We start from the raw sequence: 72089 nt of genomic DNA, 5'->3' as shown, positions 1-72089 counted from the left end.
TGAAATTTTCCTGCTCCTGCCATATGATCGAAATCCTGACATGTCAGTAAAAATCCTTGATCCTGACATCTGGTGACCCTATTGGCAATCGGCTGATCGTGCGCGGATCGGTCTCCGAGTTATGGCTAATTATTGTTTTGTTTTACCGATCATAAACAAGCCCTGTGACCAATTAGGTAATTATGGAGCTTGGAATGACATTTTTGTGGCTGATGCTTCGAGATTCCGTTGGTGAAATTTTCGGTTTCATGTTTTAGTTTTTAGTAATCCCATCAAAAAGTTTTTTTAATATTTTTTTTTAAAGTGATCTATAGTGTCGGGGAGTGAATTAGTATACCTCACATAACCTTCCGAACCCTGTTTTATAAGATACATCATTTATTATAAAAACAAACTCCAGCAATTTTGCTTCTAGATAATGAAGGCGTGGACTACCTATTAGATAAAAACATGCCCGTTTTTTATTATGCTTTAATTTTTTTGAAACATCGGGCCTAAAAAATCTACTGCAGTGGCTAAAAAGGCGGGCCCTCTTTCCTGACGTTCAGTAAAAAAGAATCTCCGCCTATAAGGCCCACTTGCACCATCCCACTAACCCGGAGTCAAGCGGTTAAACCGTTTCCTAGTGTCAAATTGTATGGGTAACCATGGCAACTCCAGGTTTAACCGTATAACCCCGGGTTAGTAGAATGGTGCAAGTGGGCCTAAGTAATAAAGTATCAGAAGTGAAATTAAATTAACCACTCTTCTCATTAATTTCACAGGAATGAAAAATTTCACCAAAAATTTTGGATTATTAGCTATTTAGAGTCGTATATCGTGGAGTTATATTTTTCATATTTTCATATTAATTTTATTTGTATTAATCATACATTGTCAGTTGTATATGTACCTACATAATTCTTGTGGCATGGACATTTCTACAAAAACGATTATTATAGGTATTTCATATCAGATAGAGGTTCGAGCTACTGAGATTCCATTTTATTAGTATCCCTCGAGGTTACTTACTCTGAGATCTGAAATAAAGCAGCTAAAACAGTTTCATAAAACTTTTATAATCCAAGTAGTCCAACCACGCAAAATGTTCATGCCATGTCAAAAAAATTCTGCTGCTTGGCAGCGACCAAGTCAGCAGTGCAAACTTAATAGCGTGATCAGAGACCAAAGGGCCTACCATGATCATCGAAATCCGCAAATTGCGGGCATCTTTCCCTTTTACTCTAATTTACACGTGTTTAGAGTGACAGAGAAAGATGCACAAGTTCGGTGGTTCGCGGTAGCTCCAAATCCATGAACCTAGTAGGTATATAACTGGATCAGGAGGGAAATGACAAAACGGGATAGTCTTATGTATCTTTCAGGAGGAGTAGCAGCGAAGCGCTATTATTATTTATACTTGTCATAGTCTCACATTTTTTTGTTACCCACCGTTTTAGTATGAATTATGGTGGGCAACAAAAAAATTCGACCAATCACTGCGTCGCATTGCGTATGTTTTGTCCTTCACGGTGGCACATACAGTGTGTGTCGGACCATGGGGCTTTAAATCCAGGGCTCGATTCTACTCGCTAAACTGAGCTACTCGTACTTTTACTGGTGTCAGACACACCATGTATTATTAGGATCCTACCATCTACATATGTTCAAATCACAGACACGGATATACAAGATCTCACGCGTCACAGTCGTCACACGCTATCTGTTCAAGGAACGCGGCATCTGTGAACATTATCACGGCGCTGCCATGACAGGGTTATCTCCCGACCCAGAGACAATGGACCGATGTCCTGTCAGCTGGCTTTTTAGGCCACTACGTCGTTGCTAATTAGTTCGACGTATTTGGAATACTTGAGATGTCTTAGGTGATCTGCGAACGATTCAGAAATCAAGTGTGCGAAGCGTTTAAAGGCAAGTGGAGTGATCATATATCCATAAGAATGTACTCGACTCTTGGTGGTTTTTTACTCGAGAGCAATTATTTTTTGAACAAAGATTAATATTGTCATTATCTGTTTCAGATTTATTTGCTTTTTAGGGTTCCGTACCCAAAGGGTAAAAACGGGACCTTATTAACTAAGACTCCACTTTTCGTCTGTATGTCTGTCTGTCACCAGGCTGTATTTCATGAACCGTGATAGCTAGACACTTGAAATTTTCACAGATGATGCATTTCTGTTGCCGCTATAACAACAAATATGTACTTACTAAAAAGTACGAAACCCTCGGTGGGCGAGTCCCACTCGTCCTGGCGATGCTTGTCCGGTTTTTTTAGGTATAATTATCAAATTTTTATCATCAATAGTAATCGTATTAAGGGATAAGGAAATTTTCAGACAATGTATAGGTACAGATGTAGGTACATATAATCATATCATAGTAAGTAGGCATTCACTTTGCGTCAAAAATCCTGGGTTCAAAGCTCGGTTGTGAGTTGTGCTGTAGGTAAGTATAGACCAGAAAACCATTCTCTAAAAAATGCTAACAGATGACTAAAAATAATTCGGTCAGGATCCTTATCATTATCAAGAATATCAAGTTACAAACAAACTTAGAAAAGGAGTAGGCATCATAACAATTATTAGATAGACGTGAATTAAAATAACTGCTTTTCACCGCTTGGTTATTTATTTGCGGTCAGGTTAAAAAATGGCAAACATTTAGATCCCAACCATTAATCCTTAACAATATCTTATTAATAACCTTTCATAATCAGAACTGGCTTATCACGCCATCATCAGCCTCAAATACCTAACGACACCGTCTCACGATTAATCAAAATTCCACCCAAACTTAATTATTAGACATGAGGTTATTTAATTTATTTCACCGATGGGACGTCCTAAAATACATGGGGCCCCGCCCAGCCATTACAGGCGGGGACGGGTCGCGGCGCTAGTCGTATATCATCCTGAGGAAATTACCCACAGCACTTATGACACTGCCAACTTAGTGTAGCAAGTGGAAAAATCTGGAACTAAAATATTTTGAAGACTCTTTAGTGGTAGATATGTACGGTGGCGCCGCTGTCTAATGTTTGGAGAAGGTTGTGGGTTCTAAACGAGGTGAACACAACGTTCACGCTTTAATTTGGGATGGGGTGGCTAAGTAATGCCATCTGAGATTGAGATCCGGTGCTAAGGTCGACCCTTAACGGATTCGAGGCAGAATGTTTATGTGGATAACCATGTACGTGTTCTGTATACTTCTTCAGCGCAATGCTAAATGGGTCTTGATGATTGAAGGATTCGTAAGTCTTCTTCATCTTCGCGTTATCTCGGCATTTTGCCACGGCTCATGGGAGCTTGGGGTCCGCTTGACATCTAATCCCAAGAATTGACGTAGGCACTAATTTTTACGGAAGACTGCCGTCTGACCTTCCAACCCAGAGGGGAAATCAGGCGTTATTGGGATTAGCCCGGTTTCCTCACGATGTTTTCCTTCACCGAAACATGACTTGTATTAAATATCAACAGATACTTCGTACGTAGTACGTTCCGTAAAACTCATTGGTACGAGCCGGGGTTTGAACCCGCGACGTCCAGGTTGAAAGTCGCACGCTCTTACCGCTAGGCCATGCACCAGCGCTTTTTTTTTAAGGACTCGTAAGCATAGAAATGTTAATCATTAAAAAGCTGGTACCAAAGTTGATGTTTAAGATTGTCCTATGTCTTTCCTCAGGCCTCAAATTAACTAAGCGTGAAAGAGGTAACAGACAGATAAATAGGGTTACCTTCGCATTTATAATATTAGTAGGGATGTTAATTATTATGTACTATTAAAAGCATTGTCAATCGATATTAATTAAACCCATTTTTCAATTAAAACTATATTGTCTATTAAATGTACCGCCTACGTCGATCTTTCGTCGTTAATAGTCCCTAAATCATTACTCAATGACAGTGCGCACCTTTGTCGACATATTAAACGATCCAAATATCGATCAATCCCATATGGCCGAGCCACCCTTACTAAACGTATCGAACAAATCGTATAACGATCACCATTTCTCAATCGCTTTTTATCTTGGTACACAATTAATATTGTAGAAATCATTAACGAGAGAGACAGAACAAAAGTCGCCGTCCTTTGTGGTCATGGTGAAAAAAGAAAGGGATAAAAAGGGCGCCGCGGGGCGCTGTGGGCCGCTAAACCAACACGGGATGTGTCGACACGGCATCTGTCTGATGTCCACAGAGTAACCGACCAAGGTTGTAGAAGCGATGCAAAATCGAATAAAAATCTTTGAGGATTATCAGATTTATTTATTTTTGTGTCGGATCCCCCGGTCATCGCCAGATGCGGAATATGATACGAGAGAGAATTGTTGAGATTGAGACTAATTCGACCTAATCGCGTCAATATGGTCAAATGTGTTGTTACAGTAAGCCTGCATGTAGCAAACTAGATTGCATGCAACAATGCACGAGAACAATGTGTGACGGATTTAATCGCGACAGCAATGCGGCAACGACAGCAAATGCAATTTATCAAGGAAATTGACAGTGACATCGTCCATGTCACCAATATAATAGTGACGTTTTTGCAGTGGAGGCGTCATCCGAATATAACATTTACAAGTAAATATGTAAACCTGCGGAATATTTAGCAATCAATGCCTAAATCATTGCAAACGTGACACTTTAATTTATACTTAATTATAGGTACTACAAATTTCAGTGACCAGACCAAAATCCACATCGCACATTTCATATTAAGTCTAATATGGGGCATTATCTATGAAAAGGGACCTTATTGTCGATGACACCACAGCGTGCGCAGTATTGTATTTATATCATCGTTAATAATGGCATAAGCACCGTTGACAATAAGGTCCCTTTTCATAGATAACGTCACATATATGTTTGGATTTGGGACGCGCGGTCGCTGCTTAGTAAGAAATGTTATGATGACTCTTATGAGCCTTAAGGTGATAGTCCATTTCCAACGACAGCTGCACTACTGTTCATTTTACTAGGAAATTGACAATGACAGCGACGCGTTCAGTGCCGGTAGTGCAGCTGCGGTTAGAAATGGAATGTTACCATTATGACACTTAAAACTTCTAGAAGAAATTTAAATCCCTGGCATGGCATATCTGGCAACATCTCATCTTCGCCTGCGCGGGCGCCGCCGCAGTTGATGTAGGTTTCGAGTATTTTGGTTGTCAGTGTTCTGGATAACGGCTAAACGGATCGTGATCAAAAAACGAACACGCGTGTAACGTGTCTCGTGCTTGTATGCTTGTATGGAATTTTTGGGACGTAATTTGTAATACAGATCCGTATTGGGTGAGAATGAAATACTATCTAAAGGTGACAGTCCATTTCCAACGACAGCAGCACTACCATTCATATTACTATGGAAATTTACTGTAACACCGACGTGACCTACTATAGTAGTGCAGCCGCGGTCAGAAATGGAATGCTACCCTTAAGGTTACATTTTTCTTGTTGAAGGTTACCATAAAATTACGACATAAATTGACTTCTAAACAACATCATACAGATGTACCTAGTGCATAATTATTTTCCATCGTTTTTCACGGAAACGTGTGTCTTGCTATTTCAGTCAGTCTCGGTACAAAAAGTACTGAGGTTGACTGAAGTAGCATGACAAATACGAACGTTTCCGAGGAAATACGATGGAAAACAATTACCTATGCACTAAATCTGTACAGTTGGCGAGTAAGGGGTTGTTTATAAGGACCAACAACAGACCTTATAATTTCTTATTATTCTGAATTTAATCGGCTTAAAGATCCTAATTCAATCACTTTATTGCCTTTGATAAGACCTTACTAGCCCCTATGGCGCCTTTTAAAAAGTACCTATTAATACTTCTATCAAAATAAGAGACCACATTATACAAAACATTTTTTTTTTACAAATCGCTTGACCATACCGCCCACTGCAAATCGCGCTATCTGTCACCCGTCACGACTCCAACAGTAAAACCAACTTATCGTTATTCTACACAGACCTTATATCAAGGGACTAAGGTTTATTTAGGCTTGGCAGGGATGTCGAGCTGTGGTCGGTGCGTGACATTCCGTGCGGCGCCTCAAAGAGGCCGCCTGCGGTTTTGTGACAACCCTATCATGCAAGGACCACTAGGGTTGAAATTACAATTTTATAACATGTGCTACTAGTAGGTTTATGTTAAATACAATAAGCAGGAAAAACGAATATTTTAAAATTATGATATATATTTATATTTTATTGACTTAAACATGATTCTGATTATAAGAAAAATTATTATAATTTTAAACCATAAAAAGTTTAATAAAATGTTAATTTGTTTAAAAATTGATAAACTGACGTGCACTAAAGATGACTCACGTTAGAACGGACCGTGTCCGGGCCGGAGCTTCCGAGGTTTACTTTTCTATGACATGACAGGCGATCACGTGATGCTTTCCATAGAAAACGATGCGCCGGAAGTTCCGGCCCATACACGACCCGGTCTAACGTGAGTCATCCTTAAGGTCTACCTAAACATAAATAGAAAAAATACCACCATCTTGTACATAAGTAAACTGCACATCTGTTTCATATTTTCGTTAATTATTTTTACTGCGCCAATTCCTTAATTATAAAATTTTTCACATGCTGCTATAAAATTAGATAAGCTTTAGACATTTATATCAAAACCTACTAACAACAACACTTGACTTATCATCACCCTTAATACCATTGCAATAAGAGTTACAAATGATTAGTTATTTTTGTCGACGATACCGCCCGCCGCTTGCCGACTGTCGCACGTCACGCGCACAACGAACTAATGACATTCCGCACGGCGCCTCAAAGCCCTCCTGTGGCAAGTGACAGCCCTGGCATAGGGTTGCCCAAATCCAAAATATAGAATATACGCAGAATATAAAATATACGCAAGAAATGTAATATATAATACTGTGCAGCGATATTTCATTCTGTTTTATTTAACTTTGCTAATCATCCCAGTTCAGTTAACATAAGACATTTTTTCTACAGTTATATATGTTGTTTTAAAATAATAAAAAAAGAAATACTATTTAATCGATGGTTGAAAGTAGTTTGTGATAATTCAGAGTTCTAAGTGTTTTAACTAATTTGGTTACCTATAAAATTTTCAGTGTGCAAATGACTCTTCAAATAAAGTTCGTGATTGCACAAACGTGGACCATTATACTATAGGTCAGAGAGACAGGAAGATCAGCCGAAAAGACCATAAGATGGGGAATAAGTAGGATGTTGTCCTACTACTACAGTACTATTGATAATACTGATTTTTACAGAAATTTATTGGTTTATAATAACACAATCCCCCTAATGAGGGCGCCACTGAACGGTCGACTCAGCCTTAAGGATGTTGAGAATGAACTTTCGTCCTAACGTGTACCTAATTTCGCTTCAACCAATAACAGTGGACCGTTTGTCATACATGATAGATGCCGCGGCGCATCAAAGCGGCGACACGCGGCGACCGCCCGCTGGCGACAACCCTGCGTCCTCCGGCCGAATAGGGTTGGCAACTTTACGATTTTAACAGGGATGCCGCGAGGTAAATTTAGTTCAGAATTATCCTAGCGAGTTGGTAGAGTCTGTGTGGAAAGAGAAGAGTCGTAGAATGTATGGACTCTCTTACATTCCACGACTCTTCTCTTTCCGCACAGACTATTAGTATAGAGTTCAACTCACGCATATAACGTGCCATTCTCCTGTTTTGTAATGTTAGTGGGATATATTTAAAATTAATCAATTATTTAAACGACCAATTGCGATATTGACCAAAAAGATTATTTTAAGCTTAAATTATGCATTATGCTGAGTGGGGATCCTATTTTTAGCGTCCAAATGTCAAATGTCTTCTGCATGCCTGTGTGAGTGTGTCGTGTGCGTGTGTGGGCAATCGAGTAAATAACAACCATGTGAAAATGACTATAGGTATTTCTTCAAGGTGCTAGAAACTAGGCAGGTAAAGTAAGCATTGAGGTGTCACGCAAATATACATAAAGAAAAGGTGCATCATTTATTCAATGTTGCATATATCATTACATAAACATGTCAGCAGCTTTTGAATAATATAAACATAATGAAGCATGTAATGAAGCTATTTCCGATCATTGGCAAGTTGCATGCTATTACAACCTTACCTAATGATTGCGTTAATGTTTCCTCTTTCTTTATATCTCACGAACAAAATGTACCTAAGGACTTTTTTGGTCTTGGGAATTTCCTACTTTTCGCACTTGTATCGTAATGTGCCTACTATGACGGACCAAAAAAGTCCTTACTCATAGCTAGCGCATAAATGTATAAAGTTCAATTTATTTAAGCTGACCGTTTAGGACTCACACGCGTATTCGGGAAACGAGATAATCACAAGATCTAGAAACGATATAGAGATCAACTAGATTTACATTAGATATCGACTAGATGTGACTTGGATATCTAAGTCATAACTTGTCGAAATCGTTCAAGAGCGCCTCCAGAATCGCGGAAACGTCAAATTTGATATATGTATCTTACAAATATCTTTAAATTATCCATATCGTAACTTGTTGAGGTCTAGTAGAGATCTAATACATTTTCAGAATCGAGCCGTAAGAGAGCTCCATAGTCCTAAACGGTCAGCTTAAAAAATTTCAACTAGGTAACATAAAGCTGTGAATGTGTAGTATTATCTAGTTCACCTGTTAAAACGAGGCAAAGAATATTTTGCGATACTTTCATTGGATCACGAGAGTATCGAGACCGACCTTGAGTGTACCTTTCTACTTGAAATATTACAAAAAAATATTTTTACCTATACTACTACTTCATTGTGTGGGTACTTATTATCCATTTTCTAAACGGCTGTACAGCGCAATATGCTTGATCAACAGACGTAAAGGACAGGTAATTTACGCCGTCCGGTGTAAGTGTTCCAGGACTTACGATCCCTGCGTGTCTCCTTGCCCATAACGCCGCTTCCTTATTTATGCAGCCTTGTCACGCCACAACTGTCCCTGCAATTTATCGTAACGTGACCGATATGGTAGGGCGTGAGGGACTAAATACAATTATCAAATAATGAAATTATACACACTTTCTGCATTTATAAAGTATACATAGTTCTCTCAATATTTCCTCCTAAACCAGTAAAATTAAATTTACTCTAATTTGGAGGAAACATGTCTATGGCGTCGCCCAGCCCTCCTTTTCACCACGACGGTGACAATTATTATTGTCACTTGACTGTAAAAATTCGTCATAGTCATAGGTAGGTACATTGCTGGTCCAACAAGTAAATATTGACGCGCATCATTTTGGTACCTCGTTCATCAGTCAGGTACTCAAAAATTGTACCTAATTAATAAAAATACGAATTCAAAATACGTACCTATCGTAAATAGTTTAAAACTATAAACATATAAGGCATAATAATGGTCATATCACAAAATGCGTTATGGAGCTGAGCCTTAGGCCCGAGTTTGACAAAGGGACCTGTTTAATATTCAAGCTCAAAAACAAAACATCGTAAGTAACAAATATTCTAAACTGAAATACGCCATTTTGATACAAGAGCTACGACATTGTTGATACCTTGTTTATGAAGCTTCGTTAATTAGGTTTTTATTTATACGGCCGTAAATATAATAAGTTTCAATAGGTGCCTAATTAAGATTTATCGAGATTGTGGTGACAATATGCTGTATAATGAATATTTCTTTTATAGAGCAGCGTATAGCCCAGACCGATAGTGTAAATCAATTTTTGATTGGATTTTCTTTCGATAGGTACCGTATTAAGTTACTCGAGAGTTGCTAGACTTAAATATTTAAGTAGATATATGAGTAACAATAACGCGGCACATTTGACTACAGATTTTCAGGTGTATGTATTATGGATGGTTATATCCAACTGATTAAAAAATGTAAAGGGGGCTAAGTCTGATAATTTTCGAAGATTTCGGAGGCTCCCTAATTATTGTAATCATTAAAATATAAATATCGAAAAAAAATAACGAAGTGGTAAAAGTCCTCGTCCTCGTAATACTTAGCCACTTAGCCAGCATAAGTTTTTATAGTAGTTAGAGTTTAGTTTTAATTTTAATTTAAATAAAATGAGTATTGTAAGCCAGCATATTATTTGCCTACTTCCCGATAATATAGGTACCTTCACGTCTAGCCTTCTAAGGCCCAGAGTCATTTATGCAGTTTTGAATTTGGAAACTTCTTGTATTTCATTATAGTTCAAAATTCGATTTTAATTTGTTCTTTTTAAGGTAAGTAAGGACTTAGGAGGCTAGACGACTCATCAACTCCATTCGCAATCACGATTGATTTCCAATCACAGCAGCTGCAGACAAAGAGTGTGATTTCTGATTGCCGTTGTGATTTCAATCAGGCCGCTACCGCAGAGGCAGTAATATGCGTCGCTTTGTGTGATTGTTTTTAACCGAGTGATGAAAAGAGGCGAGGTAGTCCGTCTAAGGTAAATCTGCAGCGACATGTTTCTGATTGCCGGTGTGATTTCAATCAGGCCGCTACCGCAGATGCATAGTAATATGCGTCGCTTTGTGTGATTGTTTTTAACCGAGTGATGAAAAGAGGCGAGGTAGTCCGTCTAAGGTAAATCTGCAGCGACATGTTTCTGATTGCCGGTGTGATTTCAATCAGGCCGCTACCGCAGATGCATAGTAATATGCGTCGCTTTGTGTGATTGTTTTTAACCGAGTGATGAAAAGAGGCGAGTAGATGCCATCTAAGGTAACTTTGCAGCGACTTGAATAGATCAAAGTGAGGGAGTGTTATTCTAAAAGTCGTCACATTTTCATAGAAATCGAACTGGCGTCTTCGTGCAGCTTAATACGCGGTAATTTTTTCTTAGGGGGATCCCATGCCGCAATGAATTAGTTTTCTAATGTTTTTGGTCATATTACATTAAGAACAACGCTTAATCTATATCAACGCTTATCATATTAACAACAACGGGTTTAAGCAATATAGTATCCCATATTTACTTCAAAATTAATTGTCAAATTGCACTGCAAAAGAGAACTAGTTGATATTTAAACTATAACGTATCTAGAATGGATCTAGTACGTGTCATCTCTTGTGAATATCTTGAAGTTCGAATACGTCAGATAGCTATATTTTGGTTGCCTCATATCCTAGACATTGACTGTATAAGTACATATTACCTATAACTATATGCAATAGAATCCCCTGTACTCTGTTATCTTTTGCCACATTTTACTCGACTAACGTTATCAATCTATACATCCATCACCCCATCACCTCACTTAAAAAAGCTGTTACAATAATTAACTGTTATTAAAGTAACCGCTATTAAATTGGTTCAATTCAATTGTGCTATCTACATTCAATTGCGGGTATTTGACGTTATCGGTTTAAAAGCATTGCGTCAGTTTTGGGTGACCTTAATGTTGACCTTCTCACATGAGGAGCCCACTGATTAACAGTCCGCCGGACGGTATCGGCCTGTCAGTTGTTCGGAACTGTCAAAATGTTGTTGTAACTGACATACCGATACCGTCCGGCAGACTGTTAATCAGTGGGCCCCTTAATGGAGCATTCTATGAAATTATCTACAGTTTGTCCCGTGCAAACGCGTATTTTCTGAAGATTTGCAAGTATAATGGCTCCTCTACACGATGGGCCAACGCCGGCCACTCCAAGGAACGCAGCCATGCGGTAGAATGAGATAGCAATACCACTTGCTCCCTCTAACGCATAAATACGTCCCTTGGAGTGGCCGGCGTTGGCCCATCGTGTAGAGGAGCCATAAGAGTTCATTTTTTATGACAACTGGTCAAAAATATGCACAGAAAAATAATCGCCCGCTTTAAATGCCGAAAAAAAGTCGCAACACAGGAAATAAAATGCGTCTGTACGGGACAGCCCGTGGAATGCTCCTTGGCAAATAAAATAATGCTAAATTTACATTTTAGAGACATTTTATTCATTGACGAAATAGTACATTTCGATGCTAGTGCGGAAGGTATGTCATTACTTCACGAGTACCGAGATATCTTGCCACGAGCCGCAGGCGAGTGGCAAGACTCGGGACGAGTGAAGAATGACATTTCCGCACGTGTATCGAACGACGTTTTTTAATACAGTTGCGAAAAAATAAGAAAAACATTGTTAATCGTACACTAAACAAAAGTGGTAACAGTGACAGCTCGGTTAAACGTCGCCTTTAAGTATATTATATCTATGGGCGTTTGGCAGCTATTCCGTTCCATTCAGTCAACTTATTAAGAACGGAATTTTCAATATTGAATATTAAAAACTAAACGTGTTATAATGATGAAGAGCTAAATAATTAAATATGAAATATGTAATATTTTTCGTATTCTTACATTAACGGTAGGTTTTTATGCTGATTACGACGTTTAAAGGAAACTAATATTAACACTCATCAATAAGTAGTCGTGAATTGGAACAAGTATAAATTTAAAAAAATTGGAAAAGTAAAAAGCACTAGTTCGAGATAACCAACTTTCCGCACGCTAAACAGCTACGTAAAGTAGCACTTTTTGAGCAACTGTATTAAAAAAAATATTAACATTCATGCTAAAAGTCATGACTTAGCGCCACTTCCTCCAACCCACTAACCCTGGGTTAACCGGTTAAAGCTACTACCATGGTTAACAGTACAATTTGACACTGGGTTAACGGTTTAACCGGTTAACCCCGGGTTACTGGAATGGTGCAAGTGGCACTTACAGGTACCTGTAGTACCTACGTATACGTATACGATTCAGATTTCAAAAAATGTGATACCAATATCAAAAGTCATAGGCATACCTAACAATCTCAGCGCATCTGGCTTCCATTCATAGGTACTATCTGAAATAAGTAGATGTATGTATTACCTATGTATTTTTTTTTATTTCAACATACAGCTATAAAGTAATATAAAGTTCATTATGAATCGAATTAAATACATCTAAAAGCTGGAGACAATTCGTCTAGAAGTCGGAACAAAGTTTCTATTAAAACTAACCTTTACCCAGTCTTCATAAACAAAACGAATGGCCCACAAAAACTTGCCGTTTATTCGGCACTCACAAACGTCAGCGAAGTCGTAAAATATCGGAAGGCATCATCAAAGCCAAAAGGGACATCTAAAAACACTATTATTAGATCACAAAGCGGCCATTGTCACAAAAACACAACTAATGAAGTCAGACCAGAATTTTATTCCGTAAAGTTTCACATCGTAAATTCTCGTCAGTCAAAACGGGTATAGAAAAAAAAACTTTAAAAAGTAAAAGCGCAAAGGAAATTGAACTTTAAAGTCTTAGCGCGAAGGACTAGGCGACGCCGTCGCTAAGGTAAACTGTCATAAGACAAGTTCGGTCAGTTTACGTAGATTCGATTTTTTTTTTCTAATTTCGTGCTTTCTTTGGCGGCAGTTTATTGGGGCCAAATGACACGACAGGTGACGTTGTTTTTCTGTAGGGGGTGTATTATGCGTTTTTATTGGGCCGTTGTCAATGTCGTGCGAGCAGGGAATAGGTCGGCTAATTTGATGCGTTTCCAACGCAGATGTTGCGATGTAGAATAGACGTATATTTTATTTATTTTTAATTAAATGGGTACAAACCTACAAAGTCATTATTCTGTTTTTGTTATTGAAGTTTTAACCAAAGGAGCCTTTGGCAATAACATTTAATTTGTAATTGTATTTAAAATTTAAATGAAAAAATTATAGGTACCTACATGCGTTAGTTATCATATATTATTCAATTTCAGGTATGTGAGAGTTTAATACCTAATATTAACCTAGGTATGATGGTGTGAGATTGAGTAATAGGTACATGCCATTTAGAATTTTAGTACTTATTCACTTTTAATTAAAATAAAATCAAGAAAATTACACCCACAATCGTTCTGAACGCTACAGGTAATTACAGGTAATTATAATTACTCATGTTTGTGCAAGGTTTTAGATAATTATCTGAATTAAAAGTACCTACCTAAAATACTGCTACATCATCTTATCTCATTTTATTGTTTTCGGGGGTCCTTGGGGGACACTTCGACCCATAGGGATCTTTTAAGCAATTACCTTACTGCTAGATTAATTGAGTTTTTAAAATGATCAATTTGTTTCTCGGCACGTAATAATCACTCAAACTGTAAACACTCCTAACCACAAAAATCAAATAAACGAACAAAAAACAAATGACACACGATGAACCGCGTACGTTAGAGCACATCAGTCAAAATCAGAGTGCCTACCGCGAATCACGTTTGACGTGTTGCCTCTCTGTCGCACTTGTAAATCCGTACGTAAGTGTGACAGGGAGGCATTCTCTGAAAAACAATAGCAACTGCGTAATAAAACTAATAAATAACGTGTCCCTAAGCGGGCACTTGTTCGCTATTAAAACTACATTATTGTACCGACAGCAAAAACCACAAAAATCAAAAAAAAAATGCGAGATTTATGACCAAAACATACGGGCTGATGATTTATTAGAGCGATTTTAGATGTTTTACGCATTATAGTTCTAAGAAAGACGATCTAAATCTTTCTATGTACCTAAGTTATATATTTTTTTTACATAGATACTTACAAATACATTGTTTGTGTACTAAGTACATAGGTAACGATATTAATGATAACGATGTCATTGGCATACCTAATGTAAAAAAATAGACGCTATTCCTTTTGAGGGTTCCGTACCCAAAGGGTAAAACGGAACCCTATTACTAAGACTCCGCTGTCCGTCCGTCCTTCCGTCCGTCCGTACGTCTGTCACCAGGCTGTATCTCACGAACCGTAATAGCTAGACAGTTGATTTTTTTACATATAATGTATTTCTGCTGCCGCTATAACAACAAATACTAAAAAGTACGGAATTCTCGATGGGCGAGTCCGACTCGCACTTGTCCGGTTTTTCAAACTTTTATTTTCTAAGCATAGCTAAAAGAGAAAAATAATAAACGAAGTATGGAGTGAGAATCATATAAGTAATAAACATATTAAATCTTAAACCTTACCACGTCTTTTATGAAGCAGGTGTATTAAAACATTGTTGTGCCGACCGTACCACTTAATAACGGGGAACAGCGGATGTCATCGTTTTAAAATTTAAAACAACAAAATACTTCATGGCCCTTACGAAATGATTATTTAAAAAATGATTTTAATTTGGACAATCAACTAAAACAAATTGACCTAATTAGGAAACAGAAACAAAAGTTTTACTAAGTAAGTACAAATGAAGGGGGTAAGTAACTTTTTAGCTGAAAATAAATTTTATGTAGAAAGATACATATTATATTTTCCTGGAGCATAATTTCAGGTGTTTAAGCTTTTTTGTGAAATATGTAAAAAAAATCATCCCATAAAACAAACTTATGGAGGCCTATGTTCAGCAGTGGACGTCTTATGGCTGAGATGATGATGATGATGAAAACAAACTTAAAGGAGTATTGAAGAATATAAATGATGTTTGGCTTGTATAGGTAGGCAATAATTCCTTTTTCTTACTAATTTAGCGCTACTTACCTAAATCAAAAGTACTTTAAATAAATCTAAAGCACCATTACCCAATTTAATCTCAGACAAGCATTCCCAGTCAATCATAATTCGAAATTCAAAAATCCGTTTCAAAGGTAGCGCAAAATTCATAAATCGAATGCCGGCAGCTAATCCTTTAGCTCGTTTCACGCTCTGCCTATATGTGGGTGGCCAGTGACATTGAAAAAAAAAAAACAACAGGATTTTCAGATCTGACAATACCACCCCTGTAGCCAAAAGTACGACAACCCAAAAATGTCACTTTTCCATTGTCCGTTAATTGTTCGGTGGCGCTACCGCATTGTGGACGTAATATTCAGGAAAAAGTCATTTTTTGTCCAATTTTGTGCTTCAATGTTGATGTGACGACAAGTGACAAAGGGACAGTGATATTATAAATAGGTTAAGCAGACAGTATAATAAGCTTAGGCTTTGGTATTTTTTTTTTTTGGCTTTGGAATTGTGTTTTTTTTCAATAAACGTACTTTTGTATAGTGCGTGTTTCGTTAATTGTAGATGGTTAACGATGTACGCATTGGTATGAAAAACGCAATTCTGACCGCATCGCTTTATAATTGCGTATAATTTAATTGGGTTTACGTTAGTTAATGCTAGCGTTTCGTTGACTAACCTTCGATGAATGAATGTGTTTCAAGTTTCAAGTTTTAAACGCAATTCATACAACGCTTGTTGACGAGATTAATGAACGACCTGAACCTTCATATAAACAAATCCATTTGCCAAATCTCGCCAGCGTCTAATTACTCTACACTGCACACCCGACAGACAGCCATTAAACATCTACATCGCTAGCGCAAATTTCACATTTGCGCAACGTAACAAAATTCGCAGCGCTGCCTCTGTTTGTTCTCGTCCGGCTAAGTCCCTAAAAAGCGATCGTGGTGACACCCCCACCCTCTGTCTCACTCGCACCCGCCTCAGAAGCGACACAACGTGACATACACGGTTTTGCCACCAGACGGCCGAAGCGCCGGCCGTTAGCGCGCGATACTCGGCCCTACTCTATTTAGTTTTAAAGCTAGCGCCGAATCGCGCGACACATTAGAGGACATTTGAATGTTACACGCGAAACGTCCTAACTCCCAACTAGCACAACTCAAAATAAACCATAACTCTTTGGCATAGAGATCAAATTGGGTTGCCTATAGAAAATGTGATGTAAAGACACAGTTTTCAAATGTCACGTACTAGTCGTCTCTTTTCTCCGGAGTCCTGTCGCATCTGCTCCTTTGGCATCCTTCAGCATGCGTGTCCCCCCGCGATCTTGCGTCCCGCTCTGCGGCCGCTGAAGCCCAGTGTCCGGTCGCTCTGGCTGACAGGCGGTCGTGTGTCGAGATATACATGTGTGAGTTGTGATGAACGGTGAAGTGACGCTGTGTGCAATTTATGTTTGTTTGTGATTGTAAGAAGCATTCATGATTCAGGTTAGTTGACATTTAATTTTTTTTTTCAGGAATTTCAGTAACTGCTGTTTTCAGTATCATCTTATTAGACAGTTAAACTTAAAAAAAAAAACATTGTTTCATAGTGTTTAGTGTCCACACAATAAGAAGCATGAAAAGAGTTAAAAACAATAGAAATTAATAATAATTCTTGGTCCAAATCATTAAGTTGTGGAACTAATCAACAGTTATTATTTCATCAATGATAAGCGTAGGTGTCACATGCAATTGAAATGTAATTTCATTAATGATCATTGAGTTAATGATTTCAGTATTTAATTGAGGTACAATTAATTTTAATAATCTATTGTTGGTTTGGTTTTAAATTAACATTAGTTATCGTAAACATTAACAAGTAACTCATTGTTACCTATAAGAAAATTACGTTTTTCAATAAAACGAAAATTGTATCTTACGCAACTTTGGCTTACTTACATAGTACTGTGCGTGTGTCTATTTTTTTGTTTTTTTTTTCTTTAAACGAAACATTTGTACGTTCATATATCGATATATTTAATGCTAGTAATGATATATAATGTGACCTACCTAATAGTACGTAGGTTCATAATAGTAAGAACAGAAATAGTGTAAGATCGTTTGACCGACGGGTGCCGTGTTAAGTCCAAATGGTAGTCGGGCTAACTCGAACTCGAAATTCCAACACTTACATTTTTAGGGTTCCGTACCCAAAGGGTAAAAACGGGATCCTAAGCTATTACTAAGACTCCACTGTTCGTCCATCTGTCTGTCACCAGGCTGTATCTTGTGAACCGTGATAGCTAGACAGTTGAAATTTTCACATGATGTATTTCTGTAGCCGCTATTTTACCATAAATACTAAAAATTACGGAACCCTCGGTGGTACGTCCGACTTGCACTTACTATTATCTAGGTACTATTATAGGGATCAAGAAGACGATATCTACGCGCGTATTACATACATAATGTAGGTTACAGTCAGAAACTCTTCATAATTAGGTATCTTTCACAGAATTGTTATACATATACACAAAACATATCTCTTTTTGTAAAGCTATTAAAGAACGAATACTTAATTTCGACGCGCAGTCCGATCCGTTACTTTTGATGCTGTACACCAACATTTTCGTAACAGACCACGTATTTCACCGTAAGTCCATTGGCAGGTTGATCCATCTATCAGCGTGAAGAGAACCAGGCCCGGAAAGTAAACATCCCAGAATAACGGGCCTTATAATAAATTGATCGACTTTGATTGCTGGCCGCTAAATACTTAAGAACACATTACTGACTTTGATATGTGGCGCACTAAATAAGAATGGAGTAAGAGATCAAAGGGATTTTTGGATCGTGTACAGGTCGCCGTCAAATATATCGGAGCGGCCGAGGTGCTCACAAATATCTGAGCACGCCTTTATTCTCAAGGCGTTAGAGTGCGTGTTCAGATATTTTTGAGCACCTTGGCCGCTCCGATATATCTGATGGCGACTGTACCTACTAAATTTCTGTACCTGCTGATCTTTGACCAGTAACTTAACCATTTCAACGCCAAACGGCGCATCCTTTTGCCGTGCCACTGACGCCACGGGGGTTCATTTTAGCATAAATAATGCCAAACTAAAAGTGGGGTGTTTTTCAGTAGATATTCATCAAAAAACGATTGACGTCAAATGCCGTCTTTGGCGTCGTTGTCACGATTTTGCGTTGACGTCAATTGCTGTATGTGGCGTTCAAAAAATTTACCCTTTTATTGACTTCATGCCAAAGAAACAAGCTACGTGAAGCCACTGCACTTCAAAATCAATATCGTTTCCCGCAGCGTCTGCCTTTTGAAATACGCAGTTAAAAAGTGGCAAAATGAGGTGAAATTACATAACATTAAGAATTTACTTACGCATTTCATTCTGATGCCCTCTGGCGACCATTTTCCTCGTTATTCGGGTAAACAGTCTTGCCAATGGGGTTGGCCGGTGGAAGTTTTTAGCAGATGGCGCCATCATAGCTTGCCCCGTGAATCCCTAGAATTATGTCAAATTTTTGTTTTCTTAACACCCTGGATGCCAGCCCTTTAAGCCAAATCTCATAGAAAAAGGGGCAAGCTATGATGGCGCCATCTATGCAAACCTTTGACAGTTGACAACCCCATTAGGCAATTCATTACACAGTTTTGTGCAGTCCGTATCTGTGAAGAATTATAAAAAAATCGTTATGTGTTAAGACGCTGCCATAAAATAGGTAGATCCACAGTAATTGTGGATAGTGTTTTTGTTACATATTTCCATTGTTAGTTTCTACAAGATATACCTAGACAGACAAGTTTCTAAGTTTCTTGTTAAAAAAATTGACGGACCAATGTGAAGGAACAGATTATACACTTTGTATAGTATTATAACATTTATAACACTACAAATCTAATAATTTTCTGGCTTAACAAAGCTATGACAGAGTTTATAAATTCTTCTTCTATCTTCATCACCGGTCTCGCATATCTTTTCAAAACTTCATTGCTTTTTCTCTAGCCTACTTTGGTGTCCCACTACTGGTCAAAGGCCTCCCCTCGTTTTCTCCACTCGACCCTGTCGTCGGCATTTTCCCACCATTTGGGGTAGAATGCGTCCAAGTCGTCCCGCCATCTCCTTTTCGGTCTGCCTAAACTCCGGCCTGCACCGTCTGGACAAAACTTCATAGGCATCTAATCAAAACCTAAAAGAGAACGAAACATTAGTACCCTTCTTTATTTTTTAAATAAATACAAGTATACGTTTACAGTATAACAAACATAGACAAATACCACTCACCAGGTCACCACTTTTCCAACAGCGCCTGCCTTCAGTGCCTTCTGTTAAGTAAACGTCACGAACTCATGCGCAAGCGGATGGCAGGTTGGGAACCTCCTACTGACTGCCTCGGGTGATGTCGTGGCGTATACAGTCTTAGTTAGGCACATTATAATCTTTATACTTTATATTAGGTTACTTTTGGTAAAAACTTGGAAAGCTTCACCTAATTGTCGATGAGTAAGTCAAATCGACTAAAGTCCTCTACTAAAGTCAGGTCGTTCAGTGACGGATAGCAGGGCAGAATTTATAGCATGAATACAATTATCCAGCGCTGCCCCCTCCATTCATACAAGGGCCACCAAAAGATCTGCTGCATCTCACACCCGACACAGCTGCTTAGTTCAGCACGCTGAATGTTGATGTATAAATTATTGTATAAAATTGCCTATTATTATAATAGGATAATATGTTCCATGGTCGTTCTCTTCGCCGCAATCAAACAGTCCCTCCACACTTGCGATAAAATAGGAATTTTTAGTTGGTGACTGAGGTAACATGTCGAACGATGTTCGCAGTAGGCCCTCAGTTCCAAGCGATTCGTTCCGAACTTGCGACGCCGGAGGCGCGACGCATACAATTTGTTTCCGAACCGGGGTGCAATTTATACCCGACTGATCTTTTTGATAACGTTGCTGAAAGGTTTTAGTGTTATTAATGTATTTGTAATTGTTACGAATGCGTTACTGTTGGTTTTCCGCTTTTAGTTTCGTGGCAATTGGTTTCGATAACATTAAAATAATGATCCGTTTTTATTTAAAAGTTTTTAGTAGGTATATTAACTGCCGAAGCAAGTAAAAAGTTTAAAGAGGTAATCTTTAACTACATATATCTAAATAGAGTCAGTCTGAGGCGTCTGAGCCGACTGGCTAGATAGGCATTACAAACCTATTGGCAAACTAACATAAGGATAATTATCATTGAAGGAATGACCAGAAAGATAGCGCTATTGATACCTACATGTTATTAATCAATTTGACCTTTTCAGACATTTGCTCATTAGCCATTCACCTATCGATAAAACGATAAAAGAAAACATACCTACTAGGAATTAGTGAGCCTACGTGACTAGAATACCTAACTATGAATAAAGTAATGGATACTTTATCTTCTACCAAAGTGCAGCGAAGTTATTGTATTCATCGCATGTTAGTACCTAATTATTTTTTGCAAACGGCTGTAAGTACTTTTTTTTGAATAGCTAAAAAATATAGGCATAATATAAGTACATACTATTATAATGCAGTAAATAGGGAGAGACAGTAAATAGTCACTAACTCATCACATATTAGGTTCACATGTATGTAGTATACATATATGTAGGTATATTGATATGTAGATATACTTACTTACGTTTCAATGTTTAATGTGAAGAGAGTTAAAACATTAGTAATACCTATGTAATTTTGAGGAATGGCCTAAAATAATGGTAAAAAGTTCTACTTCTCAACCAAAATTGGTGGAAATTTGGTTGGTTTGTGTTAACTGGTAGAGAATGCCTTCTGGCATTAAGTTCGCCTTTTGTACAATTTTTACTGTGCAATAAAGTTTAAATAAATAAATAAAATTCAGTACATCGAGAAGGAGAGGTAGGTATTCGTTAGGTTGTCTTAGAACTTGATATTAAAATAATCCTTTGATTATTCAAATACAAACTATCCTATCTCCAGGGCTGTCCCCAGGAAGGATCGTGCTAACGCCGTAACGTCCCGGGCATGGCTGGATTATTGAAATAAATCGCAAGTCATCAGGCAAATGCATAGTTTCTGCAGAGCACATTAGGGAGATTGCCGGCGTCCCGGGCTAGCATGCAATTTGTACAAAACGGGAGTTTGTGGATTATAATAATAATATCTTAGGTAAAGTTTGAGTTGGGCCGAAGCCTTTATATTTGACTTATACTTAATATCAACTACAACTGGTCCCAATATAGTTTTGGTCCCTAAGAGCCAACAGGAGTGGTCATTTCTCCATACAAACGTAGGTACTCGACTGTTTCCTCCGTGGGTTTTGATGCTAGAGCAATGATTTTTTCAACACAGATTAATATTGTCAATATCTGTGTCGGACCGTTTTGCTTTTTTTGATATTTTTGTTTTTTAAGGCGCTAGAGCCCTTCAAAAATGGCCTCATTGACTATGCCGCAATGAGAGGCGTAGTATTCAAAACTGATATCAATTAGCCAAAAAATCAAAACGGTCCGTCACAGATAATTTCATAATCATTTATATGTCCAAATTTGGTTACGATTGGTTAAGTTTTGGAGGAGGAAACAGTCGAGTACGAAACCTCGATTTTTGAGATTTTTACGCAAGATTTTTCGCCTTGTCCTTATCGCACTAGTTTTACAAGCCGCTTCCGTTAGCGAGACGGGTATATTTACCTAAAATATTTAAAACTCAGCTCCTGTTTCGTCTTGACTTCAATTCTGGGTAATGCTACCATCTCTCCCCTAGATTGTAAGGCTCTTAAGAGGCTCTGTGACGTTCGTCAATCTAACGTGTTCGTGATGGCCTGTTAAGAACCCCGATTGGAGCTATTGTCAAAAAGCCGTTAATGGTAAAAAGTGTGATTTATTCGCCACCGATGTAATACAAAAAGTCAGTTAAATACCACTGTTGAGTCTCACGCCCATTTTGGCATAGCAACGACCCCGAGGCTATATGTCCGCTTACTAATTGTTTCTACGAATAGTTTTACGATGAGTAGCTGACATTAAGATCCAATCAAAACCGTTTCAGATTTAAATTAACCTCGTGCCGCCCTATGTACATTAGGATGTACACTCAGATTCGATGGAATGTCAACCTTAATTAATAACAAAGTAGGTAGCATTTCTTTTATCTCGTAAAATTTTTGAACAAATGAAATTCAACCCAATTGAAAATACAACAAGATTCTAACTTCCTTGGCTATAATTTTGTATGGCGGGCGGCACGAGGTTAATTCAATAGCTTCAATAAACGGACTATGCAAAAAGTAAAAAGTTCAGATTTATTTTGTGTAAACACGGCCCAATTCGAACGATGCTTAATAAGATGTCACAGCCACACGATGCCGATCTGTCAGTGCCAAAAGTGACGTTTTTGGTTGAAGGAATGTCACTTTCGACATTGACAGATGGATAATCGTATCGCTGTGACAATTGTTTGTGTGAATAAGCAATTGTTCCAGTTGGGCCCAACAGGGTTTGATTAGTTTCCACGAATGAACAGGTCAGGGACTCAGGGCACTTCGGTTATAATTACTGCCGTATTCGAACTTCAAGATATTCACAAGAGACGACACATCATTCTAGATCCATTCTAGATACGTTATAGTTTAGTTATCAACTAGTTCTCTTTTGCAGCGCAATTCGGGCAACAAATGTCACTCTTACGTTAGATAGAGTAAGATATATATTAGATGTGAATTGGATCTCTAAGTCATATCCTGTGGAAACCGTTCAAGAGTATCTCCAGAATCGTGCAAATGTCAAATTTGACAGGTTAAATTTTAAACATATCGTTATCGTATCTTGGTGATGTCTAAAAGATATCTAATAGATGTCTATTTCAAAATCCGAATCGGGCCCTTAGTTTATAGAATAGAATAGAATAGAATAGAATAGAATAGAATAGTTTATTTGTGTAAAAAAGGGTATAAATCGATGTTACATAATAATTGTTTCCAATCCTTAATTTACCATAATACATGGCGTACAAATATTCTTAAATTACTATCTAATATTAGACTCCCATTAAAATGACACATTGAAAAATAATAAAAATACAATTAATAATAATTAATAATAAAATCATAGATTGCCAATATCATTTAAGATTACAATTTGTCTTATATAAAAATATACAATCATTATAAAACATAATCAATGGACACATCAACAATATAGCTTATAATTTACATAATGTCAAAAACTCATCAATTGAATAATAACAACTCTCCATCAAATGATCAAACAAGTGCTTTTTGAATAATTTAATTGGAAGGGCCTTAAAATCGTCAGTAAAAGTGTTAAATAATTGTATTGCCATGTAATGCACGTTTTTTCTGCTTAGTGAAAGGTTTGTCCTAGGTATGCACAGATTACATCGATGTGTACCTCTTTGAGACCTCATGGTGATAGTTTTAAAACATGTGGGGTACTTTTTGACAAATGTACATATTTCAAAGATGTACATCGCAGGTAATGTCAAGATTTTATTGTGCCTAAATAACGGTCTGCAGTGATCTAATTGCCAAGCCCCAGATAGAGACCTCACACATTTTTTTTGTGTCTTAAATATGATGTCAGCATCGACTGAGTTTCCCCATATTATCAATCCATATCTCAATAGGGATGACACATACCCGTGATATGCTGAAAGAGCGGCTGCTTCCGAAACCACATTGCGAATACGATAGAGTACATAAACAAATCGATCCAATTTAGTGCGTAGGCTATCAATGTGGCTCTTCCAATTACAGAAGTGGTCAATGTTTATTCCAAGGAAAGATGCAGAATGTACTTCTTCAATTTTTGAATCATTGTAGTTAATTTCTAAATCAATATGTTTACTTCGGTAAGTCTGAAATTGTATCATTTTTGTTTTATTTATGTTAATTTTTAAATTATTGTTTTCTAGCCAGTCTATTACATTTACTAAAGCTTGATTGATTTTATCATCAAATGGCGTATCGTCATCATTTTTAATGAGCAGCGTTGTGTCATCCGCAAAGAGGATAGTATCATGGCTTACTACATTTGGGAGATCATTAATATAGAGTAAAAATAGCAAAGGGCCCAGGATACTGCCCTGCGGCACGCCAGTTGTGTTAGGTTTGTAGTGCGATTTATAAGCTATTTTGTCATTACCGTCGATGCCGGTGATTTCAACACACTGGTGACGACTTCTAAGGTAGCTAGCGATCCAGTCCCACGCTGGACCTCTTATACCATATCTGTTTAATTTATGAAGCAGAATTTGGTGATCTACAAAATCGAAAGCCTTGCTCATATCTAAGAACACGGCAACAATTGGAATTTGTTTATCAAGGCTTTCAATTACTTCTCTTACTAGATGATAACACGCTAGAGATGTCGAGCTATTCTTTCTAAATCCGAATTGATTTTCAGCTAAAATTTTATTTTTTGTTATAAAATTCATTATCTTATCATACATTATTCTCTCAAAAACTTTCGATATGACAGGAATGAGGGTAATTGGCCTATAGTTGTTTAATTCTGTCTTGGGACCTTTCTTATGAATAGGCTTTACAACAGAATATTTTAAGCGTTCCGGAAAAACGCCTTGTAAGAATGACAAGTTCATAATATGAGCCAGAGGGATAGCTAAGGCTTTGGCATTTAATTTCAGAACCTTAGTACATATGCCATCATAACCTGTGGAATTCGTATTATTCAGTAGTTTTATTGCTTTTTGAATGTCTGTTGAGTTTACTGAAAAAAGGAAAAAGCTATTTGTATTTTGCTGGATATTCTGATATGATTTTACATTATATCCTTTTGTTTTGTTAGTCAATTCTATAAAAAAGTTGTTTGTTTATTATAAACAAGGCTTCGGGCTTTATTCTTGTTCTCTATACCATCTAAATAAATATAAATTATACTTTTAATTAAGCAATGGAAATTAGGGTATTTAACTACTAGTCAGTATAGTTCTTTTTTTTAAATACACTTTATTTTAAATACAGTCAAATACCTTATTATGATTAAAATATCTCTACGAAACACACAACACAACCATCAACGACAAACCCTAAGGTTAACTGGTAGAGAATGCCTTATGGCATTAAGTCCGCCTTTTGTACTATAAGATTTTTCTTTTGTGCAATAAAGATTAAATAAAATAAATAAATAAACCCTTTGGTTATTGTCACATTATACAGTTCAATGTAAGAAAAGTAGATAAGGTAAATGTGCCAATTTCAGTCCGATACCTACTTTAGGTATAGTTAGCCCATAGCCCATTAAAGTTGCTAATGGAGCAGTGTCAAACTCTGGAGTGCATTGATAAATTATTACCTAGGTACAGTCAGCAGCAGATATACCTGAGCGGGCAAGGTGTCCAAGAAAAAATATACACTTCAATCGTCACAAAAATAAGGACATCTAAGATGTCATTTTCACGTAGGCTTTCAGTTCGTCACAAATACCTTAACTTCTGAGTTTTTCTTTAACACATACACCCTTATTTAATCACAATGACAATAACGGTTAAAAAGTCAGTGGTAACTAAGCAATCAAATTCAAGCTGCTGTCATTAATACCTACACGCACTGCCAATCACGTACGTCAGCAGCCAGGGTGCCACCAGTTGCTAAGCAGTTGTTATTTCAATGGTAACTAAGCATCAACATTTTATCTGTTTAACTTTAAAATAAATACTGTAGCACTACGAATTGACACCTCCTTTCTTAAAGAAGTATTTTATCGTTAAGTGTCAAACTTATACAATAAATAAGTAGGTTCTACTAGAATGATCGGTTTTTTTTATTTTAACTGTCATATGCGGCTGTTCTTCCAAACCTTCGAGCAACACCGGCTTCCGACACGTCGGAAGGGAGGGGCCCAAGCGATATCTCACCGTACAAATCTTTCTGCCATTTTTCGCGGGGGGAAAGGTGCACACAGTCGCACTTCTCACACACGTACATACAAAATCCAATCTGTAATGACGACACAAATACATAGAAAATGACGCACGTCAAAGACAAATCTTGCAAACCTCGATCTCTTTTTGTGTACGGACGAGTGATTAGTGTCACAACACGCACACTAACACATTTTCGTTGAAGTATATCATTGTATTCTGAGAGATGAGAAGTCGGATTTGTCGCTCGACCGATCCGCAATTTGTACTGAGCGACCAAAATCGATAAATCCAACAATTACTTGAGACTAAAATATAATAATTGTATTTAAATGTAATTTAACGTATGATATGTAAAAAAAATATTACATGTGAAATGTATCACTTTCTTTTTGTAAATTTGATGTCCCCGACCTCTTTTTATAACAAAAAACCGAGCAAACAGGCATTTTTGTGCAGCAGTGTTCACGCGCGCGTCTGGACTCGGTCTAGTGAAAAATCCAAGTGCAACTAGTTTTATTACCCGCGCTAGATTAGATTGACGCGCTAATCTTGTGCCTCGGCAGAGGGGAAATAGTGCGAATGCCGCCTCCCTTCCGTGTTGCTCGAAGTTCCAAACCGTTGATCATATTATATACCTATGTTAATGTATTTATTTAACCCACTTATTGTAGTAAAATATACTATACAGGGTGGCCCATTTAGATCGGCCAGTATGGGAAAATCTGATACTATAAGATATACACCGATCTCTTCTTAGGAATCATGTCATCGATTTTAGTAACACGAAAAACTGCATTCATACATTAAAAAAAATGTGTACTCAGCTCGGGAATCGAACCCCGAACGTTTTGAAAAATAAAACTAAGACTATTTCTATTTAGATATCGATTGTGTAGGTCTTAAGCAATAAATGTTACTTACTATGAAACATGATGTCTGAAATTAATAAAATGCATTGTTTTCATATCCTTTAATTTAATTTAGTCAGTTTTCGAAGAGACCAGCATTTTTAGGGTTCCGTACCCAAAGAGTAAAACGGGACCCTATTACTAAGACTCTGCTGTCCGTCCGTCTGTCCATCCATCCGTCCGTCCGTCCGTCTGTCACCAGGCTGTATCTCAGGAACCGTGATAGCTAGACAGTTGAAATTTTCACAAATGATGTATTTCTGTTGCCGCCATTATAAGTAACAAGAAATACTAAAAACAGAATAAAATAAAGATTTAAGTAAGGGGCTCCCATACAACAAACGTGATTTTTGAGTAGTAAATATCAAATGGCATTCCGCACAGGAGTGATCTAAGTAACGCCCACTGCGGGTTCAAACCTACAACGTCCTGATAGAAAGTCGTACATACGCTACATGTGACATTATCTTCAAAAATTATATAAACTAATGCGAAATTAACATAAAACCAGAAGACACAAATTAATAATAGAAATGAAACCCAAAAAAAACAAAAAGCTGTAATATCTCTCGGTGCGTACGACTGAGATTTGAACCCGCGGTCTCTGCTTTGAAAAGCAAACGCCTGTTACTGAGACCACGACGTGCCTTGACAATTGGCTCTAAATTCGGCTTCAGTTAGCTTTTGCTATGTGTCATTCGTCTTGACGATTATGTTAAAAGAAATAGTTTGCAGTAAGTTGACCGAGAGGCTCCTGTCAAATGGTTGAAGGGCAAAACGTGAGATAGATGTATGTGATGACAAGACTGTACACTGTTAAAAATTATGTAATTTTACATGCAAAAAAATTACATAATCCTGTAAAATTCCCGAAAAATCTGGGAAATTTACGGAAAAATATGACATTTTACGTAATTCTCGTAAATTTTTCATTTTTTCGGTAAAATCAATAATTTTTATGTAGTTTTACATAAAATTTATGTAATAATCACTAAGCCATGAATATTTACATAAAATCTGTAAAATTACATGGAATGTTCGGGATAAATACATTTTGGTATGTATTTTTTACGATTGAAGAGGGAATTTTACTTAGAAATCTCGCAATATTACCTATTTTCGTGAAAAATACATTTTTATGTAAATTGACTTACGTCTTATGTAATATTCCGTAAGATATCAGTAAAATTACAAAAAAACATTATGAAATTTCCCAACATTTCTTTAATTTTACATATATTCTGTTCAATTTACTGTTTAAATGGTCTTTTTACATAACATATATGTAATAATCACTAAGAGATGGAAGTTTACATAAAATCTGTAAAATTACATGGAATGTTTGGGACAAATACTTTTTTTTATGTGTTTTTAACAATTAAAAAGAGAATTTTACATAAACATCTCGTAATTTTACCATTTTTTTTTTCAAATTACATATTTGTGTAAATTTACTTACGTGTAATGTAATATTCGGAATAATGTCAGGAAAATTACAAACAATAATATAAAATTTCCAAAAAATTCTTTAATTTTACATATTTTCTGTAAATTTACTGTTTAAATGTGTCGCTTTACATAATAAATATATAATAATCACTAAGAGATGGAAGTTTACATAAAATCTGTAAAATTACATGGAATGTTTGGGACAAATACATTTTTTTATGTGTTTATATCAATTAAAATGGGTATTTTACATAAAAATCTCATAATTTTACCTAATTTTGTGAAAATTACATTTTTGTGTAAAGTTACTCACGTCTTATGTAAAATTCCAAAAAATGTCATTAAAATCACAAAAAACATTATGAAGTTTCCCAACATTTCTTCATTTTACATATATATTCTGTAGAAATTACTGTTTAAATGGTATTTTTACATAATAAATATGTAATAATTACTAAGAGATGAACGTTTACATAAAATCTGTAAAATTACATGGAACTTTTGGGACAAATACTTTTTTAATGTGTTTTTAACAATTAAATCGGGAATTTGACATAAAAATCTCGTAATTTTACCATTTTTTATTGAGAAACACATTTTTATTACAATTTACTTACTTCTTATGTAATATTCCGAAAAATATCAGAAAAATTACAAAAAACATAATGAAATTTCCCAACATTTTTTTAATTTTACAAATTTTCTGTAAACTTCCTGTTCAAATGGGTCTTTTTACACGATACATATGTAATAGTCACTAAGAAATGCCCGTTTACGTAAATATCTGTAATACTACAATTGATTTTTAACAATTGGAACGGGTATTTTACATAAAAATCTCGCAAATATATTATTTCTTTTGAAAAATATATTTTTATGTAAATTTACTTAAGTCTTATGTAATATTCCGAAACATGTCAGTAATATTACAAACAAAAGATTCAAATGCTGTTATCGTTGACGGTTCGTCGTAATTTTTTTATTTTATCTAATCTACATGTAGGAAATATGGTCACAGACTGGGCCCTTTAATTTTTGTTTCGCATAATTGAATAGTTTTCATTTTATTCGAATTAAATGTTTCCGCATGATCAACTCTTCCATACTATAGTGGTCACACGAAGTCATGTAAGTCAAGTTACATGACATTCGCGTGATCAGACGTGACACGTATTACTATAGGAATATTGTTGTCGTATAAATCAAGCGCTCGGCCAGTCATGCCTAACTCCGGTAACTTAAGAAACGATGTTGATATTTTGGTTGTGTCAGTCATACAACTTAAGTTAACTGAGTTGTGCCTGACGCCATCGGCAAAAAAATGAAGTTACATGAGTTAGCCATATGCTTTTCTCAGTAAATAATGAAGATTTTCAAAATTTTCTTATAGAAGATATATATTTAATGGTTTTTAAGACGATTTAGACTGGTTATTCAAAACTCATGTAACTCGAGTTAACGGAGTTAGGCGTGACACGGCAGAGCGAAGGTCGAAGGCCGAGCTCCGCGTAGGGCCGAAGGCCCGGAGCGTCCTTTTCGATTTCCCAAACACGCGAGGCCGAAGGCCGAGCTGCAGGAATGAAGTGCTCGCAAGCGGATCTTTTTGTCCTAGCAAAAGTACAACTTTATTTCTTTTTCCCTTTGGAAAACAAACTACTACACAATTACAACAGCAACAACAACATTACCAACAACAACACATTAACAACAGCACCAACAGCAAACAACACGCGTACCGCGGGGAACTTTACATAAAAGTGTCGTGATTTTATACTTTCGTGAATTTTTTTTTATGTAAATTTACTTATCTATTATGTAATATTCAGAAAAATGCCAGTAAAATTAAAAACAATACAATGAAATTTTCCAATATTTCTTTAATTTTCTGCAAATTTACTATTTTAATGTGTGTCTTTACATTACATTTTTATTTATTTTATTTCAAACAAGTTAAACAGCATAAAAGTAAAAATACCAAACCACTACTTAACTAACTTAGCGCCACTTGCACCGTCCCACTAATCCGAGGTTAACCGGTTAAACCGTTAATCCAGTGTCAAATTGTACTGGTAACCAAGGTAACTCCAGATTTAACCGGTTAACCCCGGGTTAGTGGAATGGTGCAAGGGGCCCTTAGGGTGGTATTCCACCTGTCAAATTTGCATTCAATTTCTTTGTCCAATGTCAGTGCATCTCACTCTCTCATTATTAAATGTGAGTGATAACAATAAATAAGTACTGTGTGTTTATAACTTTTTTTTATTATTTTGTAAGTGTTTTTATATTTTACTTTTATATTCATATTATAATTAACCTAACTTAAGAAGAAAAATAAATAAAGAGAATAAGTACTAAAAAGTACGGAACCCTCGGTGGGCGAGTCCCACTCGCACTTGTCCGGTTTTTTTCACATTTATGAATTCCTAGCACTTGCCCGCGAGTTCGTCTGGTAACATACGAGTACCCATTAAGGGTGACTCACGTTAGACCGGGCCGTGCCCGGGCCGGAGCTTGCGGCGCATCGTTTTCTATGGAATGCATCACGTGTTCGCCTGTCATGTCATAGAAACGTACCTAAGCGCCGGAAGCTCCGGCCCGGATGCGGCCCGGTCTAACGTGAGCGTGAGTTATCCTTTACCTACATACATAGAATAGAACACAAACTACTTAATGCCTAATGGTAACATTCCATTTCTAACCGCAGCTGCATTACTGTCAATTTTACTATGGAAATTGACAATGACAGCGACGCGTTCAGTACCGGTAGTGCAGCTGCGGTTAGAAATGGAATGTTACCATAAAGCTGCTAACAGTGCTAACACATTACCGCACCGCACCAAGGACATTGTCAAGGTTGTTGTCAAGGTCTTACTTATGGGTGCGTCGCAATGACCTTGGTGCGGTGCGGTAATGTGTGCAATGATATGTTTGTCCAATGTCATGGCATCTCACTCTCTCTCTCAAGCAAAATGTGAGACAAAACACACATTGGACAAAGAAACAGAAACTGGACAGGTGGAATACCCTAATACAATTCCGTGAACAAGTTTTAACCTGCTGAGAATGCCGCCCGTGCGGTCGAAATTAAGAAGGTACTTAGGTACTTACTTAGTAAGTAGGTACAGTCACCTGCAATAATATGTTACTCTTCAAAGGCCGCAAAAATATCTGACACGACCTTATCTGTAGAGCCATAAGAGCGTGTCACATATTATTGCGGCCTTCGAAGAGTAACATATTATTGCAGGTGACTGTACTTACCTAATTAATTTTAGGCAAAATCGGTTTGTGCTCACACCACATCGTTACTACTAATACCTACTTAAAGATAAATAGATTCATTAATATTATGTAAAGATAGAAATACTTAGTTACTTAATACGAAATCTACATACATATCTAGGTAGGTACCTATTTATTTGGGTTCGTCTTTGACGTCTCTAAAAATAAATATGTCAAATATTCATATCAGACATAGGCATTTTTGAGAAAATTTTACAAGAATAGAATAACTTACAAAAAATGTATGTGGTTTGACAGTTTTTATGTCAAAGCGAGGTAAAGTCGCTAATTCGCCACCACCACCTGGCGGGATAAAAAGTTAGTTTTCCTCCCAATTAATTTTTAAGTAAATATGGGATAGGGTAAAATGCCCCAATTAGAAAAAAAGTAATCGATCATGACGTCTCTTTTTATTAAAAAATTAAGTCACAGCAAATATGTTACAAAAAATTATTAACTACATGTAATTAAAAACTACATAAAGCTACAACTAACTACAATATAAACTAAAATTATAAATAAAAACCTGGCTCCAGCTCTGTGCCTTTGGGCAGGGTGCCAAGAAGGCTGGCGGCATTGCCGCGCTGTCCAATTGTATTTTTCCACAGTTTTGTCTTTTCTGGTTCCACTAGGTACGGCCAGGGTTCAGCATCAGCTCAGCTCTATGTATACTAATACCTTCTCCCGAATGTAACAAACACTTTTCTGAAAACCACATCAAAATCGGTTCAGCTAAACGCGAGATAATCGCGGACAAATACACCGTGTAACATGAGGAAACCGAAATATTTTAAACCGAATAATTTTAACTGCGTATTCCTGATCATATTTAGAGACAAAAATGTCCTATAAACTTTTTTGAAATTCGCCTAGTTTCAGAGATAATATTAATTAAAAAAAAACAAGTTTTTATTGTTACACAGTGTAAAAGACCTTTTTGATGGTGATGTTGCTGCTATGGGACGTAGTCTAAAATATCCTTCTTGATAGATATCAAAAAGTGACAAGTAACGCTTTGCAAAAAGTAGGTTTTACGAAAAAAAAATGTAAAAATCAATTTTAAGTGAAAAGTTTACCAATCAACATCAAATAACATTTATTTTTATGTACATGTACATTCAAGAAATTGAAAAAACAAAACAACAACAAAAATTTTTTTTTTGGTGAAGTATACCTAAACTCATCTTACATTTTTTCTTTCTTTTGACCTCAGAAATGCGTGGTTAAAGCTATTCGGTTTCCTCATATTACACCGTGTATACTTACAAACATTCCGTGTAGTTTTGGACATATTATAAAAGTTATTCAACGATTAATGCAGGTGGCTGGTAATAGGGCACTTTACCCTATGATAATAAATCTTCCTCGCGCTATCCCAGCTTTTTGCCACAGCTCATGGGAGCCTGGGAACTGCTTGGCAACTAATCCCGGGAATTGGCGTAGGCACTAGTTTTTACAGAAGCGACTGCCATCTGACCTTCTAACCCAGAGGGGAAACTAGGAAACTTGTTGGAATTAGTCCGGTTTCCTCACCATGTTTTCCTCTTCACCGAAAAGCGATTGGTAAATATCAAATGATACCTATTTCGTACATAAATTCTTTTCAACTTTACCGTATGATAAGCTACAAAAAAAAATTTAGAAAACTAAGGGATTCAGATAGGTCATTCATTGGCTCCAGGGAACCCCTTAATGTAAATTACAGCATCAAAGTTGGAAGCAACAAAACTTACGATGTTATTTATATGTACCAATGTCAGCAATTATTGGTAAAATTGTGTACCTAATTATTAATTTCGAAAAATAAACTATAAATCTTCAAATATGAATTCATATCCGTTAGCACTCGCGGATTGGACGAATTTTGTGCGGCACTGGCACACACCCAATCACGGATCAATATTATAACGCGCGCCAGTGGCGCGCGAGCTACATGGATCACGCGATCGCTAGTCAGGCGCACCCCCCCCCCCCCGCCACGAACCTGTAGCTGCGCAGTTCATGAGTTCACATCAAAATGGCGCTCGCTCACTCGCTGTGCGTAGAACGTAGTACTTGTGTAAACGTGTAAATAAATTGGAGATAGCATACAAGAAAACAGGTAAATATAAGTATTAGATATACCTTTACTTTCTTGCATCGAATATCTAGTGAAATCTGCATTAGACCTCAAAACGTTATGTACTTCCAGAAAGGGTTCGCGGTTCAACTTTTTTCTAACGGTTTCCTCGGCGTCCTTTACAAAGTCCAGTTGATATCGTGTCCTGTCCACGTCCAGGGTGGATCAGACCTGATCTACAAAATCTTGGAGCAGCCGCTTTCGTCGTATGCCATTAAAAAAATGTAAGTATTTATTAGCTAAGTACATCTAAATTTAAAACGATATTAGTACATGCTTGATTGTGTAGGTTAATTAAATAGTCACCAACACTAATAAATTGTGTTATTCTTTTACAGTAAAACATGCCCGTTATTAAAATTTGGTCAGTAGACCAAACAATCAAGAAAGCTGTTCCAATAATGGACCCAACTTTAAAAAATATCATTGAAAAAGGTGAGTAAATCTAAATTAATTTGACTTTTCGTAATGAAATATTTTTTGTGTAATTGTAGAATGTAGTGTATTGTAGAATAGACTATAATTGGATACCTACTGTTAAGCATTAATGTGCTGACTCAAACCACATTTATTTTGCAGTAAGATGTCAATTTAAAAATTTGACGCTTGAAGTTGACAAGATAGAGCTGATGCTGAACCCTGGCTGTACTTAGTGGAACTCAGGTTTGGTGCAACATAGGCCCACGCTATTTTGATCATCCGTCACATAGAGGGAGAGCAATACCCAAGATATAATTCATAATCCATTTTCTTCCAGATGAGGTACCATCCTAAATATAGTAGTTCCATTTACTAATCTTATTAACTTTTTCTTTTCCAGGAACCATTAACCAGGGTTCAAGTTGCAGAGCTATCCGAAATAGCTGCGCCTAACATTGTATTTTTAGGTGAGACTTAATTATTATTACAATGATAAAATGCCTTACCTGCGAAGCATAACACTGTATGTTTCATATAATTTATAATTAATCATAATATAATCTATATGAAACATACAGTGTTAAAACGTAAATGTATTGAATAAACCTGTGGCCCTAGTGAAAAAGGGTACAAGTGTCGCGCAGCTTAGTTGTAAAAGGGGCATGGAACTTACACCCTTTTAAAACTGCGCTGCCCGAGACTTGTACCCTTACTCACTAGTAGTGCCACTTAACGTAATACGATAAATTATCTTATTTGAGGAGGAAGTATTAAATTTGGGGGCCTATTATATTACCTGTTTTAACCATTATGTTTTTTGTCCACAGATAATGAAAATATAATTATATTACTTGCTGGTAGAAAAAACGATTGTTAGCGAAACTGAGATTCTGCCTACGTCGTTACAACTATTGATGGCGGCTTACTGCAACTTGAATATGGAATATCCAGTGGACTGTCAAAACACATTAGAATTTATACAAAGGTATATTTTTAAAATAAATCCTAAAGAAGGAAGTCATAAGTAATAGTTTTTGATTTTTAAAAAGCGTTTTTCAATTAAAAGACATGTCAAGATCGCTTAACTTCTTGCAAGTTCTTTCTAATGCTAAAAAAACTAACTATAATTAATGTCAGTAACAAACATTTTCAGACAATTCGTTACTTGAAATGGTATAGGTTTCACGCATTAGATTCACATAGGCCTTATTAACCGAAACTTTTATAAGACTAATTCATAAGAAGTACTTATGTACATAAGATATAATTTATAGTGTCGTATATGTCTTCTACTTTTTGTACTCTGTCACAGAATAAATAATAATAATATGCACGTAGACGTGTATATACGCGTGTGCTCTATAATTTTAGTGTGTGAAAATCAATAAATTTATTTCTTTGTAATTTTGTTTTTTATTAAATAACCTCCAAACTGTAAATTGCTTGTTGTTTGTATATTATGACTGATAAAATTAGTTCGTTTTACATGTTATTAGGCGATATTTCCTAAAGAATTCAATACAAATTTTGTACATTTACATGCTATCGATAATTCTCAGGATTTTGCTATTAGCAAGTTGGTATTTGTTTTCTTATGTACTTTAATAAATGCAGTCTGCAGACAGGCTGCATTAATTAAAATACATAAGAAAAAAAACTAACGAATGGTTAATAACTAAATCCGGAGAATTACCGTAAATGTACAGAATTTGTATTGAATTTTACAGAAAAATATCCCCTAATAACATGATATATTACCTAATTTTACAGGTAATAATACACAAACAACAAGTAATTTTACCTTGCCCATATTTAAAATCACAGTTTTCTTATGTAAAAATACATAAATTGTATCAGTAATATTACCGAATAAAATGTAAAAATACTTAAAAATCATTAAAAATACATAAAGTTTGTGGTAAAATCACATACGCAAACTGTAATAAAACACAATAATTTTGTAATATTACTGAATAAAAAGTAAATATACTTAAAAAAACATTAATAATAAATAAAGTTTGTGTAATTTTACAGACGAAATCTGTAACAAAATACATAATAATTCGGTAATATTCCCGAATAAAAAGGAAAAATACTTAAAAAAATCATTAATAATACATGTACTTTGTGTAAATTCACATACGAAATCTGTAATAAAACACATATTACTTCTGTGATATTACCAAATACAATGTAAATATACATAAAGTATCATTAATAATACAAAAACTTAATGTATTTTTACATACGAAATCTGTAACAAAACACATAATAATTGTGTAATGTTACCGAATAAAAAGTAAAAATACTCAAAAAACATTAATAATACATTAAGTTGGTGTAATTTTACACATGAAATCTGTAACAAAATACATAATAATTCGGTAATATTACTGAAAAAAATGTAATCATACATAAAAATCATTACTAATACACAAACTTTATGTATTTATACATACGAAATTTGTAATAAAACATACAATTACCCTGTAATATTACCGAAAAAAATGTAAAAGTACGTAAGTGAAATTTTACGGATATGTAAAATTACATAAATGAGATTTTACAGATTATGTAAAATTACATAAGTGAGATTTTTACATATCTGACAGTATGATTATGTAAAATTACATAAATGTAATATTACATAACCGTCAATTTGTTTGATTATGTAAAATTACATAAATGTAAAATTACATAATAATGAAATCAGGTCGATATGTAAAATTACATACGCCTTGTAAAATTACATAATTATGTAAAAATACAGAAAAGTTAGGGCAACGAAAGTTGCCCTAAAATTATGTAAAATTCCCTGAATATTTTTAACAGTGTACTGCTTTCGATGATTGTCAAAACGCTTTACCTGAAATTAGCATGGCTATCTTTTATTCAATATTCGACCATACTTGTATGCTTTAAAGTCTATTTTTCCATATTGTTCAGATATATTTGACACGTTGACCGCTTAGATACCATTGGTTTTTTGACAGCTAAGGTATCAAAGACTTGTTGTAAGTGTAGAAATTAATGAATAGCGACTGTTAACATATTTGTGACACGTTGAGCGCTCACAAGTAAATACTACCATGACAGTCAACAACTTTTTGACAGTTTAAACGTTTACCTCTCTTTGAGCACCTGGAGTGTATAGCGACTTCTGCTGCTGACTGTACTTAGGCACGCCTAAATTAAAATACACGCGGGTAAAATACATCTACCGAAGAGCGAAGGTCAATCACATCATGACTAAAGACTTGGGCAGTTTAACGTGTTAGACACAATGTGTCAAAAGAAAGTGTGACAGCTATTTGACACATTATTTTCAATTAACAATGAAGTTCTAACTGACTAACTCAGTATCTTAACAGTTACAGTAGATGTGCTTAACTGGCGGAAACTAATAATTATATACTCGTATGATTAAGCTTAGAAATAAATGAAATATCACTTTATACATAATTATAGGCATTCCAAAGTTATAAACAAATAAATAAAGTAGGAATCCAGATTCACAATGCGACCTCAGCGTTAGTGTTTGTACCAACTAGCGCCATCTATGAAGTGCTTACGGAACTAATATTTGTTGAAGTTCGTTTCTTGTCAAATTTTTGCTTGTTTTGGTAAAGTATCTACTTTGGATGTTCTTTGTATTAAAGATTTTTAAATTGAATAGTAGTAAAAAGGCTTAGCGTAATTATTTTTAATTAAGTAAGCAAGGAATAAAAATAAAAACCCTATTTTGTTGTTTTTATCACTCGTATAAAAAATGATACAAAATGCTTTATTTTATGGGGCTTTTTTTTAATTTATCAACCCATTCACTAGGTATGTTTTCAGGCAAGATTTAATTTTATTTTATTTATCTCTATGCTTAAAAAAATAAAAATAAAACCTTTTGAATACCATTTGCATTTTACCTCATACAAGACACGTTAGCAACCGTTGCAACAATTTAAAATTTAAATCCAGCCGAAAAAACAAACTAATCAATCATGAAAACAATCAATCACCATGCAGTGACACGCCTCCGCCCATAAATTATAAACGAGGAAAATTATAAAATTATAATCGCGAGGCAAAATTATAATTGGCCGGCAAAATTATTAGGTGCAAAGTTATATTATTGCCGCGTTGCCCGCGGCGCGCGTATCAGATGCGCCGACTGACAGGCTAAGTGATGCGCGGACTGATAGAAACTTGGGTTGTAGGCTGTACGTAGGTACCTACGCTGAAACTTAAGTTGAGATTTTGGTGCCCTTTTGGCTCGTTTTTATATGTATATTGCGAGGCTAAGACAGAGACAGTCGTATAGGTAGGTACACTGTAGTCACAATAATATATACTTATTTGATTCTTTTCTTCCATGGCAATAAATCTTAGATACCCAGGTACGTATCTAGATAAAGATAGAGCAAATAATAAACCAAGATTTGGCTGAAACTCCCGACTTTTGTCACGGCAAAAAAAAAAGTTGCAAAAAAATGTCATAAAAAAGCAACATTTTCCGTTTTTTTCCAGTATAGCTAATAAGTAATAATAGATGTCCTTAGTGATGAGATAGTTAGTTCGTATACTACATCTACTTGTCTAGTCCCCAGTACTAGCTATAGATACCGACCACGATAACTTTGCACTGACTTGGCACTAACAATGCATAAGTATAGGTATTAATTACTCAAAGGTTAACTGGAAGAGATTCCTCAAAGTATATAGTTCATAAGTTCGCCTTTGTACTTCTTACTAATTGTATGTTATTTTTAATATGTCTTTTTGTACAATAAAGAGTTTACTACTACTACTACTAATTACATATTCCACAAAAGTGTCATACTTGACGAAGCACTTGGTAGGAAAAACGTGGTCCGACTACATATATTCAAACACGATTCTCAAAACAAAACTATTCCATATTTAACACCACGTTACCACATGGTTTATACACAATAACATTGCAAATTTCCTTAAAAAACAAAAATGACCCGTCGGTTCCGCGAGCCACACAATAGCTTATCAGTAGGGTACGGCCGCCTATTGTTGACCTCGCCGAGGACGCTCTATTTACGTGTCGCACATACGGTTTACTTCAAAAGATCTTCGCAGTATTGTTATCGGGCCACCTAAGATAATAGTTTTTGGACAGCTTCTTGAAATTCTGTTGTTTTTTGGTTTTGCCTAAACGCAGATGTGGCGATAACGTTACGTTAATTTAGTGTATGTTTTGGTTTTGGCAATGAAGTCAGGTAACTTGGTAAGTAGTAGAGTAGCTATTTTTTTTTTGCAAGTTTACCGTGTCAATTTAAAAAGGACATATTTACATTAACTAAATTTTTAAAGCACAAAGTATAAACATAAATGTTTCATAATTTTGACTTACCTGTCGAACGAAAGGTCAAGTAATAAAAATATGGGTATAATTAATCAGGAATCTACGTAGACCCACAGTTTTTACTATGATTAATTATATAAAAAAAAGGATAACTACATTGGCGTTACGTTTGTATAAATTTTAATACCCGTTAAAAATCTTGCTGTAGGTACTTACCTGTACTGAAAGTCGACTGAAATAGATAAATCATTCACGATATTTAACTAAATAGTGAAATGTTCTTACTTAATCTTATACCTTTAAACGAGCAATTCTTGTATATACCGGGTACCGAGAAAATAATTAAAACATAGATTGTACTCCTTAAACGGTGACACTTTTGTTCAGCAAATTTCAAAAATTATGAAGTATTTAGACTCCGTATTTTTCATACAAAATAAATATTATCTTCAATGGACGCCATCGCTACGCCATATATTCTTAATCATAACAAAATTCGCAATACATTGCATCTTAGAATAAACTTTAAAGTGTATTACCTACAAATCAAACCACAAGTTATTTTTAAAAGTCGCTGATCAAATGTTGGTCAGTATGAGGAGTACCGCCTACAGTTTAATTTTTTGCTCATGTTACAGGCCACACCCGGTATTTATATATTTCGGCGTTCTCGGGAATGGGCCTAATAATTTGAATGAATTGCTATAGGTATGGGGGTTTTCGGGAGCGGAAAATCTATCTAGTTAGGTCCTATCACTGAGAAAACGCGCTTTTTTGAGTTTTTATATGTTTTCCGAGCAAGATATTATTAATAAAGTTGGATATGTATCGGTTGGATATACTGTATATGGAAAGAATAGTCCAAACACATCCACAAATTCACGCTAGACAGATGTTTTGCTCTTACATTAAATATTTTTATTACCACAAAAATTTCGCCCATGTGTACGTAAAACTCACACACAGTTTACAGCTTCACAGATTCTCGGAACATCTACATGTCGGCATTTCAAACACCATTCCTAACAATAAACAATATCTACTAATCCCTCTACCTAGTTGACAACCTCGGCACTTATTATATACCATTATCCTTTTAGCCAAACAAAAGCATTAGCCTTCTGCAATGGGATTTAACACCACATTATAATAGGATCTCTTATCAGTAAACTCGGGTTTAGGTCATTGTTATTGTTATCAGTCACGTCCAGGTAGGTCGTGCCCCCACTCCCGTGACCGCGGGTCTTTGAGGTGTCATGGTTTAGCCTTCGGTAGGATTAGTTGTGATCCAGATCGCAAAGGTTAAACTCGACTTAACAAATTACGCGAAAGCTTGCTAATTCATAAGTTGTTAAAATAACTGGCTAATTCTTAGTCACAGACTTAATGAGTCTTAGTGGATTAGCTTTAAGTGCTGGTGAAGTTAGTGATTGACAATATGTGCGAGCATTATAATAGTCTGAAAAACCTATCATCGTTTGTGAAACGGTGGTGGGAAGACGATCATGTTAAGGTTTGTAGAAGAAACATTACTTATTTACTTTTATTAGGACGAAAGTGGACGAGCCCAGAGCCGCCTTTCCATACAAACGTAGTTCCCATTTTCTTCTCTGGATGTTCATATTAAATTATTTTTATGTATTTGATTAACCACATAGCTATGCCCATTTCTTTGATTTGTTTTATTAAGTATTATTTATGTATTTAACCTTTATTGCACAAAAGAAAACCTTACAGTACAAAAGGCGGACTTAATGCCATAAGGCATTCTCTACCAGTCAACAAATGAGAGTTAGGCATTTAAAAATGTGTATGGATTTTGTTTTTCGCTCCTAACTCTTATTAAAACTGTAACGAAGAATTCGGATTGCATAGCTATGGTTAATTTACATCAAATGGCATAAAAATATTTTCAATAATGTTAATATTTAGGGAGGAAAATGGGAACTACGTTTGCATGGAAAAGCGGTGATCCCCTTTCCTTTTATCTTTGTCTTGAATTTAACTTTTACGTGTTAGGCTAAATTATCTTGATTGTCTTTCGCCTTACTTCGAACAAGTTTAAGTACGACACCAAAAAAACTCAATCTTCCCGTCTCAAATCTCCGATCGATTGACCTTATCCAATTATTATTTTAATACCCATAACGCGCCGTAAGCCGAGATTATCCCGATACTGTGTCCAACGTATCATTACCTTACCTTAAGCGACCCGTAATTTCACGTGGCATCTAAATTGTATCACAGGTTATGTGACGGTTTTAAATTGAAGTAAAGACGTAGTTAATCTGCTTTAAGCTGAAAATGTTTCATTACTTTGTGCAATCTTGTAAGATGTACCGCCGTATGTTTATATGGTTTGATAGCTGTTTTAAATTGTTCTAAAAATTTTACCGACCGAATTTAGCAAAATCGTTCCTTGTACAAGTCAACAATTCTAATAAAGGGTGTACCGCGATATGATTTCATTGTTTTTACCTTAAATTCCGACGTTTCAGCTGAGTTGCACCAGCTGTGGTCACGGAAATAAAAGTGTGTGTGGTTTAATTAAATATGTGTATAAAACGCGAGAGTTTAAAGTGTTAAATTCAAATAAAGTCACTTTTTTGAAAATGTTATAAAGTTTATTTTCGGCTTTGACTCTTCTTCTTCCTCGCGTTATCCCGGCATTTTGCCACGGCTCATGAGAGCCTGGGGTCCGCTTGACAATTTTCGGCTTTGACTATTTGGAAAATATATTTTTATATGTGTGTCGTGAGAAATAGGATGTAAACTGACACGTAACTTGATTCATAGCCCTCAAAAATCCCAAGAAATGTATTCACATGCTTTTGACATAACGTTGTGTACAAAAAACGTTAACAAAATCACATGGTTCAAATGAAAATGTAATCACGAAAACACCACTCAGTGTAAGCTAATATTGTTCCAAAGGCGAAATTCGTCCGCTTTCTACACACAGTGAATCATTCGTGTATGATGTTAATTAAATTACTAGACGCACACAAAACGACCACCCACGGGGCCATGATGCGCCATTGTTGAAAGAATGACAAATATTGATACAATCCGTCAGTGCGCTGTGTCGATATTTAGGATATTAATGCGTGAAACAATGGTACGATACAGAATGTACCGTATTTGCGTTTTTTAATGAAACTTAGAAATTGTAACAACATTTTTTGTTGTCGGTCGGTTATTGGGTGTCTTACCCTAGCCATTTCGATGTAGGTGAAATGTAATTGAATTAGGGCGCCAGTCATTGCATACATTATTAAATACCTGTAGATACGATGAAATATAGTACGAGTAAATAGGTATCTTATAAAATTGTTCTTTTGTAAGTAAATAGTATAAGGTACCAGTGGCGGCGCGTCCATAAAAGCCGATTCTCACCGGCTTGCCTATTTTTGGACGTTTGAGCAGAGTTGTAAAGGAAATATGTATGTCAAATTAGCCCCGGCTTGCCTATGGATATGTTTGACGCGCCGCCACTGGTAGGTACCTACCTTTTTACTATAAGTTTTAAGTTGATTTATTTATTTATTAAAAAAAATAAACAAATTTTATCTATAAACAATTTATAAAGATATAATAATATTAGGTTAATAATACATACTTACTAACAAAACATTCAAAAAGTCTGCCTTGAACGCACCCGCGGCGTCGTATTTTATCTGCAACTTGCATTTGTATGCGTCTGTAATGGCACACGATGGGCCAGCGCCGGCGACTCCAAGGGACGCATTTGTGGGTTAGAGGGATCAAGTGATATTGCTATCTCATTCTACCGCATGGCTGCGTCCCTTGGAGTGGCCGGCGTTGGCCCATCGTGCAGTGGAGCCATAAGCTAAAGCATTGCGTACTTACGACGCAATGTTTTCACAGCTAATTGCTGTATAATATGTCTACACTAATAGTAATATATGTAGTTAATACATAACCATCAGTTATGTTCTTAAACTGGTCATAAACATTTACCAATTATGTCGCAATATTGCTAAGTGGTTGTTGAACCGCGTGTTTAAGTATAGTATGGCAAACAAGTTTTGTCACTATAGTCAAAGAGACTTAGATAGCATAGAGAGGTCCTGCTATAGTAAATTTTGTAATCACAGTAAATTTGCTGCCATCTATCTACACACGATTAAAACACAAAATGAAAATGTACCTAGGTATACATATAATATGGATAAATGATTTTATTATTTTTACATCATTTCGACCCATTTTCTTTCACTGATGTGTTTCCTATGTGTTAAAATTTTTAATATGAAAACGGTGTCGTCAATGCCATCTAGCCGAGCATAGGCCAAAGTGTTTGCGCCATCTATCCGAAAATGACTTTTTCTTGATTTCCGAGGCACGTTTTTTCCTTAGACTTTATTCATCTTATACAGAGTTACATATGTCTTTGCTTAAGTAATTGTAGATTTAAAATAATTTTATTAGTAGAAAAAGGCGGCAAGTTTGAAAAATGTATGCGGTACCTAAGGGTCCATTAACTTTCGGACATTATGTCGTCAACATCCCAGAAAGGGTCCAACTTTCGTACAAATCTCGAATTTTGCTCTTTTTAGGGTTCTGTACCCAAAGGGTAAAACGGGACCCTATTATTTCTACTGACAGAGTGTCAGACTAATTATAAGTACCTGTTTAATTTCATAGGTAATTGTAATTATCTCTCTTACAGTCACCTGTAATAATATGTTATACAACGAAAGCCGTAAAAATATCTGACACGATCTTATTTGTAGAGCTATAAGAGCGTGTCACATATTTTTGCGGCCTTCGAAGAGTAAATTATTGCAGGTGATTGTAGGTACATAAGGCAGGTAGATATGACAAAATGCCGTATTAATAATTGTCGCTTATCGACAGATGTCCATACCAAGTAATAATATAAATAAAATGCCATAAAACACTAGATCTGTCATTAACTAGGCGTGACAAAGATACCTACAACTTTAGTAGAAAACGGTCTAAAGTCTTGAAGATTTCTGCCTAAGATACGACTTTTTGGAAGTAAACATGTTTAAAGTTCATCATTCCGCCATTTTGTGATAAACTGCGAGAAAATAGATACGTTTATCTAGTTAGATGTATGGGAGTGTAATTATTAGGTAGGGGGCTTGCGCGAGGGAAACTGGAAAGTACAGTCGAACCGACAGTTTCGTGGCTGAAAAGATATTTAGGTCTTGCCAGGCGTGGCTCACTCCGCGATTTCATCGCTTTGCTACAGGTAGCTAAAAGGGCATCCGTTGCACCCCAATTTTGGGGAAAGCCGTAAGCCGCGCGTGGCGCTGTCGCCACCTAGCGGCCATATCTGTGCTGATCGTAACAGAAGCGTTTTGTTAGAGAGTGAGTCTTCTGTACCTAGTACTATTATTTATTCTGTGGTCTTGCTTACTTTTTAATAAGAATATCTAGAGTCGAGAGTGTAGAAGGATATTAACACTTTGTAACTTACCTGTTTAAAATTTATCTTAAACGGAACCTTTGCCAAAAAAGCAAATTCATTTACCTACTTTTCCACGGTAGAAAATATATACATCTTTTTGCAAACCCTTTAACTGTCTCCTACAAAAGCCTCCTAAAAATTCTGCATAAGAATAAAATATCAGAAAATGATGTTATCAGGTGTTCATATTGTATGTTTTGCCGTATGTTAATATTTAAGTATGCCCTTTAAAGGGTTAAATTAATTGTTCGTTCTTGAAGGTTAGTAATATAGATCCTCATATGTAGTTAGTTAAAAACTAGAGGCGTTCTCAGGCTTAATGAGCACGTTTCAAAACTGCGTGTAAATCAATCAGAAGCAAAATGGTTGCGCCGCGACTGTACGCGAACCTGTTTACCTACACCATGTATCATAGCTGGAACAATATGGCATGTCACGACAGCGGGTAAAAACGTATCTCAAAAAAAACCCACACCCCAAGCGATTCCCAACCTTAATTCCACAAAATTAGGTTGAGTTTTGAATGGGGCGGCGATGAAAAAATGTCGTGATATATGTCCGCTTGTCCATTGCCGGTAGGCGTGGGTCAGATGCACTGAGATACTCTGCGAATTTATCCTTTGTTATTGAAAATTGAACTGTATGTCAGAGTCATAAGATTTAATGTAGGGTAATTAGTGTGAGTGGGGTTATTGAACTTTGGGTTAAGTTTGGAAGTTAAGTCCAGTTTCAGTGCAGGTTTAAGAATCGGTGTGACTTTGTAAAGAGTTCGGTTTCTTTGTTAAGTTTGGGACAAGTTACATAGTTATTCTGAACCACATTATACTCGTGTCCAGGGCTATAATACAATACATAGTTACGTATAGTTAAGTAAGTACTTACCAATACAGGTATTAAAGATAAAAAGGTCGGCTAAACAGACACCGTAGCTATTTCGTTCCATATTTGAATTCAACCTACATTTACTTAATAACCGTCCTGTAATTATGCAGACGAATATCATTTTTGTTTTATTCTTAAAACGTAGGAAGTTCGAAATCAAAACCTAAGCCTAACATTGTAAAATATCATAAAGTACCTACAAATAACAGTAACATAATAACATAACGTTTAAAAATGTGATATAATTAAAGCATCAACATAATAATGTGATTGGTTAATGACATACCGCGATAAAATGACCACATTATTTTAATACGGACACGGCACCGCTAAAATATGGCCCACTAACTTAATGTAAGCTTTAGGGTTTAGCTAATTTAAGGACGTTAATGTTATGGTTTGAGGCAAACAGTTGTGACGAAAAACATGGATATCGTATGCTTTATCTTTATGCCAAGGGGGTTTTCAGACAAAATTGTATTATTTACTTTTTTTCTTAAAACCATCAACTTTTGGGTTATTTAGACTCAGAATCACAAGTAGGTACTATTGAATGAGACAAAGAAAAAAAGTGTCCCCAGTTTTTCATACAAATTTTGGGGGTCAGTTTTGTATTGCCCATACAAAATGTATATGGAAATGCGTTACAAATCTGTCATTTTTTTTATCTAATTTTTTTCTTTTTGAATCGATAGTCCTCGTGACTCTGATAGAAATATAGGTACATAGGTAACACAAAAGTTGATGAATTTTGGAAAAAAAGGAAATGGTAGGTACACTTAAGTGAAAATGTCCATAAAGGTACCATTCAGATACAGACTACAACAGCATTACTGTTGCAAATATGCGACGTGACATTACAGCTGACTGAATTATTATCTTTAAAAAGAACATCTTTTAAGATACATTGTCGATAAAGGGGTTAAAGCTACGTAAGATAAAACGTGATGGGTAGATTTAAGGGTAAATTTTTTATTAAGTAAAAAAAAATTGGTGTAGATTGTAAATAATGTAGATAAGTATTCACCTTTTATTTTGAGAAACGGCTGCATTTCAACTTATCCCTAATTTATTTTGATGGAAATCTTTAAAATTATCTATGTCAAAACCTCCATTTAGTCCCAAATTATAATTTTAAAAAGATTCTGATACCAGACTAATGACAACAATACTGGCCACATGCATTTGAAAAAACGAAAAAGACATTTCTCCTTACAAAAACGAAATTGCTTTCAAAACGCTCTATAATTTGTCTCGGCTTATCTCATTCTTAGAACTATGTTTTTCCTAAACGACACTTTATTATCCTGTGTTTATCCGTTTTGTTGGCATTGGAGTCGGAATATTTTTTTTATAATTGCCCCGTTTTGGTGAAATTGCCCCTTAGGGTAAACGGCAGTTTAATTTCCAACTTATTACTCCAAGCTCGTATCTAACACAATACTTTCATTTCATAATAAATCCTCCTCCGCACAAAATAAGGTTCTAAATTTAAAGGCAAGGCGACGAGTGAAGCGAGTTTGAAGTGGAGCGGGTGTTTTTCCCCAGAACGGGGTAATGACATGGCAACCCCGTCGCTTACACGGTATAATCGAGTGACAAACGATTTTGGAAGGCGACAATCGAGTAGTCACGGAAACAGGGGCCGGTGGCACGAGGTTTGATCGTTAGTTAATTGGAAGGGTTGTTTTTGCGGAACTTTAAATTTGCGAAAGGAAACGGTCTCGTTTGTTATTTTTATTTTACTATCGTATTCTACACAAATTATCAGAGAGCTTCATCGTCAATTAAGTACTTGGTTGCTCTGGTTATCTTATCTTAATCCTAAAATATTTTTTTAAACTAATCGTTTTATATCCCAACCAACTATATAACATGTTAGTTTTTACATTTTTTCATTCAGTATTTTTTTTCTGTAAAGCGTTTCATGTTTAAGATTTTTTCAATGCATTATGTGGTATAATATTTTTTTTAGTATCTACTGTTTATTAAAAGAGGTAATAAAACAATACTAAACGAGGAATCCTCTGCTGAACATAATTGACCATAAGTACACATAACGCTTCCTGCGAACCGTCTTATGTTCTATATTGAAAGCTCCGAGGCATTAATGTTACAGTTAGAATTATATAAAGTAGTCGCAAGCTCATTTCCTTAGCATGTGTTATTTAGTTGTCTGTCCTACGGCGCTTTTAGTTATTACTATCATATTATAATATTACGTGCTTGTGATACTGATGTTTTGAGTTGATCGAATAAAACTTGAACTAAAACAGGATGACATATTCAAATGTTCTTTCTTTTCCCTTTAAAAAATTGTGAAGTAATCTTCAGCGCCTAATGTCTTCTTATATTTCAACTACTTATCTTGACCTAAAATTTCTTCTGTAAATTGTTGATAAAAAGTACGAACAAGTTAATAAAATAGGAACGTATCGATGTACTTAAAAATAAACCGTAATAAATTATCGTAGTTATTATATTATTCAGAACAATTCTCAATCCATTAAACTAAAGTTAAAGCGTCAAATTAAGTCGAAGTTAACTTTGACATCGCCGGCCCGAATGCTTACCAAATGAATAGTAATTTAGTTTCGGATTAAATCGTTTCCAACACGCGACACCGCCACTTTTCTATTCCCGAGACTCGAAACTCAAACCGTCATTTTACACAATTTTACTCAATTGCTCTCCGTTCTTGGAATTAATTTGATATTAGCCTTTGAAAACGCAAGGTGTGGTTTCCTTACTGATTGTTATTTTGAAGAGTTTCAACAACCCGTGGTTAGGATACGACACGATAATCTGCTGCATTTGTAAAGTACAAATTAAACGTTTGTTATCTTATTATATGGAATATGGTATTATGCTAAGAGCTTTGAGTCTGATTAGAGGCTTTTAAGTATGGAGATGTAGGATGTCTTTTAAGTTAATTGGTGGTTACAAATCACCTTTAATGTGCCGTTTTTCATCCTTTTAACGATTGACCTTCAGATATTTGAAGAGCCAAGCTGTATATGCATGATTTTAACATTGCATTTTTTTTTGTTACAGGAATCTCAGTCGAGCAGTGCGGAGCGATGGAGCGGCCGTCCCGAGCACAACATCGCCCTGCAACAGATCCTCAAGCTGCAAGAGGCCCGTGCGCTCCACAAGACTTCCCTCCTCCCCATCTACAAGAAGAACGGTCTCCCATCGCCACCAGCTAGCCACGACTATGAACAAATGAAAGACAAGGACTACTCAGACTCCAGAGCCATGGAACAAATCAAAATAGAAGCGGAGTTCAGAAAACTGATGGAGCATTCGGCTAAAAGTGTACACGATGAAGACTCGTTAAAGTACTTCCAGCAAATGATGGAAGCTAAACAACGGTTCGAATACTTGAAGAATATCCACGAGAAAGAAAGGAGGAAGTATGAAGAGAAGCATTTAGAAGTCAAGAGAGAGACACTGTCACCTAGCGAGAGTAGGTCTACCCCGCAAACCCACTCACCGCTACCTAGAGCGTCGTCTGCTGAAATGTCGCCTAATCACAGTGTCCATCTTTCTACCTCATCCAGTCCACTCTCTAACCCTAGTCCTAGAAATTCTTCCCCTTTAAGCCACTTACAAAACATGCAGCCTTTCGACTTTAGAAAGCAAAAGGCTAATGACAAAGAAGATACGAGAAAACTTGGATTCGATGTGGGATCAGCCGAGAAGGCTTCTGTAGATATGATGACAAATCAGTTCTTTAACTTCCAGCTGCCTGGCAATCTGCCTATGCCACCTATGACAATGCCGTCAAGTTTTAGTCATCCTGCCGCTGTCGTTGCTGCTCTTAGTCAAAACCCTATGGGCTTGGCATCCTTACAAGCTCTCCTCCCACACATGTCGGCCAAACCAGTCGAGTCTTCAGAAAAAGAGTCAAATCATGCTGCAGGCAAAAGGAGCCCAGACGGTGCGAGATCAGAAGATGAAAATGTACTGAATCTAAGTAAAGATTCTTACGGAGAAGCAGCACAGAACTCAAGAAATATGATGTTAGGCAAATGTATAAGTCCGCCGAAAAGACAATGGGGTGCATCACAGATTCCTTTGAATTTGGGAACGCATTTCATCAACCCCACAACTGGCAAAAAACGTGTTCAGTGTAACGTTTGCTTGAAAACATTTTGTGATAAAGGTGCTTTAAAGATCCACTTCTCTGCAGTTCATCTACGAGAAATGCACAAATGTACTGTTGAAGGCTGCAGCATGATGTTTAGTTCTCGAAGATCAAGGAACCGACATAGTGCGAATCCCAATCCGAAGTTACACTCTCCACATTTAAGAAGAAAAATTTCCCCACATGATGGTAGGAGTTCGCAAATCCATCCAGTTTTATTATCGCCGCATAGCGCAGGGCTAGGTTTACCATCTGTTATGAACACGATGCATCCATTTGGCTCCTACCCATTGCTCAACCATCCCGCAAATATGAGACAGTTTGCTAATCTCCCTAACAATCCCAATATGAACTTTGGTCACCTAGATCAAAGAAATCTAATGCGAAGAGATTATGAGTCAGCAGAAAACAAAGATCAAGATGGTCAAGGTGAATCTGACGACGACGACGGCATAGTTGTAGTAGCAGGTGACGACGACGACGAAGATGGTGACCATATGGATACCAGTGACTATTATTCTAATCTCAATAAATCGACTGGTTCCGTAGAAGATTCAGAGACTGATTATGATCAAAGAAGCGTCGGAGAAAACAATGATGGCCATGAAAGGACGAAAGAAACTGCTAGCCCAGAAATATCTAAGAGAAAAAGGAAAAACTTAAACCCGACTCGACTCCATAATGATGTCTCAGAACATAAAAACAGTCAGCCGCCTAGTGACCATCCACAAGAAGATGTACTTGATCTGAAGAGAGTGAAAACGGAAGACAGCAATATTGATCTTAACCATCAAAAGCAAAGATCAGAAGAGGTGAGAATCAAATCAGAACCCTCTCTGTGCAAAGAAGAACCATCTGAAATTGTCTTAAATGCTCAAGATTTACGTGTCAAAGAAGAACCTAGTGATAAAGTAGCAAATGCAAAAACGACTGATAAGGTTTCTGAAAGCGACCAATTCTCATCTGAAAATGCTTTGAAACGGTTGGAAAGTCTTTCGAAAGGTGACTTCCATAGCTTGGCTAAACGAAATGACAATCATAGCTCGAATGGCCCATACAATTTGTCAATGAATGAATCTATCGATTACTCCGATCGATCACCTTCATCGTCAGTCTCTAGCTACGATTGCACACCCGAAGATATCCAAGGACAAATATTCGGTCACTTCGAGAAAGGGTTCTTCATAAGCTCAACTGACATCCCTTTAGAACCAGAAAATCCACGAAAATGCATCGCCTGCGGCAAAATGTTTCCGAATGTCTATGTCGTTAAGTCTCACTACCAGAACTCTCATTTGAAAGTCATGCATAAATGCAGCGTTGAAGGTTGCAGAGCGTGTTTTCCGGCTAAAAGAAGTAGAGATCGTCACAGCGCCAATGTCCAACTCCATCGGAAACTATTAAGCACAGATTCGCTAAGAATCAGAGAAGAATCACCATTAAGAACTTTAGAAAAAACCAGAGAGCAAATCGACCTAATAGCCAAATATTCAGACGAAGAACCCGGCGTTCCGTACATCGAATCCCACAAATATTACCACGCTAAAGAAACAGACAAGTTAAAGAATCACTTTAATCACCACATGCCTTTTGGCGCACCGTACCCACCTCTACAATTGCCCGAAGCGTATCTAAATAATCGAGACATGTTTTCTCAACACCCGTTCCTATTCACACCATTTGGGATGTTGCCAAATTTCCCTCCAATTCCTTTGGGGTTTCTTCCTCCTAGCTTGAATGGCTTCGGTCCGCAGAATTTCTCCCCTCCATTAATGGGGAAGTTAAACTATTGTGTTGAAGACGAGGCGCCACGACCGAACAAAGATGGATGCTATCCATGTCGGGGTTGCAGAGAGTCGTTCAAAGACTTGTCCAGTTTAAAAGCGCATTGTGAGAGCGTCCACGCGCATTCGCTGCATCGGTGTTCCGTGAGCGGCTGCAATGCTGCGTTCTTCTCAAGGACTAAAAGGAACTGCCACAGTGAGTCCCACATCCGAGTGCAGAACGGTCGAGGCATCCTGAATCCATCGTGACGCGAATAAATATCAGTCCTATCGACTGCGTAATAAAGTCGAATCTCCAGTGCATTTGTGATTTTTTATAGAATTACCAAATAGTAAGTAAGTCTAAGTGTAGTTATGTAGTTAGTATGGTGAATGCCAGTACCTTATAATTCTCATTCAATCTTCGAATGTAAAGGTTTATCACTCTTACCTGCATTACCCACTCATAAGTCGTGAATATAATGTATGATAACTAGCTATAAATTAGTTTAAAGGTAATTTAAATTTAAACATTCCGTAGTAATAATTGTGCAATAATTAATGTAAATAGCTGAAATAATTGTAATAAATGTATAAAATTGTGGCTGTTATGCGTAAGTTTAATATTAATTGTAAAAATAAGGTACAAATATAAGATTTCGTGATTTTATCAGATCTTCTTACATACTTGTGTTTGTACACCATATCAATCAGAATTATCTAATTATTATATATTTTAATGGTGCTAAATAATACTCATGTAATATTACATTGACAATGTTCAGTGACTGGTTTATTAAACCACCGTTAAGATCCAAAAATACATAATTTTAAGATTCTATCTCACCTAAATATCTGATCATGTTGTGATGTATATAAAACTATAGATGCTGTTTGCATATGTGTAGGTATCTAGTATATACATTTAAAGTTATGACTGTAATACAGCAAGCTAAAAAATTTCACGGACACATGAATAAATAAATTAATAAAGTAGGCAAGCAATTTTGCGACTGGGTGTACCTACGTTGGCAATCATTATTTTTCCCAAATATTCATAGTTCATACATATTTCTTTTTAATGAAGAATAGTATCTTTACCCGTAGATAATAAAGATTGCCCAGGCTTATAACGTCATAAGTCATAACTTTAAATGTTTTTTATACTTTACGCGAAAATGTCAAGAAATTTATTCAAAATTGCACAAAAACATCGGGAATGATTTATTTATGCTGTTGGCCCTGTATTCCATAGCTACTTGCAGTTTCTTTAATATAATATGATTCAATGTAAGATTGATTAACACTTGTATAGAACCAAAAAGTATTAAAGCCGATGGACGAGAACCTGTAAATATTAGTAGTAAGCATGTTATACTTCCTTTTGCCAAACGATACTATGCAATAAAATGTTTTGAAAGAACTTGAATGATTTTATTCCATGCCTATAAGTTACCCTATATTTCTTCAACGTACATTCCGAAAGAGCCATTAGCAAAGAGCAGCAGAGCAACAAAGGAATAAAATAAAAAAAATATCTGGGGACGTCTTACACTGTTCAACCTAGCCTCAAACTGAAGCAAAGCGTATACTATGGGTGCTAGGCGACGATATACATATGTATATAGATAAATACAGTGGAACCTGGATAATTGCAATCTCAAGGGACTGGCCATTTTTTGTCAATTAACGAGGTTTTTCATTTAAGCAGGTCGTGTCAATTAACGAGGTTCAAAAAATCGCTGTGTCAATTGTAGAGGTTCTCATTAATAGAGGTTGCGTTCTGACAAATTTATTTTATGGAGGTGCAAATAATCTTTGAAAGTAGATTTACACGCTTAGGTTCTGGGATTTCGGGCTATATATTGCTTATGTCTATACTTGTACTTTTACACTACATTAATTACTACTTTATGTTCTTATTAATCATTTGGGTTTAAAAATTCCCTTGAATTGTAGAAGAAAGTTTTATTAGAATGTCAAAAGCATACTTTGTTTTTTATTTAATCAAAAGTATTTCACCTACTACAGGTTGTGATAGATACCCAATAAATAAATTGAATTCGGGATGAAGATATAAATAAAATGATCATTGCTATTAAAATATTGTTTCTGCTGTCTACAACTACATTATTTCAATTACAGAGGTAATAAGTAAGATTTGTTTCAATAATGGAGGTAAAAAGAAGAGCAAAAATAACGGAGGTCTTAGTTGCGATGTGGTCAATTACAGAGGCAAAATTACGAAAAGCAATAAAATCTAAATTGCAATTATAGCTCAAAAATTTCAATTATAGAGGCCTTTTGGTCTCAAGGGACCGGGACCGGACTTTTGGTTGCAATTATTGAGGTTTTCCATTTATCCATTTATTAAGACATAAGGTCCACGTCATTGTTACTGTTTGTACACAGTACAGTGTGCCTCAGTTTTATTATCTACCCTCTGTCTCATGTACCATGTCCCATGTACACTTTGTGTTTGGTATCACTCGAGTGGCGCGTGACGCGTGACATTTCGTGACACTCACGCCACGTCACGTACAGTGTGACATCGCGTGCGGACGCTTCGTTAATGTTTAAATTCGATTATCGAACATTACTGCCGGATTTAAATTGATTCTGTTTGCTCGAAGGGTGTTGATAATTGTGCTGTGAGTCACCTGGGGACTTGGGACGTAATAAAACAATGATAGAACGATATTTCGTTGGAAATAAGCAATCATTAGGTACCTAAAGCTAGGCCGGACTAGGGTTACCAGATACAAATTTAGAATTTCCTGACAAAATTCCTGATTACCGAATATTTTTCCTGACATTTTCTTCGATGGCCAGCCGATATCCGAAGAAGATAAGTTTACTTCGATTAAACAAGATGTTTTACCCTACATTATTTTATTTGATAAGTTGAGTGGATCTCATTTATTATTTTTTACAAAGTTTTTGGATTAATTTAAGTAAATAAAAAGGTACTTTATAAAAAAGTCTCAATTCAAAAAATTCCTAACATTTTCGTGTTCCGTCCCCATTCTTGACAAAAGGCCAAAATTCCTGACATGTCAGGAAAATTCCTGTCATCTTACCCTAGACCGGACGGATGCAACGGACAGCATAGGCGCAAAACCTCCACCTCCACCAATATTTTTTCAAGGGATCGAAACTTTTAGAGTGACATTCCATTTCCAACTGCAGCTGCAATACTGTTCATTTTACTATGGAAATTGACAATGACAGCGACGCGTTTCCATAGTAAAATGAACAGTATTGCAGCTGCAGTTGGAAATGGAATGTCACTTTTAGAAAACTCAGATCAACCCGAAACCTATGTACGAATACTCTAGTAGGTACTATGTTTGCACCATAAGGCGTACAATTTTTCATTTATGGACTGTAAAATTTGACAATCCAGCTATGGACGATGGGAATTTTGACCATTTGCTTCACAAATCGTTAATAAAATCTAAAGATGCGCTACCAATAGATACGAAACAATAAAACTGAAGCTTACTGAACACTTAATAGTACATTATTGTCGAGGCTCGGAAGTAGCTACTTGCAGGCTGAGGATTCGTTTTAAACGGACGACCTTGGGAGTCCGTTTAATTGAATCCGAAGCCAGCAAGTAGCCTTCCAGCCGAGTCATATATAGTGCTTTTCTCAAAAATGGTGCAAGAAATATAAATATCATAGAAATATTTTACAAAAGCAACGTTCTTACATATATATTTTGACAGAAAAAAACCCTTGCCGCCTTTTTATATTTTTTAATAAAAAAATAGGAGTGTATTTTTCTGCCAAAAATACGCCAACCTATTTGAGACATCTAAATAGTCGCGGTACTATTCATCTGTTTGGCTGTTTAATGGGCCAGTGCCTTCATTTGATATGGTAATTTCAACTTTTAAAAAGTTTGGAACTCGACAAATAATGGAATTTGTATGCAACATTGCAGTCCCAAAATCGAGACTGCAATGTTTTTAACTTTTTAATTTTTGTCTGACCATAAACTACGCGCTTCGCGACCAATTTTTTAGACGGCAAAGTCGACTTTGCCGTCCATTTTTGAGAAAAAACCTTATTCATACCTGAGCGGCTACCGCGAAAACCGAAATTCGCAAATTGCGGGATCTTTCTCTTTTACTCCAATGAAGGCGTAATTAGAGAGACAGAGAAAAATCCCCGCAATTTGCGAACTTCGATTTTCGCGGTTATAGCCCTGAACATAAACACAGACAATAAAAAACGCACGCAACAGCTACCTTCAGCCACAACAATACGCACAAGTCTCTCCGTTCATTTACATAATCAACTCTCATCAGCGAGATTTGCATCCAAAACGCACAACGAATTAAATTCACAGCACTACTACCAACATCACTATAGACTTACAATAACTCTTATTCTAAACACAATAGGGTATAGTTTCGTATAAGTGGGTGCCGAGATAACGTGGTCAAGTATTCAAAATAAGAATTCAAACGTCCCGCTTGTCAGCAATTTGTTTTGAAGAGAGAACATTTCTAATTCGCAAAAAGAACGAGCGTTCTATGTTTAAAAAGTATCGTCACGCAACCGGCGCGGCGTTAGGGTGTGTGCAAGGCGAGTTTTATATTTCATTTTATAGTTATATTACCTAATACAAACATTTACACAATTTCAGGTGTGTTTGATAGTGTCTTGTCTACTTGCCCAAATAAAAACCTGAACTCTTGTCACTATAATTAACTCTATTTGCAAATACATATTACAAACTCGTAATTTTTTCTTGGTAACAAATTAAAACAATAATTTTATTATCTATTATGTCACCATCCTTTACTAGTAGCAAAAACGCACGACCACTAAGTTGCTACTGAGTCGGTAAGTGTGTACACACCTTAACAAACTTCCGAATTTGAATTTAAAAAGTTCGAAATGGCGCTCTCTCTAAAAATTTTTTCTGCAGCCGTCATTAGACCGCGGCTTCTTAGGGAGCCAGCTTATTATTATTAGTGGTGGCAACCTAGTTGGGGAGCCAATTTGTTTCTCTGACATCGGGTGCAATTTGGACATCGATGGACAATTGGACACCAGCACGTATTTGTGATTATTTTGTATTAAATGTATGGAGGTTTTGAGCCTTATACCGGGTGTGGCCTGTAATACGAACAAAAAAATAAACTGTAGGCTGTACTCCTCATACTGACCAACATTTGTTCAGCAACTTTTAAAAATAACTTGTAGTTTGATTTTTAATACACTTTAAAGTTTATTCTGAGACGCAATGTATTGCGTATTGCGAATTTTGTTATGTTTAAGGCGAGACAAGCAACGTCAATCACAATGATATGGCGTGGCGATGGCGTCCATTGAAGATAATATTTATTTTGTATGAAAAATAGAGAGTCTAAATACTTCATCATTTTTAAAAGTTGTTGAACAAAAGTGTCACCGTTTGAGGAGTACAATCTATGTTTTAATTATTTGCTCATGTTACAGGCCACACCCGGTATAATAAATAGTGATTTTTTTTAAGTCAGTCATTCTGCGGCTACTACTCTAGAGATACCGTGCAGAAATGCAATAATGAAATTGGCAGAAAATAATGTTTCCTCTTGGAAATAGACTCTTAACCCTTAAAACGTTTCTGTCACTTTTTAACCGACTTCCAAATCCCAAAGGAGGAGGTTATCAATTCGGTTGTATGTTTTTTTTATTATTTTTTTTATTTTTTTATTTTTTTTATTTTTTATGTTTGTTACTCCATATCTCCGTCATTACTGGACCGATTTTGAAAATTCTTTTTTTGATTGAATGTATATGCATACAGATTGGTCCCGTTTCTGTCAAAACCTTCGAGCAACACCGGCTTCCGACACGTCGGAAGGGAGGGGCCCAAGTGATATCTCGCCGTACAAATCTTTCTGCCATTTTTCGCGGGGGGAAAGGTGCACACAGTCGCATTTCTCACACACTTACCTACAAAATCCAATCTGTAATGACGACACAAATACTTAGAAAATGACACACGCCAAAGACAAATTGCAAACCTCGATCTCTTTTTGTGTACGGACGAAGTGACTAGTGTCACAACACGCACACTAACACATTTTCGTTGAAGTATGTCATTGTATTCTGAGAGATGTGAAGTCGGATTTGTCGCTCGACCGATCCGCAATTTGTACTGAGCGAGCAAAATCGATAAATCCAACAATTACTTGAGACTAAAATATAATAATTGTATTTAAATGTAATTTAACGTATGATATGTAAAAAAAATATTACATGTGAAATGTAACACTTTCTTTTTGTAAATTTGATGTCCCCGACCTCTTTTTATAACAAAAAACCGAGCAAACAGGCATTTTTGTGCAGCAGTGTTCACGCGCGCGTCTGGACTCGGTCTAGTGAAAAATCCAAGTGCAACTAGTTTTATTACCCGCGCTAGATTAGATTGACGCGCTAATCTTGTACCTCGGCAGAGGGGAAATAGTGCGAATGCCGCCTCCCTTCCGTGTTGCTCGAAGGTCAAAACCCAGTTCTGATGATGGGTTCCATGAGGAATCAAGGGAACTCCTCAAATCTTAAAGGCATACATATAGTGATTTTTGGGTTTTTATCATCAAATCAAGCATATACATCCAAAAAAGTGACATTTGATGAAGTGGAACTGCTGATGATGATCAGAACGGAACTCCTCAACGACGCATAGTTCACGGTTGGCGATTTGTCCTCTTCGTTATGTTTGTTAAGCAAGTTAAGTTTTTAAGCTACATTTTTGTCAAGCTCGAGTTCTGATGATGGGATCCATGAGGAATCGAGAGAACTCCTCAAATCTTAAAGGCATACGTATAGAGATTTTTGTATTTACATCAAAAAATCAAGCATTTTCATTAAAAACTGTCGCATTTCATGAAGTAGAACTGCTGATGATGATCAGAACAGAACTCTTCCACGACGCATAGCTCACGTTTGGCGATTTTTTCTCTTCGTTATGTTTGTTAAGCAAGTTAAGTTTTTAATGCACATTTTTGTCAAGCTCGAGTTCTGATGATGGGATCCATAAGGAATCGAGGGAACTCCTCAAATATTAAAGGCATGCGTATAGAGATTTTTGTATTTACATCAGAAAATTAAGCATTTTCATTAAAAACTGTCGCATTTGATGAAGTGGAACTGCTGATGATGATCAGAACAGAACTCTTCAACGACGCATAGTTCACGTTTGGCGATTTTTCCTCTTCGTTATGTTTGTTAAGCAAGTTAAGTTTTTAAGCCACATTTTTGTCAAGCTCGAGTTCTGATGATGGGATCCATAAGGAATCGAGGGAACTCCTCAAATATTAAAGCCATACGCATAGATTTTTTTGTATTTTCATCATAAAATCAAGCATTTACATTAAAAACTGTCGCATTTGATGAAATGGAACTGCTGATGATGACCAGAATAGAACTCTTCAACAACGCATAGTACACATTTGGTGATTACGAATTTCGATTTTGGCTTGGACTGGGTCCCGGACTCGGACCCAGAACCGGACTCATACCCGGATCCGGTTCGGACTCGGACCCGGACCTGGACTCGAACCCGGGCTCGGACCCGGACTCGGACCCGGACTCAGACCCGGACTCGGACCCGGACCTTGACCCGGAAAACCACTATGATACCTTAACGAAATAAACCACTATGATTACCTACCATAAAATGTGTAAGTATATAAGTATGATGATGCCAATCTTACTAGCCCCTCCCGCTTAAACCCCCGCATGCGCCGTTAAGTGGGTTAGGTTAGGTTTGAACTGCGATCCTCACAGAACCGAATTGCTATCAGAGAAGTGGGTTAGGTTAGACTAGAACTACGACCCTTACAGAAGAAATGCTAGTAGAAAAGTGGGTGGTTTTACCTCCTTTTCTACATAGTGTACCATCTACAATAATCTTTCACCGGCCCCCATAGAAGTCGGTTTTTTTTTCTTAAAAATTATTTAGTACAGGTACCTACTAAATGTGGCGCCAATTTTATACACTAAGTGCAGGCTAGAAAAAGAAGTACGTTAAAGAAACTGCGAGAATTGTACTTTTTTTCCTAGTTTGAGAAAATATCAGACAAAATTCGGTTTATGCGCAGGCGGCAGTTGAAATTTGAAATTCGCTGAATTTGCGACGGTGTGTGTTCCTGAGGTCATAGAATATAAAGTTAATAGCCAAATTGTTTTCTTTGTGTTGATATTATTACTAGATGAGTTAAACATTGTTATTCTATATAAAGCTCATTAAATCATAGATTAATTCTAAGTCAAAAATTGCGAAATATATCTTGTCCCATTTTTGTGACATTGTCGATAGTACTGGTAACAAGGTACCATTTAGCACGTCCTAAAAAACGGACAGTGCCGACTTGTGCGGAGACAAGATTGTGACAGAAAACGGACATTGCCATACTTAGGGTATATGCTTTTTTTTCATTTATTGTCATTTTATAGGCTATTGTTGCATTGGGGTTATGTTATACATAAGTATATGTATACATTTATTTATATTTTAGTTTCAGATGGTTCCACCATCTGACTCAGAAGAGTGAGATAGCAAAAAAAAAAGACGATGACGAAATTTTACTAGAGACAGATTGTACATCTGCCTTGCCCCAATCTGACTCTTTTTCAGCCAGGTCACTTTCTACGAGGATGTCAAATATGATTGACAAATATATGTTAATTTACGAACACGCGTGCTTTTATTCTTATTGTCATGCTATTAAAGTTTATTGCGCCTCATTGTGAATATCACTATCTGTATTTAAATGTAATTTCGAAGTCTAACGTAGTCATTGTGGGAAAAAAGTTGTTCATAATATTCGACCTGATGACCTAAACACGACCTGTCCTCTAGTACTCCATCCACACAACTTAATTCCTCGCAATTAAACGCATAACTCGCTTCAGTATCCAAATTATTGGCACTTCATGAAATGTCCTACGGTTAGAACCTATTTCAAGTCGATGATGAAGATGCTACAATTCCTGAGGCCTGTAAAATGTAATCTCTACAAATTTCAGGAGAGTACATAGCTAATTTCTCTAGTCTAGAATAGAATCTAGTCTTTCATATGTCGGGCAGACGAAGTAAAGCATTTCTACTCGGGTACAAGAACATATGACATAGCTGATGTCAAGCACCGCTAACTAAAGTCTGCGGTCTGGGAGCATGACATGGATAAGACTCTGGTTCTCGCCAAGGAGGAGCCATATATTCCCAGAATGTTGCCAGAGGCCATTGAGACTGAAAAATATCTAAACTTTTACAGGAACTACAGCAATTTTTACCACCAGCTTAGGTTCCAGATACTCCGGGTAATAAGAAAACAAGCAATACATAGAACTGTGAGACCATAGTGGTAAATGGTGTGGTCATTTAAGTAAAGTAATGTTACTTACAATAATTGTAATGTGTAACTATCTTTATGAGCCTATTTTGCCTGTATACGTAGCTTTATAATGTATATTTTTTGTTTATTATATCTGTACGTGGGTCGTTTTACATATAAACACTAGAAGTAAATATAGTATTATTATGTTTCTCATTACTTTTTTCTTCTTAATAATATAATTAAACATTTTTTCCAAACATTCACTAGTGTGTTATTGAAATAATTATAAATTTTCTTGCCCTGTAATTCTTTAATATTTTTTATTTTGTGAAACTGTATAACGGCATTGTCCGTTTTTTAGGACAACCTTGAGAGCAATCAATCTATAAGGTTCGTGGCAATGTCCGTTTTAACGGACGTCCTGAAAACCCTACTTTCAGAATGCTTTTAATTTTATTTTCTTAAATTTAGTGTGTTTTTACTCATTACTATCCCCAAAAACATTCCATGAAATTGGTGGATACATTATTTCATGTCTTGCCATGTTAAGGGTTAACTAGGTTTGACGTAAATAGAAAGTGGAGAAATGACTAACCCTGTGACGGCTGTGACACAGAGACCTAAAAGAATCTGTTTTATAGTTGGTCAAACCAATTTATCAGTCAGTAAGAACCAGGAAAATTATACTCATCCTTTTCTTTTGGGTGCTAGTGCTAGTACCTACTAGTGTAAGACAAAGTTAGTATGATTCTCTCTGTTTATGATTGAAATGAGACAGTTCTTTGACAAACTATATGCTGTAAATCAAATGTCACTCTATTGGGGAGATGGGGAGAGGTTATAATTTTGGTCTAGGCAGGTAATGATCTCGCGCCAGCAATAGTTTATTAATTCACCTAGGTATGTATATATGTATCGGTATTTTGAATATTATGTAAAGTTACATGCACTCACATAATATTTTAAATTGCGTGCGATCAAAAAAACGCGTGGAATCCGCACGATTCGGACCGATCCGTCGGCCATAAAGCACGTCGCATTTATCTCTGTGTTTCTACACGCCCATCATTGTCTCCAATTCTTTCAAAAAGGCGTAAGTGCCATATTATTACAAACGACTTACGACGTTTTTAACGGTTTGCGGGCTGCCCCCGGGACAATCGAAAACGGACAATTCGGATTTTGAATTTGGAAGCACCGCCGCCGGCCGCCAAGCCGCCATATCGCACGCGATACGTAGTAACGGCCATTGTTTTTAGGGATTCGTGGGAATGTTTAAGTGTGATATCGTTAAGAGTTGGAAATTGGAATGAGACTTGTTAATAACAAGTCTACATAATATGTAGGTATAGGTATGTCTTCTTATTTCCACCTGGGATAAGGTGAGGTGAGCACTCTTATCTACATATATAGCCATAAGTATATCTACTCTGGCAAACCCACTTTTGTCACAAGTCTCAAAGTTCGCGCCTATTTTTTTATAATTTGCCTACCTACCGTCTATTGGTAATGTATGTATGTATGTATGTCAAACTATATACTTACACATGACCAAATCTCTAAAGGAACAAAAAAAGATGTTTCTAAATTCCTAGACAGTTTTGGTACTTACCTACTTATTTCGATAACACGGAACCAATGCTCAATAATACAGGTTAAGTAGTTCAAGGTCAGATGCTCAGTCTATAAGCGCATGTCGGCAATGTTTTTGTCTATGTTGTATCGTTATCTATGGACCTTCTGAGAAGCTCTCAATTACCTCATATTGCACCGATCACGCTATTAAGTATGGATTTAGTTTGTTGGCGGATATAAGTAGGTAGTTTATGTGAAGCTACACCTACACGCGTATTCGGGAAACGAGAAAATCACAAGATCTAGAGACGATATAGAGATCAACTAGATTTACATTAGATATCGACTAGATGTGACTTGGATATCTAAGTCATAACTTGTCGAAATCGTTCAAGAGGACCTCCAGAATCGCGGAATTTGACATATCTAACTTACAAATGACTATATCTTCTCGATATCGTATCTTATACATCTCTTGATGATCTCTAGTATTAAAGTTAGAATAGGGCCGCTAGATGGTCAAGCAAATCTTGTCAGTAGAAAAGGCGGCAAATTTAAAAAATGTAGGCGCGAAGGGTTATCGTCCCATAGAGAATTTGAATTTCGCGACTTTTCTAGTGACAAGATTTGCTTGACCAACTAATATATACCTAACACCTACAATACCTGAAAAATCGAATATTGGTTCAGATCATGCCAGAATTTCCAAAGGTTTTCATGAATAATAAACATAATTTAAACTTAACATTAAAAAATAAAACCCCTAATTTTAGTTTGACAGTGTGAGAACTTTCATTCGTGACTATATATTTTAATGTTATTCAAATAACTTTCTTTCCTTTGAAGAACGCGTGATCGACCGTTGCAGTTTCTGAATTCCAAATTCAAATATGTCGATTATTCAAATTTTTCGAATTATCCAAATTCTTCGCGACTCCTGTTTCTTTTTGCGAATACGTGGGAAAGTTTTGATGTAAATTGGTCGCATTCCAGGGTTCCAAATGACTCGTTCAGAATATTAGTCAACTTCTTATTTTGACTGTTAAGCGCGATTTACATGACGAAATTAGTTGCATGACACTAATTTCACCCAAAAATCGCGGAGGACACGATTTGCTTTCATGAAATAAATGCATGCATTACGAAAATATTACGCGTGAAACTGTAGGTAAAACTAATGTCACGAAATTAATTTCACGCCATTAGATATATAGGTATACCTAATTTCCAAATGTAAATCCCGCTTTAAGTTAGAACGAATTATACCTAGTTTTTTGGTTTAAACAATTGCCTTTATTCACATTTCTTCAAATTTCAATAAACAATTCGCTTATTTAGTAAAGGGACTAATCACAGGGGACAATGATAAATAAGGACTGTTCAGTTTACTAAGCGGACACTCTTACACCTCTTTTAATCGGCGAATTTAAAATCAATTGACGTACAGCTCATAACAATATAATTAACAATCCCTTATTTATCAATTGCTACATATTTGTTCCCATAATAGTCAAATATTTTTCCCGAAGGACCGAACAAATTTGGAACATAGCAAGTTAGTTCTGCAATAAGGATGCACAGGCTAGTATTCACTGCGAAAAATCGTAAATATGTACAAATTTTCCAAGTTAAACGTGAATAAAATTATTAAAACATTTGTAGAGCATCATATGCTTGAAGATTTTACAAAATCCCGGCACAGAAGCGGCCCGGCCAATCCAGAAGCAAAAGTATTGTCATGCGGCTGTTAAAATCAATAAATTACTTATCGGTTCGCGAAATTCCTAAGACAGCAGGCGTTAGAGTAGGCACAGATTAAAATATAAGAAGTATGTACAATAAATGGACCCATAGAAACAAAAAAATGGACAAAATAATTACAGAGCAGCGAAAGCAATCGAAAAAAAGAAGCGTCAAACTGTACTACATTTTACATTAAGATAAATTTCGTAGCATTTTAATGGACAACGGAAAATGCGTAAAATGTTGCTGTAGTACGTTACCAATGGCCCTGATGCTACCATGCCGTTGTAGAAGATCATATATTCGACGAGGAGAGTAACATCAAAATTAACCAATTCATGAAGAAAGTCCTTGTCTGGCAGGCAATTGGATCCTGTGGCCTTAAAAAGTTTGTTCTATTTTGCGACATGAACTTTGGTTGCGACATTTACAGAAAATAATGCATCTAATAACGAGTACTTTCCGTCTATCAGACGCATAATGTCACCTCTTCATTTCGGCCTGATTTGGCAAGTGCCCACTATGCTGGTCAGAAAGTAAAGCTACTGAATTTGAAAAACATTGATTTCGTTCAAAAACAAGTCAACTCATCTAATTGCCCGGAGCTCCACTCCATCGAGTGACACTAGACCAATCTGAAGATGCACTTAAAAAAGGGTAGATCAGAAGCTAAAACATTGAAAGAATTCAAACGAATGTTGTTTACAACTTGTCAAAAAGTGTCAAAAATTGATGTGCAGGCACTTGAACGGCGCAACCGTGTAAAAGTACGAAAATCTTACCGATGTTATTATATTATACTATATTTACATTAAAATGTTTTGCGTTGGTTTCCGTTTTTATTATATTTATCTAAATAAAGCGATTCCAGAATTAGAAAAATGTAATTTATACTTTTTTGTGTGTCCGCTTAATAAAATGAACAGTCCTTATACCTATATCGTTGCTTATCATGAATAGTGGCACAACTCAAAATGAAATGCTATTGCATTTAATATTCTATCTTTTACTGGTAAGATTTAAGATCGAACGGCATTTCATTTTGTTTTGTGCCACTTTTCATGATAAGCAAGTACTTATGTGGTGCCAGTCAATACCCACTTTCAAATAAAATGTTACCCACCATTTTTATTAAATAAACCAATAAAAAGTCAAAATGCTTTTTGATTAGTTTCCAATTGAGCACCTGGTTAACTGTTCTGAAACTGGCTTCATTCTTAATACTAAATTAAATTAAAAACAAAATATTGGCAATAAAAAAAATACTTCGAAATTCTCACACGAAACCGTCGGGAGCAATTTTAAATTTGGAATCGAAATTCGTTAACCATTTATTTGAATTAAGAATCGGTCGCCAGAAGCTCGGTTTGAGCACGCTTCTGCCTACGCACGCACAGGGTTAGCGCCAATTTTATATAAATGCCCACTTTTGATCACGTTCTGAAATAGTTTTATTACCTACTTATTTTTTTTATACCACATCGGTGGCAAACAAGCATACGGCGAGCCTGATGGTAAGCAGTCACCGTAGCCTATGGACGCCTGCAACTCCAGAGGTGTTACATGCGCGTGTGTTAAGTGTTATTTATTTCAATAGATCATTTTGTATGCATTTTGTACGTCATAATTTCATAGAAGTTTGACGTTTAAAATAACACTTGCACTGCGTGGGCTGTCAAAATCGTTATCAAGTAACAGACAATACTAGCGCCATTTAAAATAGGAACACTATAAAATCTACGTCCGTAACGTAGTTAACGTAACACATGCCGTCCCGCTTGCTCCTAGATCCACTGCATATCTCCGTCTTGCTTCATGCGACACAAAGTGACATCTTCGATTGTCACCGACCAATGACGCGAACGCCGCTGTCATTGGTTTAGATTATCCGTTAAAGTAAATTTGTAGGTAAGTACCTACTTACAATAGGCATTAAATGGTTTTAGAAGTTAATTGTGAAGTAATAATCTTTATAAACGATTAAAGTCTTATACTAACGTACCTATCCTAGTGGCCTATATTTACCTACGGCTGAAGTCAAAATATCACACGAATATTTTTGTTATAACTTATTAAAAAAGTCGAAAATATTTTTTTCTACATGGCCTGAGAAAAATGTTGTGGATATTGTACACCTTTTTTATTACCTATACATATTGCAACTAGGTAGGGAAAATCTTAAAAAAAATAGACCAGCCGCTAGTAAAAACAATTGTAACCTTTTCTAAATCTAATGATATAGTTTAAAATCACTTTAAATATAAATCCTATCAGTTCTAGGCATTAAACAACATAATAGTCGAGGGCGTGCTCCCGCCCATTGGTTGGAAAATATGTCACCGCACCTACGCGTCCCCGTCTGCGATTGGTCGAAACTGTCACCATGTCGCATGCAGTGACATCCACGATTGGTCGGCGCCACGCCCAGCCCGCACGTTCTAAATTTAAATTAGGCACGCTGCTACTGGCTGTTTTGAAATTCATAGAGAATTATTTTTAGTTTTAAAAATGCCGTTCCGGTTTACGAGTGCTAGAGTTTTGAGCGTCGAACTTTTAATTGATCCTGTTTCTGAAACTTTATTGCGATGTTTCACTTTTATTATTAGGTAACTTGATGCTTTATTTACCTATTCCTAGTAGTTTAAATCAAGCTAAATCTCGAACTAACTAACTTTTTAGTAGGTAGTCACATATTAGATAGAAGAAGATAATCTTTCGTTTGATTCCTCGAACCTACGCTTCGTTTCGTTCTAAAAATACAATACCTAATATATATTATATTTATTATTCGCTTTAGGTATGCAAAATCTTGTATGTACTTCCTAAAATACGATGTGAGGCCTAAGAAGCTTTGTAGTTGTTTGGTATTGGTAGGCTCTGGAAATCTAGCGACCGCATCCGTCTTTTCCGGTGAAGGCCGCACCTGCCCATCTTGGATCACATGTCCAAGGTTACTCCACTTGTCGTTGGACAAGCATAATTCGGTTTATAAGTTGTCTATTATTTTAAAACTAGAAGCCAAAAAACTAATACCTAATATTGACTGACTCAAATACTATTTGGCTAAGTAGACGCCTAATAAGTAGGTATGCTGATCGTACTAACCTACTTATTCCTCTAAATTTCCAGGCAACTTCATTAATCTCATTTTCAATATAAATGCCCCTTACTACCTACCCTAAAATTGTTTTCAAAACATTAGAGACATTAGAGCTTTTTTTTTTAATTGCGAGAGGTCGCAGCCAGCGCGGCTGCGCGGGAGTATTGATTGAGACGAGGGGTTCACGCCCGGACGGCGAGGTGACAAATGGGATGAAAAAGATTCAGCATTGTCTATGGTATGTTGGTTATGCGTCAATGAAATCGAGATACGGCATCATTATGTGGGGTAAGGTCGATACAGAATATTAAGGCGTTAAGGAATTGAGTGATAATTTTAGGTGAACCTTAAGTACCTATATTAGGTATATTAATGCCTTATTGATTGAGACGAGGGGTTCACGCCCGGACAGTGAGGTGACAAATGGGATGAAAAAGATTCAGCATTGTCTATGGTATGTTGGTTATGCGTCAATGAAATCGAGATACGGCATCATTATATGGGGTAAGGTCAATATAGAATTTTAAGAAGTTAAGTTGATAATATTAGAAGTATGTAGGTACCTATTAGAACAAATTAAAATATTTTCAGAAAATATTTTAATTTGTAATTTCAGTTTATAAGTTAAGTTGAGTTATAACTTTAGGTGTACCTAGGTAGGTATTTAATAATGCCTTATTTGAGACGCGGGGTTCACACCGGGATGGCGAGGTGACAAATGGGATGAAAAAGATTCAGCATTGTCTATGCTGGTATGTTGGTTATGCGTCAGTGAAACCGAGATACGGCATCATTATATGGGGTAAGGTCAATACAGAATTTTAAGAAGTTAAGTTGATAATATTAGAAGTATGTAGGTACCTATTAGAACAAATTAAATTATTTTCAGAAAATATTTTAATTTGTAATTTCAGTTTATAAGTTAAGTTGAGTTATAACTTTAGGTGTACCTAGGTAGGTAAAGGTATTTATTAATGCCTTATTTGAGACGAGGGGTTCACGCCCGGACGGCGAGGTGACAAATGGGATGAAAAAGATTTAGCATTCTCTATGGTATGTTGGTTATGCGTCAGTGAAACCGAGATACGGCATCATTATATGGGGTAAGGTCAATACTAAATTTTAAGAAGTTAAGTTGATAATATTAGAAGTAGGTACCTATTAGAACAAATTAAATTATTTTCAGAAAATATTTTAATTTGTTATTTCTGTTTATACTACTAAAACATAATCTAGGTACCTACCTATACGTAGGTAGGTATTAAACGAAGATACGCTACAACCTTAGGTCAACGCAGGATTTCAAGGAGTTAAGAAGTTGAGATAACTGTCTTTAGGATCTCTTAACATCTAATTAATGTGCTTAAATGGTGTATGTGTAAGGTCAATGCTAAATTTAAGAGAGTTAAAACGGATCCATTTTAAAAGAACTTAGGATAAGAGAACGGCTTTCGTCGACTGTGCAATTACGAATTCTTAAGTTCTTCGGCCATGTATCCAGAAATGTGGACTCATTGGAAAGGCTGGGAGTACATGGCCAGATCGAAGGGAAAAGATCCAGAGGAAGATCTCCTACGCGATGGACCGACCTTTTAAAAATAATGACGAAGTCATCCGTAGTCGAGTGCACTCGCAACGCCATCAACCGTCAGAAATGGAGAGACATCGCGAGAGAAAGTTTGAAGTCCACCAACATAACCGGGAATGAAGACCAGGTATGTGCGTCATCCAAACAGCCACGACCACTCTGACAAGAGTGCACGACTGAGAAGAAGAGAGAAAACGGCATAATTAATGTTAATAGTTTACAATAGTTTAAATTAAGTAGATCATATCATATCGTAACCATTTCTGAATCAGGATATACGAATACTCCACTGCTAACCCTACCTATTTTACGAAGTTTCCCTCCGAACCTCATCCACTCCGTCCCTCACATTTGCATTCCATTTCATTTTCTCGGACACTTCACTTCCTTTTTACCGTCTTTTTATTTTTCCTTAAGATTAGTTTGTTTTCGGGTTTTATTTCCACTTACTTAATGCACTTACCAAAAAATACCGCTCTTTGGTAGTTACTTACCTACTGTCTTTTTACTTAAGTGTAGGGTTACCCTTTATGTTTATGGTAACGGTAAAGGTACCTAGTTTTTATGAGTGGACCTCTAAAAGGGGTGAGCTGGTTTATGTTCACATTGATTCCTAGATTTTAGATAAATGGGCCTCATCTACTCGAAGGTTAGCTGGAAGAGATCCCTTACAGGAGTTACAGGGATAAGTTCGCCTTTGTACCTCTCAAACGAAAAACAACCTTATATCTCGTACCTAAAGTCTAGTTTATTTCTGTAAATATTATGTAAACCTGTGTTGTGTGCAATAAAGTGATTACTACTACTACTACTACTACTACTACTCCCAAGTAGCATTGCAAGCTGTATTAAAGTTTATTTGTATACTATAAGCTGTACAGTTAGGCTGTACAAAGGCTGTATAAGCGCTTATACAGCCCTTATAAGTAAAAAAAGGGCCCAAATTATACAGCCTTTGGCGTTATTAGAGCTGTAGAGTAGCTGTATAAGCAATACATAAGCTGCATAATAGCTGCATTACAGCTATATTTCGGTGTAACAGGAAACCTTAACACTACAGATAATCTCTTATAAGTACGATATAAGAATATAAGTTTTAAATGAGTTATAAGAAAGAATTACAAGAGAATAATAATCATTTAAGAAACTAAAATGTCTTAATCTTGTTCATTTGTAATATAGTAATGGCGACAATAAAGTGTTATAGTGGATGGTAAAAGTAAAAGTAAATATTATACAGGACTTGAATGGAATATTACCATTATTAGTAAGTGCGGATTATTATTTATTGTGAACCTGTGTATCTTTTCTGGCAAAATATTTACGCGCCTACAAAATAACAAAGAGAAACCATAAGGAAAATATCAAAAATCGGTAAAGTTACTGTTTGTTTTTAAGGTTAGAGTATCAAAAATATTTATAAATATTAATTCTAAGGCTAAACAATTTATTTTAGCTGGTAATCATAACACGGCGTTAGTCTGCTAAATATTTGCAAGTATTTCTTTAATTATATTTACAAATACGTTTTTTTTTATTGTAAAATGGCGACAATTTTTAAACAGCCTACAGGATAGTTGGAGAGCATTATAATCTTAGTAGCTGTGCTGTGTAATAAATGGAGTGTCTTTTACAGCTTTTGTAATTAAAACAGGTTTATAATAGAATATTTGTATTCGTTTGGCTGTATTTCGGTTCTCCGTACATAAGTTATAATTCTCTTTAGAGATCCGTATAACAAATAAAAAACCTGTACTGTAACTGTCATATATTCCTTTAGTTTTATAATACACTTATTTTCAGAAATCATTACACTACTATACTTATACGAGTGTAAAATTACGCTAAAAGATTGCTATAAGCGACTCTATCAGTAATACAGAAAAAAGCTGTACTATAGCTGCCATTTATTCATTTGGTTTTATAATACCCTTACAGACAGAAGTTATACAACTACTATTCTTATAGGAGAGTAAGATTACGCCATAAGAAATAGCTTTAAAACGGGGTTGACAGATACATTTGTACAGCTACAAGTGCCAAGTGATACTACAATACAGCCTGTATACAGCTTTTACGATAAAATTAGCTTGTAGTGTTTCACAACACTTAATGTTTTAAAACGGAGTTGACAGATACTTTTGTACAGCTAAAAGTGCCAAGTGTTACTACAATACAGCCTGTATACAGCTTTTACGATAAAATTAGCTTGTAGTCTCTCACAACACTTTTAGTTTTATAGTAGATTTTTTATATTCTGATAAAGCACCCCATGCTTCCGCAAAATCCTTTATAATGATTTTATACAGCTTGAGCTGTATAATGTCTGTAAAGTACCTTTTATACAGCTTAAATCTTTTCTGACACTCTTATACGTCCCTTAAATCACTCTAAGTTCTTAATTGGCTGCTATATTGATGTTGCCGACACTTCCATGCTACTTGGGCTACTACTACTTATGAGTGTACCTTAATACAATAAATCAGAATTCAGAAGAACCTTAAAAACCGGCGGTGCTCGACGCGGTCCCAGTAACGTCATCTTGAATCTTAGGTCATTGTCAATAGAGGT

General features: G+C 36.2%; 1 protein-coding gene and 1 long non-coding RNA gene across 2 annotated transcripts; both read left to right on the top strand.

The window, feature by feature from the left end:
* The first annotated feature begins 16185 nt into the window (after positions 1-16185).
* On the top strand, positions 16186-53591 carry LOC134669527 (zinc finger protein basonuclin-2-like). Its single transcript, XM_063527130.1, has 2 exons — positions 16186-16975; positions 49310-53591. The coding sequence occupies exons 1-2, from the start codon at positions 16967-16969 to the stop codon at positions 52436-52438; spliced, it is 3138 nt and encodes a 1045-aa protein (XP_063383200.1). The 5' UTR covers positions 16186-16966; the 3' UTR covers positions 52439-53591.
* Positions 34032-35987, top strand: LOC134669227 (uncharacterized). Its single transcript, XR_010098877.1, has 4 exons — positions 34032-34145; positions 34236-34387; positions 34502-35050; positions 35411-35987. It is a non-coding gene; the product is annotated as an uncharacterized LOC134669227 (long non-coding RNA).
* Positions 53592-72089: the final 18498 nt, after the last annotated feature.

Source organism: Cydia fagiglandana, chromosome 12, assembly GCF_963556715.1.
Source record: "Cydia fagiglandana chromosome 12, ilCydFagi1.1, whole genome shotgun sequence".
Classification (NCBI taxonomy): Eukaryota; Metazoa; Arthropoda; class Insecta; order Lepidoptera; family Tortricidae; genus Cydia; species Cydia fagiglandana.
The sequence above is the reverse complement of the archived record's forward strand: the minus strand, read 5'-3'. Positions and strand labels throughout refer to the sequence as shown.